Consider the following 72,089-nt stretch of genomic DNA (forward strand, 5'->3'; position numbering starts at 1 on the left):
CTCTCATAGTTAGTGTAGAAAGCATCTTATGCACCTCTATTTCCTTTGTTCCCCACCTTGGACCAAGTTTGTGGGTACAAATTTGACTAAGTAAGTTCTACTTGTGAATTTTTTTCCAAGACTTTTTAACTTAAAAATTTTAAATTCTTGCTTGTTAATAATTTTACTAGTCATTGTATGTTGCCCTAGTACAATTTATGTTGGATTTGTGTGCTTGGCTGATGTATTAAAAGATATTCATTCATTCATTCATTTGAAAATCACCCAATAATTAAGTAAATACATCTATTTTGATTTGTAAAGATTCAAAGTATTTATCATAACACACCATCTTAGGTCCATTACGCACTTGCTTGCTATCTATAAATCTTTGCTTAAAATTGTGAAGCTAGTCCTCTAAGAGTTTGATTGAGGAGAACATGATTTGAAATTTTTTGAAAGGTGTTTATAAATATTGCATTTTCTTACATGCATTCACATATTAGAAATTAGGGTGAGTATATTCATTAATTTATTTTATCATATCAAATCCACATGTCACATCTTAAGATCTATGCGTAGTAATAGATTTACATTTACATAAATGATCGTAACAATAAACAAACAATTTTTAAAATATAAGAGCTTTGCTTAACCCATCTAAATATCTAAAATATTATCAAATCAATTTTACCATGTGTTAGAACACTTCCCCTCATCAATATTCAACTTAAAATAACATTTAATTTTAAATAATTCCTTTGTTTATTAACATTTATGGTAACAATTGGCCCCACATCTGTAATTGTTTTCTTTTTAATTGTATCTATTTAATTAGCCTATATTTACGAAGAAGGCATTTTATTCCTTTTCAATTTAATTACCTTCCCATTGGTGGATTTGAGAAATGATATTTGTGGAATATCAAAAATCTAGTAGCTATTTGCAGTCCAATATTCGAAACTGCAAACCGCTTTTGTTCTTAGCAGCTATTTGCAGTACAGTATAAGTGAAATTTCAATAAAATCCTGCAATTTTGTACAGATTAAAATGTGAAGAAATGGAACTAAATTGTTAAAGGCAGTCCAAATGGCATCTTTCACAGAGACACTCACTTCTATTCTTCATTCTAACTATCCATCAATGCAGGTAAGTTAATGGTTCTTCACCCCCAACTGTAGTGCATTTTAATTAAATCGCTGACAAGCTTCATGCGATTTTATATATTTTGCCTGTGCAGTTTGGTAAAGCTGGTGGAACAAATACAACCTTTGTAGGTCAATATTCTTCCTCATTTTTCAGACAATCTGTTAGAGATTTGTATATTAATAACAAATCCAATGTCAAATGGAGAGCACATGTTACGGGCAAATCCTCCGAATCAATGTTGAATAAATCTGTGTCTATTGTAAATGAGACTTACTCAGAATTTAAATCAAAATTTTCAAAAGCATTGGGTTCGTCAAAGAGGACACTACAACAGGCGATTGCTCCTCTGGAGCCTATTTTCACCACGGTACTTTCTGAACGCTTCAGAATTTAGGCTTTTAGACCAAAGTTGATTTTAATATTTAATTTTGTAAATTTCAATGAAAATTGGGCATGATATTGTGGTGAATACAAGATTGGCTATTTTGGGGTATCAAATTCTGTTCTTTGGTTGGCTTCTGTTCCTTTACCTTCTTCTTGGTAAAATATTGGGTGAGGGGTGAGGTTGTGGGTTGCCTATCAAGGCCACATAGCGGGGCTTGGACGCCATTTTTAATTTGGTTTGTAAACTAATAGAGCTTGATTGAATCTTGTACTCATTGCACCACAACCTTATCATGTGTCCACTGGATTTAGGGACGTCCTTATTATCGTTAAGGGTAATACCAGTGCAGGTAATGCTCTTATCGTTGGTTCGTATCACAATCACTCCACCGTCCTCCAAGGTTGGTTTCAATATTATGTCTGTAATTCTTGCCGTAGAAAGTTTCAACAGGGATAGTGCGGTGTGTGTGCGATTTATTGTTCAGTATCCATCTCTATTGTTTGTTTAGAAGATATCATTAGTATTTTTGTTTCGCCAAGAATTAGGAACTTGGAAAACACAGGTATGAGAAGTGAGGACAGCTAGAAACTCTGGTGCAAACTTCTCAAGGAAACAGCTGTAAATAGTGAATTGACAAGAAATATATTGGACGTAACCTTATGGAAACTCCTGGAAATGAGATTGAGCTCCTTTGGAAACTCCTAGAGATTGTATTGGAAACTTGATAAATATTTCGAAAGCTGAGTTCCTGTGGTGGATGTGGAAAATTATAGCAGCTAGTATTCGCCAATTTACATTTTTTTCTTAATTTTTAACCACAAATATTTTCCAATTGAAGTTAACATTTGCTTCATTTTCATTTATTTTTTTTGTTTCATCTAGAAATTCACTCTTCCATGTACCCAAAATATGAAAACCTTAAGGAATCTAGATAACGTATTTTGATTTTAACACAATTTAAATAAAAAAAATTTAAGATTGAAAACATTGGCCAAGATTCTGGGACTCCTTTTCATTTAAATATAACATAAAAGCTACACAATAATCTCTGAATATAAAAGACCTGCAATAGTCAACAATTACACTTTACCTTTTTAACTTTGCTATCTTATCCATTCCTCGTCTTCATCTTCACCCTCCGTTGACTCCTAATATGTATTATTGATTACTGCTAATAGAGATTATTTATATGCTAATCTATTCCCCGTTCTTCTTCATTCAAGAGCTCTGCAGGGAAACTAGAAACAGAGAAATGGTCAGCTTGTTGCTTGGGCTGAATTGGTCTCAAGAGTTGTCGCATGCTATCATTTGATGTTGATATATCCTTTACATCTTTGGTAGATAAGGCTAAATCCACCAGCTCTATCTTTTCTCCTCCTTCAATCCGCACGCTGAATGTTGTCAAGAATTAGAAGAATGAACTACCTCAGAGTATTTAGGCAGCGAAGGACAAGGAATGAGAGAAATAAACTTTGACTTACTTATCTTATTTTAATCTGAAATCATCTACTGCTGTTCTTCCTTCTGATTTGTATCCACATTTACCTCCAAAGGACTCTCTATGCACTTATTTACTGATAAATGGGAGTAACAAGCACCTTGCTACCATGTATCTTTCTTAAGCTTTTTAGGCTTCCCCAAAGCATACACAGATTCAGTATGACCTACTTGAAAACACTTCCTGCAACGAAAAGTTATATATTCATTCTGTAACCTGTTTCTAAATCCGATCGTCCACTTTCAACCAAATCTCATCTGTAACTCTTTTGAGATGTCTAGTTCCACTTGTATCCTGGCCATGGTAGAGTAAACCAAATTGTTTGTGTTTGGGTCTAGAGCCAAAAAAAATTCCTGGCATATTACCAATTTCCTGAAAATAGTAATCAACCCAATATCAAAGAGGGAAAAAAGGTAGACATACCCAGACTGTCATAACCAAAAATCTCTCTGTTTCCCAGAACCATGGAGCCTTTTCTACTATTTATATTCCATCCTCTAATTTTTCACACAGTAATACAAAGAAACCTTCAGCACTAGGGTATATATCTATGGTACCTTTTAATTTTTCCACCCAGTACTTTGATATCCATTCATGTAGATCTGCTAACCATGGCAAGAATGCATGAAATCTGCAGATCAAACCTCAATTTCAAAAGTTTTCTTCTTTAACCAGGACCTCTGACCCAAGAGAAAGAATGGAATGCTCACCAGAATAGGAAGCAATACTTTCTTTTTGCATCATATTTGCCATGGAGGACACTGCTGGGTAGCTTTTATTTGCTTCATCTCCATTCACTTCATTGTTTAGGGCTCCAAAGTGTACAGACACCGTATTCCCATCATTTCTTGCACTGTGCCTTGCTTATTGGGTGTAACAGGGGCCTTCAGAGTGCATGAACCGCGTACTTGCAAGTCCCCTTCCTCTGAAGACAGGTGTCTGTCCTCGTCCACAATAGTTTTTTCTAAAATCTCTTTTTGCTCAGCGCCTGATGAAATCTGCTGTGTCCCTGCAGACATTAGGGATTTAGGGTTTTCAGAGGAATGAGTGCGAAAATCCATTTTGAATTCCTTGCCACTTCAGTGAGGATCTCCATGTTAGGCACTTAGTTGTTGAGAGATTCCAGGACTCTTTACAAGCTTCAGCTCTTTTAATGTTTTTCTAGGGCAGGAAACTTCTGCTAAACTTGTGGAAAATGGCTCAAAACTGCCGGAAATGTTTCCAAGTGGGTTAGAAACCTGTAAACAGGATTCCAGTATACCAGAAACAATTTCAATGATAGAGGGATTGCACCTCTAAAGTTTTTCTATTGAGATTTCATCTATAAATATGCCTTACCAATGTCCACATGTATATTAAATTAAGTCCTTTTAACAAATAATGGCTATAGGTGTTCCCGTCAGGTTCTATGCATTAGAAGCCACAAAACAATTAATGTTGCACAATAGCTTTTCTGTTAATATTGTTTCATTATAATTATAGCTGAGTGACACTCTGCAGATGGGAGTTGAGGCATGATGACTTAATTGCAATCCCATCTGCCTATGCTTATTGCAGAGAGTCTTTCCAGGTTCCAAACTCAGTTATGGGAACTCAACAAGGGTTTGTTGCAGGATTAAACCAATGCCTTACAGCTCAACCAGATGACAGGCACGTCACCTGTCCCTGTGTTACCCAAGGGGCTCATCTTGATCAGGAAGATTCTCTGCATGTTAAGTCCTGTTAAGTTTTTAGCTGTTGCTTCAAATAGAATTGCATGCTCCACTGCTTGTACAGGCTTCAGTTTCTTTAAGTTTAATTTTTGCAAGCATGCTTCTTAGGCTAAGTACTTGATGTTTTAACCACAGTATTGGACAGGTCCCTACACAGTGCTTGGTATTATCTGGTGCTTGAGTTTTCTTCAGATAAATAGACCAAACACTATATAATCCCTTTTACTGTAAATGTTTAGTATTCACAGATGAGCAGTCCAGTAAGAGTGAGCTGTTCTAGTTAATTATAGTTTTATTGTTGTTAAATGATTTTTTTTCTCGTTGAAAAGTATAGTTGGTAGATATTGACTTCGCAGACCCGAAATTTGTTTTGTATAATCTCTTTAGAAACACATTTTTTAGGCAAAATTCAATGAAAAATGTATCCATTGAGTCCATAATTGAGTACAAAAGTGTTTTCTATTAAATTTGATTAATTTGAACACAAATTGAGTGTAAAAGCACAAAATCATGTGGAATTTTTATACAATAGATAGCTGACAACTATTATGAATTTATGATGATTGCCTTCGAAAATCATCATCAAAATTCATAAATTACATATTACAAAATATAATATTTTACATCTTCCTCTTCCTTAATCAAGTGAAAATTACGGGAGAGGTTGAGGTTCTAATCCTTGCAATCTGCTGTGGCTCGTTGCTTGGTATAGAAGGCTGTTCTTGTGGCTTTGGATCAACCTCCATAATGCTAATAGATGGCAAGGACTCCTTTTTTGCCTCATCAATGTCATCCAATCCTATCGCTCACTCTGCTGTAGCCACATCCTCCATTGCTTGCCTCTCAAAATCAATAAACATGCACACGCACACACAATGAGTAGGGTTAGGCAAACTGCATTGCAGTCATAGATTATTAATAATACTATACAAGCATATTCGGGTTTGGAGGAAGAGACATGATGGGTCCACCTGAAGCCATTTCTACACTAAGCCCAAAAGTGGATGTCTACCACAGCCCTCTTGCTTGCTTAGCGGCTTGTACCTGCTTTTCCCATCAATGTCTTGCCCCTTTAAAGACAAGTGCCATCTTGTGGAGTCGGGCAGAGGTCGTAAGTGGGTTCCTCTAGTCATAGGAACCATTATGGTCAACTCTATGATGGACTACTTACTTAGCCCTCTCAAACCCCTTTTGCTTACACCTCAGGCCCTTCCTACAAAATGATTTCAAACAATCAGGCATATCTTTCTATCATATACACATGTTTAATCATCATCTATTGTGCATGGACAGCATTGATATATATATATATATATATATATATATGAATATGACAATCAAACATATCTTATAATCTATATACACTTAAGCATCGTTCATTATATGTATGTATGTATGTATGTATGTATGTGTGTATGTATGTTTGTATGTATGTGTGTATGTATGTGTGTGTCTGTGTGTCTGTGTGTATGTGTGTATGTGTATGTATGTATGTATGTGTGTATGTGTGTGTGTATGTGTGTATGTATGTATGTATGCGTGTATGTGTGTGTGTGTGTATGTATGTGTGTATGTATGTGTGTCTGTGTGTGTGCGCATGTATGTATGTATGTGTGTATGCCTGTGTATGCCTGTGTATGCCTGTGTATGTATGTGTGTATGTATGTATGTGTGTATGTATGTCTGTGTGTATGTATGTATGTATGCGTGTATGCCTGTGTATGTGTGTGTGTGTGTGTGTGTGTGTGTGTGTGTGTTACAATCAAACATATTACAGTTAAGCATCATTCATTATGCATAAGTAATATGTAAATAAGTATACCACAATTGATCTGGAAGATATGTTATTGATACTGCAGAAAATAGTGGTCTGATTCGTATTTAAGTTTTCCGATCTGATCCTTCTTATTGATCCGGTGCTGCTATCTTCCTGTGTAATTCGATCTTCTGAATGGACTAATCTGCTTGAATGATTTCTTAATGCTTTTATGATTGATGACTTTCTTATGCTGATTCCTTACTCCCTCCTTGGAGATCAAACTGTTTTTATATTCTTTCATTGCTTAGAGAGTCATGTCCTTTCTTGTTAATACGGGTATGCCTCTTGCCTTCATGACCCTTGACTCTTCATTTACCGACCGTTTTGAGATTACATTTCTTTAACTAAACTCTCCTCTCCTTTCAGCGTCTAGCAAGAAGTAATATAATGGTATTCTTTTCCAGCTCCGTTCCTTGGAGAAACAACTCCACAATGGGAAGCAGTTCGACCAGCTACAAGTCAATTTCTTTTAGCCTTGACTAAGTTATTGAGAGCGATTCATCCCTTTTTGTCTTATTCCTACAAAAGAGTCCAAAACCACACGTTTCTCTTTCCTTGCATTGGCTCAGCAAAGACCGCAAAGACTGTAAACTCATGTCTTCTGTAGGCTTATGTGCATATGGAAAGTCACATCCCCTAACACAGCAGGGGCCAGCAAGATTTCCCTCACAAACACATTCCTTCTAAAATCTGATATTAGAACCACATCCTCCTTAAACTGGCGACTCTTCCTCTAATCTGTTTTGTCTTGTAGTAACCAGTTTGGGGATCAGTTTAGGGAGATGGAAAAATGGCGAAGTCTTACTAGTAAGGCCATTTTCTGATTACTGATGCCCAATGATGTGTTTGTATAAGATGCAACGAAGATACATCATGATGGGGACATGACATGGATGCACCTACAAGGTTGGCACAAAATGCAAAAGGCTAATCTTTGAAGATTTGGGGTAGTTGCATGCCAATCTACCCCAATCTATCCACCAATAATCTACAAAATAAACTATTAAAGAGTAGGAAGCAAATCATATTTTATCAAACTATCAAATAGTAAATTTGAAATTTGTAACTTGTAAGATGCATGTGATGTAAAGACTCAAATATTTGTTACTCGGTGATTGAGCGTTTCTTCCTCAGATAGCTAGTTCCAAAGAAAGGTTCTTCTTTGGATAGCTAGTTCCAAAGAAAAAACTTACTCTAGTCCTAGAATGCATGTCGTGAGTTCCTCCAAATAGAAAAAGTTGGGGTTGAGGAAGTACATTGCTGAATGGATGGGTTGGTGGAGTTGATTGTTCCACCTCTGATCGATGATCTGCCAAATGAGATCAAATTTAAGGTTGTCCCTCTTGTAATAATTTCAAATTGACTCTTTGGCCCTATCCATGGCCTCATAAATGTACCCTATTGGGTTTTGATCCCCATCTACCAAATAGAGAACTCCTCCAATTTGCAAATACAAAAAGATTAAAGTTACAAATTTATAATGAAAGACTAAATTTAAAAAATAAAATATTCAATTCGAATTTAGAATTGAAGTTTTGAGGATACCTTGACAATATTTGTAGCTCTTTGTGCAAAAAGATTATCAAAGACCATCCTTGCAACCCTCTCTCCTTCAAGCTTCTTTGGATATGATGAGTCGAGTCATGCTTGACTCACAAACTATTGTTTCAAGGAAGTCAATAAACCAATAATGCTTTGCAATGTTACAAAAATCATTGTGAACCTTGAGACACCCAATCGCGCCAACTCTTTCCCTTTTGTGTGATCTCTCATTCTTGAACCCAAGGGTGATTTTAAATTAATTTTGTTATGCTTCTTGCATCATTTACAATTGGTCTCATCCAATCAAGTTTCCCTGTCCTCTGAAAGAAGGTGAACGCAATGTGTTGTGCAAGGGGTTCAAAAGAGTGACTAATGCCTCTCTTTGAGCAATCTCCCAGTTGCTACATATGTTGTTGCATTGTCAGTTATGATTTGAAATATTCTCTATGCCCACCTCGAAGACAACTTCCTCCAACGTTAGACTCAATTTTTTTGCATTTTTTACTTTGTTGAAGGGACCAACTAACTTCAAAAAATTACCTCATTATTTGACCGTAAGTTTGACAATGGTGTGGTTCATTCCGTCTGTCCACCCATTTGAAAGAATAGTGCAGTCATACTTTTGCCATTGTTTTTTCTGTTCTTCCACTATTAACTTTGCCTCTTTAGTTGCATTTGTGAGCAACCTCTCATTTTTTAGTCTTTCGAAAAAGGTGCCTTGTAGCCTTTTCTTGCTACTATTAATGCAATTATCATATTCTTCCTATAAGGACTGCTTGCCATATTGAAGAGAAAGTTGTTTAAGTACCAAAAATTGGCACATGCCTTATGTGCTTCTTGATGCACCTCCTTGTTCCATTTTGTACCTTCCAATGATGGTTGTGCTCCAATTATGTTTCTAGGTACAAAAAAGCTATGTGGTGTGTGTGTAGACGTTCTACTTGAAATAGATTGAGTTGATGCCAATGTGTTTTTTATGCATGGACCACAAAGGGAGCCCACTTTGCCTTCAAATGCTGTATCATCATCTGTTTTTGCTTGCATTTGAGGATCATGACCACTAGCAATGGATGCCGTTGTGGCTGCCCTTGTCATCTTGCTTTCTAATTTTTCCTTTTCTTCCAATGCAAAGTGTGCATTCATCTCTCATTTTATCGCTTTTGTGGTGTTGGTACAGGGCTTGGCATTATGACAAGTAATGTTTGCAAGATGGTATTTGAGGCAATTTATGCCTCCATGATATAGGTTCTGGCGTCCGAGCAAACAACTATCCCAAGGGTCGGTCCTTGTACAACATATGTCCAAGCAAGGTCTCTAACTCAAGGGGGACGAGTGCTTGTAACTGGCATTGATTGGGCTGAGCCTGATTTAAAATCTTCTTTATTTGCGATTGTATTTAACCTACAAGTACAAAGTATAACATATTAATTTTTAAATACAAACAAATAGCCTAAATTCAACATAAATTATTATAAATTAGCTTAAATTTAGCCTAAAATTAGTATAGTCAACATAAATTAGTTTAAATCAGCATAAATTCAATATAACCTAAATATTTTTTTCCCCAAAACATGTTAAAATTAGAAAAATAAACTGTGTATACAAATAAATAGTGAATTAAGTAAAAGAATTGTATGAACAAACAAAAAATGGTGATGAATCCAAAATTTTGGAAGTGAATTTCAAAATACTACTAAGTTTTATGAATTTATGAGTTGTTTTTAACCTACATGCTACATTTTGGCAGCCAAAATGAGATTAAAGGTTTTCAAAACAGAAAAAAGAAAAAATAATTAACCTGCCCTTGAAGTTCATCAAATCTGTCCTTCAAATTTACCCAAGTATTCTTCCAATCAGCTCAAAAGGATGCAAGAGGGCTGTGTGCAAAGTGTGAGGGGTGTGGTTGGATTTATAGGGCAAAAAACTATGTTTTATCAATGTTTCTGGCATGGTCCGTATTTTTGGTGTGTTTGCCGAGCTTTTCCCTTGGACTCGCTTAGTTTTTGACGAGTACTCGCCAAAAACTCAGCGATCGCAAGTTTCCTTGTTAGTAACTCACCAAAAACTCGATGAGTCAGATTCTCGAGTTTTCTTGTGAGTAACTTGGCAGCATAAAAAATTGGCAAGTACTTGCCAACTTGGTGAGTCTGCTAACTATGTGGATTGGTGGCTTTAGTAGAGCAAGATAGGTGGCTAAAAGGTTGCACTAAAAATCTCTTCACAATACAAATCCCAAAATTAGATTTTTATTTTTTGAGAATAGTAGTATCTTAAACATTCATGCTTTTAGCATAAGAAAACTTTGTACTATAATCAAAACTTTCTGAATGATTAGTAACACCTTGGCTTCAAACAAGATAAGGAATTAGTTAAGAACAAACATCAGGTTTCATTTTGAAAACTAAGCCCGTGTAGCCAAGCTTGACAACTGCAATAGTGCATACAACTTGCATATCAAAAGAGTACTCTAGGCTCTATATTGTCTCTGCTTTTCTTTTGTGAGAAAATTTTCAGCTAATATATGTTGAAATTAGCAATTTTTAAGCTTTTGTTCTCCTATACGAGCTGTTTGTATCTTCTGTATACTGTTCTTGAAATTTTCTTTCCTAAGTAAAATTATGGCTTTTATTATCAGTACCTCATCTTGCCAAAGGAGGTAGGTATTAGTAAGATTCAAACTTTGAAGTTCATCTTTACCCCAGCAAAACTTTAGCTGATACACACATACAGATACAGACACACACATACACAGTGACACATAAATGCACACAACACAAATGTTCTCAGACACATGTACACACAGGAACACATCATATTGATTTTATGGAGCTGTGTTTCAGGGATATTTTGCCCTCTCTTCCTTCCAGTTTCTTTGTGTTTCCATTTTTGAAATGTTTTATGAGGGGAAATAAGGTCAGGTTTCTTGCAACATAGGATTAAACTTTGTGGAGGGTTGCTAGAAAATTCAATATGCTAATAAAGAGAATTATTTTATTGATGAAATATGAATCGGATGGGAGCGATGAACTAGAGAACAATCTCTAGGGATGAGTCTATGATTGCAGGTTATATATTTATGAGGTTTATGCACAATAATATTGTTGCTTGGATTTCCAAAACTTGAAGCAACTAGGGAATTTAATGTACCATATCAAAGAGTTTCATCAAGCTCGCCTACCCGTTGAAAAGATCTCTCAAACTTTTAAAGGATATCTGCTATGTAGGTTGATGTATTGAAAGAGTAAAGAGTACATCAATGGGCATGTCAAAGCTGCAAAACTTGCACTGTTAAGGGGCGAGACAACAAACACAAGTGTATTTGATTGTCACAAGTCATTGTTTATTGAGATCTTCCTTCGATCTTGTCCAATAGGTAGGCTAAATCCATAGCGTATTTTAGATTATGATTCCTCTCTTATTCCTTCTATTGGAGAGCCAAAAAATAGAGCCATAAATCCTTCTGCCATTTCTTAATTGCATTTAAATTTTAAAAGGTATTTATTTCAATTTTAAGGAAAAATGATTTAAAGGCCACCCATACAGTCTTGCTCACATGATTGAATTATTAAATAAAGAACCAAAATTAGCTGAAAATGATCAAAAGGGATTAATTGGAGTTGAAGCGGAAACTGCAGATCATGAAGAATATCAATGCGTACAGCAAGAGATTCCATAAATTTACCATATATTACCATGCATGGAATAACTTTTTAATGGAATAACAGTGACGACACTTATTGAGCACAATAATACTCATGGCTTAATGGACTCTAAGTCGCTGCGATTTGTGCTGATGAAACTTGAATTTATTACAAATCCTGCAAGTACCAATAGGCAATCGTAGTATGATGGATTGAATAGGATGGTTAATGAGCTGAAATTACTCCTGTATGGCTAAGAACTAAGTTCTGATTTCTTTGTAGTGAGCTTACCTTGATGTGGGCTGATGTGGTTGTGAGGGCACAATGGTTGAAGACCTTGAGCGAATTCTTCATGAATCTTGAAGAGATGCAAATGAAGTTTAAAAGGCCAAGCAAACAATTACAGTTAGAATTCTGCCACCTTGTGCAAGCTGATTTCTGTACAAAAAATAGTCAAGTAAGTTGGAAGAAATGAGTTATGATCAGTATTTCACTCTAATACCATGAATGGTTTAGAGTCTTTAGACATTAAAATTGAGACAAGACATAATGGACCTATATATTGTACATTTAACTACCGTGATTAATACAGAAAAGGTGTTTATACCTCTCTAACATCTATATAAGGATGCCCAATATATTGATTGTAACATCATCTTGTACTTATCTGATTTCTTAATACAATTACAATACTAATATATTTTGATACAAACCTTTCTTTATTTCGTAGCAGAAGAATCATAGTCATGGCCTATGCATGGGTTGGAATTGCTTTGGGAACAAAGCATTTAGGGAGGGGGCACAGTCATAATACTTGGTTTTCTTTAAGGGCTTTTAGGATATTTGAATTTCATAGAAATCCTCCAATGTTAGCCAAGACAGAGAATATTTGCAGAAAACTTTCAACAAATGATGCAAAATGGATATGTAATGAAAAGAAGTACTATTAATATGCCACTTAAAGGGTGAGGTTTTTGCACATTTACTATTGTTTTTTTTCTTCTAATAAATTGTTTGGTCTGGTATGTGACGTTTCTGTGAATTTATAAGATGATTTCTATCATTATTAAGTATAAAAAAAGCTACTTGATATGACTTGCTACACACCTTTTCATTTGCTCAACACAGTTTTTAATTCACACTTTTGCCTTTTTCTTTGCTGTCTTACAAAAACAGCCGAACGGAGACATTCCTGTAAGTTTTGCAGTAGGATTGGGTATGATGGTTGTATTTATAGTCATTGCAATAAAGGGATACATGGCTAGGCAATCTGGAGACAATGGACGGGGTTCTGTGTCAGATCTTATAAAGAGAGGTCAACTAAGATCAGATAGAAGAGCAATGTATGTATTTCAGTTGCAAGAATTTCAAAACTTCTTGATAATTTATTTTTAAATTTAAAAAATAATGTTTCTGTTACCTAATATTTTTCTGGGATTTTATGTCATAACATGAGCTTTTCTTTGGGAGAAAATAATTGTTAGTGGATGTTCGAGATACAAAAAAACGTTCAGAATAGAGTTCATGAAAAGGGTCTTTTTACTGAACAAATTAATGACAGATGTAATCAGTTAATGGCTTTAGATTATAATAACGACAATTTTCAATACAGGCAATATGAGGTACTCTTGATGTAACATTGTTTCTATGTTTCTATGATGAAAATGATATCTAATGGTACATTTAGAGTAGGCACAGGTAGAGCTAATATCTTGTAAGAGGGAAGATTCACAAATGCCTTTCAATGGAAGGAAAAGATTCGTGCACTTGCACACACTCAATATTGCAAAAATTATTAGTACATAATATTTTAATAATCTATTAATTAATAGTATACAATTACAATGAGGTTCATCACCTTATATAGGGATTGGAGAATGAAACCATCCAAGCGGATAAACTTTAGATGACTCACTTAAAGCTATAAAGAGAACTTAAATAGAAATAAAATTTGCCGCTAAGGTGTATTTATTACAGCCGTAAGCCTTATATTTTTATAATTTAATATTATTCTAAGGCTTACTTTACTAAAAACAAAACATCACAAACTAAAAACACCTTGAACCATGAATATTCTATTCTTTAGAAGCTTTTCTTTGAAGACAGACCATACACCAGGTAGAATTCCATCAAGTTGCCTTGAACCTTCATAAAGGTGTAGCTCCTGAGTAGAATTCCCGATTTTTTGGATTGCCACCTTCTCAAACTTCCAAATCATAGTTCTCCCGAACCATTGGACAACAACCTCTGTTGAGTTACTTCTCTGAGCTACATCAAGTTGTCTCATAACCTTCATAAGAGTATGATTCCCAAGATCACATACTCCCAAGCTAACCGGGCAACAATCCATTTTGACATGCTAATCTCTCTAGGTTCTTATGGAAATGCATTTGCAAGATCTTCAACATGGCGACAAAGTGTGTTGCCATTAGCTTCAAGAAGTACCCTTGCACATGTTACTTAAAGATACCCATAGACAAAGTGCCCGTCCAACATTTTGAGTTTGCTCTTGTTTATGCTGCATTTTGAACCCATTTGTATACCCTAACTAAGTCAATCACTAACCTAGATCTACAAAATAATTCAACACAACATCAATAAAGAATCTATAAAACATGCAATTGCTAAGGAAATCAAACAAAGTATACCTTTCACATGTTCAATAGGCTTGTCTCCATTGTTCTCCTATCCTCCATGATCTTGCATTATGATGTTTGCTCTCAGATTCGTATGCACTTGCACAAGAGCTCAAGGAAGAATGGCTGTGGTTGTGATGATTTTGACAGAATATAGGTATGCTCAAGATATGTGTTATGGAAAATGAGAGGAAGCCTCTTTTATAGAGATCATCCTAAGAATGGAGGGTTTAGATTAAGAGGTTAAAAGGTAAATGGCTAGGATCACATAGATGGAAGAGAATCAATAAGATTAGAGGGTAGGTAAAGAAGAAAGAAAGAGATTAAGAGGTTGGTTGACTATGAAGAAAACACAAAGTGAATGAAGAGGCAATTGACATTTGTCACATGCCTACGGTTTTAGATTATGATCCATTTGAACCAGTTGGAGGCCTAGGATTAAAGAGGAAAAAGTTAGTGAATTAATAAAATAAATAAAAGTATTTATTTAATTAATAGAGGAAAAGGGCTAGATAAATTAAATAAATAAAATATTTATTTAATTTAGGAACGAGGTGGAAGAATTAAATAAATAATAATATTTATTTAAACTAGAAAGAAGAGGCTTAGTGAATTAATTAAAGAAAAAAATATTTATATAATTAATATATGAAAAAGCTAATAAATTTAATTAATAGAAGACATTTAGATAAAAATAATTAAATAAATATTTATTATTTATTTAATTAACGGGCAATTTTAGTTGTCTACATTTTGCCCCTCTTTGAGACAATGCAGTTTATTGTGTTGTTTCAAAGAAGATTAAACATAATGGTTAGGAAAGGGAAAAGGACTAGAAGCATGATGCACTAGTCATGGGAAAGATGATGAAGGATGAAAAGTTAGTAGGATGATGCCCCCTTGAGAGGACATGTGGGTTAGGAGAACACATGTGTGTTCTCGATAGAAAAGATGGAGAATAAGGCTTGAAGGGAATGGATAAGAAGACGATAAAGCGATGGCCATAGAAGTGGTTTTGTATAGGAATGGATGGATAGATAGAAAGGATGATGGTGATCAAGTCTTGTGCTTAATATAGTGCTATATCATTGTTGAACTAATTGTGGCAAGTGAATTCAAGCATCTAGATATGATAAAACCTAGATAACTCACATACTATTTTCAAGGAGTTATAAGAAAAACTACAAACAACAATCAAATGATAAAAATAATCATCCATCCTCGCTTCTCTAATCACTTGTGGATATCCTTGAGTAGCATAGGATCCTGATATAAGATAAGTCAGATAAAAGATAAGACTTACTAGACAAAACAAGTCAATAGCCATTAAGCTTGGCTTTTTGCATAATGTTTTGATTGTGTTTGTTCAAAGTGTCAATGTCATAGCAAGAAACAATTTATTATAGATTTTGGATTTTGAAAATAATATTTTTTTTGGATTTTGAAAGTCTTTTTTTTATAATTTTGGATTTTAAAAGTTTTTTTTGAATTTTCTGGATTTCGAAAGTTTTTTTATTTTTAAAAGTTTATAAAAGTTGTCTTGATCATTGATTGAAGTATAAGACATATATCAGGAATTATTCTCAAGCAAGATATATTTATTTGCCCTTAGTGTCTAGCAAGGCATAAGGTATTATGAGCGAATAAATGAACTGCTAGAATGGAAATGGATAAGTGAAGGATGGAGGTAACTTATTATGGAATAGAGTTGATTTGATTTTCAAGGACTATCTTGCAATGGGATAACATGTTCATCCAAACTAAGGGATTGGATATGACAATGTAAGGTGATGGCATGGGGTCCACAGGAATGGATATGTGAAGATGTTTTTATGCAAACATGTTTTTCATATTATGTCCTTAGTTTTGATCAAGATTAAGGGATGGATTTGGATAGGATAGAGATAGGATAAGCAAGATCAAAGGTGATAGTGGATGATAGAGGTAAGAAATGGATAAGATAATGGAAATGGATTGAAGGGTGTGGATAAGGTGAAGCAAATAGGATGCATGATGCTTATGGAGATCTCAAACCTTGTTAAGATCAAAGGTGGAAAAGGGAATATGGATGTCGATAGGGTGAATGAGGGATAATGGAGGATGAGGTGGATAGGAAACATGGATGAAATTTGCCCCCAAGTGCAGAATCAAGAGGGAAATGGATGACACATGATGTTTGTTTGCCAGGTTTTCATCATGGTACTTGCCCAAGGTGCCACAAGAAGTGGTTTTCACCATTGGACAGATTATTTTTGTTTTACTTTTTTTTTTTTTCATTTTTTTCATATTTAAGGGTTCTTTGAAGGGCTAAGTTTAAAATTTGTGAAGGTGCATATAGTTGATAGGATCATCAAGAGGTTCACCTTTGGGAGTAGATAACTTATATGCTTCAGAGCCATTAATGTTTGTTCGTGTGTCCACGGTAGATCTTTCTTGAAAGCCATGAGGGAGAGGCGAAGTCGAAGATTCCTAGGAATGAAGTCACTCGATTGGTTAAAGCATTCAATTTTGCCCTTAATCCTCTCCTGGATTTCCGGTAGTTGGAGGCACCAATTGGTTGGTAGTTCCATCAATTTGAGCCATTTAAGTTTGAATTTTCCCTTCTTCTCTCGGTCTTGTTGATTCTTGGGATTTTCCTTGAGAACCAATCACCTCTCTCAAATGTGTGAAGCTTAACCTTGTGATTGTAGGTACAACACATGCGTTGCTAACATGCTCTAAGGTGATTGAAAGAATTTTGTCGACACTCATCTAATAACTCAAGATCTTGAAGTTGAGAGATTCGATATTCTTCATCGCTGATAAGTTCGCACAAGGAGACCACAAGGATGGTAACTCAACCTCAATGGATAAGATGGCTTTAGCGCTATAGACAAGTGAATATGGTGTGGTGCTAGTGGGAGTGCGAACACTTGTACAGTAGGCCCACAAGGCGGGATTAAATAGTATAGACCAATCACGACCAACATCATTGGCTGTCTTCTTAAGGGATTTCAAAATTTTGAACCTATTTGTAAAACCTAACTAAGCTAACCACTAACTTAGATGTACAAACTAATTCAACACAACATCAATGAAAAATCTATCAAACATGCAAATGCTAATGAAATCAAACAAAGTATACCTTTCACATGTTCAATAGGCTTCTATCCATTGTTTTCCTATCGTCCATGATCTTGCATTATGATGTTCGCTCTTAGATTTGTATGCACTTGCACAAGAGCTCGAGGAAAATGGATGTGGTTGTGATGATGTATGCTAGAATATAGGTATGCGCAAGATGTGTTATGGAAAATGAGAGGAGGAAGCCTCTTTTATAAAGATCATTCTAAGAATGGAGGGTTTAGATTAAGAGGTTAAAAGGTAAATGGCTAGGATCACATAGATGGAAGAGAATCAATAAGATTAAAGGGTAGGTAAAGATGAAGGGAAGAGAGTAAGATGTGGGTTGACTTTGAAGAAAACACAAAGTGAATGAAGAGACAATTGACACTTGTCACATGCTTACAGTTTTAGATTATGATCCATATGAACAAGTTGGAGGGTTAGGATTAAAGAGGAAAAAGGTAAGTGAATTAATTAAATAAATAAAAGTATTTATTTAATTAATAGAGGAAAAGCGGTAGATAAATTAAATAAAAAAATGGAAGGATTATATAAATAATAAATATATGTTTAAACTAGAAAAAAGAGGCTTAGTGAATTAATTAAATAAATAAAAATATTTATTTAATTAATAGTGGAAAAAGCTAATAAATTATTTAAATAAATAAATGTATTTATTTAATTAATAGAATACATTAGGATAAAAATAATTAAATAATAAATATTTATTTAATTAAAGGACAATCTTAGGTGTCTATGTTTTGCCCCTCTTTGAGACAATGCAATTGCATTGTTTCAAAGAATATTAAAATATAGTGGGTAGGAAAGGGAAAAAGACTACAAGCATGATGCCCTAGTCATAGGAAAGATGATGAAGGATGACAAGCTAGTAGGATGATGCACCCTCGAAAGGACATTTGGGTTAGGAGAATACATGTGTGGTCTCAAAAGAAAAGATGGAGGATAAGGGTAGAAGGGAATGGATAAGAAGATGGTAGCTCGACCTTAATGGGTAAGATGGCTTCTATGTCGTAGACAAGTGAATATGGTGTGGCACCAATGGGAATGTGAACACTTGTACATTAGGCCCACAAGGTGGGATTAAGTTGTATATGCCAATCACGACCAATGTCATTGACTGTCTTCTTCAAGATTTTTCAAATTTTGAATCTATTTGTAAACCCTAACTAAGCCAACCCCTAACCTAGACACAACACAACATCAATGAAGAATCGAGCAAACATGCAAATGCTAATAAAATCAAACAAAGTATTACCTTTTACATGTTCAATAGGCTTGTTGTGATGTCCCCCATCTTTAACCTAGAGAGTTAGCAAACAATAAATACTTTTGTGTTCAAGGGAGTGGTAAACCTTGAGCACCTATAGCTAGATAGATGATAGTAGAAGTAAATGTACATAGGCAGTGAGAGTAATAAAGCATCCGGAAAATCATGAAGTCTTATGAATAAGATGATTTTCCTTGAGCAACAATTAATGATTCTATAAAAGATGATCATTAGCACAACAGATAGATGATACAAACAAATCAGTCATATGCACCCGACAAATAAGAACATGGTGATCAGCCTATTACTTGAAGTTGATCAACATCGATCATACTAGAAGTCACAAATAATCGATAATGATTAGTGTAAAATCGATCATCAAGCATTGAACAGATAATAAGCATGAATTACAACATAATGGTCCGATTGCTTTGATCAGATTGAAGAAGCCAGATATATTTTGGTTAGAGACTAATATATATTGATTTGTCTTTGAAAATATCAAGTATGATATGATATGCAGTTTGGTGATTAGTAAACTGATTGACTAAGGCGAGAAATTGATGACATCGATATTTATCAAGGAAGACAGTGACTTGTATTAATTCTAATGTTAGCAATATCAATCTAAGGGAGACGATGACTAATCAGATGATTAGTCATGAACACTGATAATGTTAGCAAATTGATAAGCAAGGAATTTGTTAACAATCATAGCATGATAAGTGGCAATGATTACACAAGCAATACAATTGATAGTTTGTTACACGATTAATGTTGAGCATCGCTGATGACAGCGATTATGCTAATTGGAATCAATTGTGTACAAGACTGATTTGATATGAAGAAGGACGATGGGTAGGAAATGCATCTTATCAAACATTAAGAGATGCAACCCCTTCGATTTGCAAGATATAAGAAGGCAATCAATCTCATTCTAGCAATCATTGATTTAGTTTTATTCTCTTATTTCTTATCCTTTGGATCACTAAGTTGAGCAGATTGACCAAGTGTCAACAAAGGTTGCATAGAGAACAAGATCGAAATCAGGAAGAGCACCATTAATCATTGTTGCAAGCACATAACTTCAGATCAGGGACAGCAACATATCACCATAAGCGATATTGGAAAATACATCTGCACATTCATATCGATACATTAGACATCGCATCAGATTCCTAATTGCATAATTATATTGACATATCAGACATACCAGTGGATTCATAATTGCACAGTTATACCGATACATTAGACACAACATTATATAGCTTTGTTGCTATCTGTTAACCCAAAAGCTTGCACCCTTGTTGAGCTATCAACTCAGCAACCTCGTGAAACATGGAAACAACCCCGAAGTGTGGGACCTTGCGCAAGGGGGTTGAGTCTCCGGAGAAGGTTGACTTCCTTCTCAATCCAGGTGCAGGTGTTGAACCAACTCAACACTTCAAAACCTACTCCTAAGCCTATCTTAACAACTTGCAGAGGAAAAGGGAAGAGGGAAATGCTTAAAATGAAAGGAGGTGATGCACCAAGATAAGAGATTGTTTCTCTCCCTACTCGAAATGACACAAAGAATCAATTGAAATACCTAGGAGATGCACAAACTTCAGTTGTATGAATGACCCCAATGCATGTATGGAGGTTAGAATTCGTTGAATGTCAAGAGGGGAGAAGGTTTCCCACAAGTCACACTCAGAAATAAATTAATACAGCATAAATGAGAGAAGAGCCACAAAACATACACCTATGATGAAGGTAGGAAACATACACTGCATACATAAGTTGAAGGAAGGCAAGAATGATGATTTCAATTCATTATAAGGCCAATGGCCAAACTTATAGTTGCAAAATTGCAAGATAAATACAAGAGAAGTGAAAGAGCATAGAATAGCTCAAGCCACCAGGGAGAGAACCCTTTACAATGAGGCTTAACAACCTTTACATAGAAAATTGGTTACAAGAGTGATCATGACCCTTGTGTGTGCAGGGAAGTGCATGCACTTGACTTCTGTACATGCAAGCAACCTGGCCATACCCTGAAAATGCAACCTTGCGAAGGGTGGATTGACTGACCTCCCAAAGTCAGAGCATGCAGACATGACATAAGTTACCACAACAAGCATGGCCCTGTACCTCTCTTGATGGAAATCTTGCCAAAAACATTAAATGCACCCTTGTGGCTCCACAAAAGAAGGTGCACAAGTCATAAAAGTCGTCGGAGCATTTAAAACTTTGAGTGTTGATCATGCCATCCGAAAGTGTCGCAAGTCGGAAAGAAGTCCGAGGACTTCGGAAACTCGGGTTCCCGAAGTGGGGAAGACAAGGTAGGAACTTCGAAACCTCGGGGTTCCGGAGTTCCGGGGAAGGGAAGAAAAGACTAAGAGGGAACTTCGGAACCTTGGGGTTCCGGAGTTCCGGGGAAGAAGAGAAGGCAAAGGGAAGGAACTTCGGAACCTCGAGGTTCCAGAGTTCCGGGGAATAGAAAAGGAGACAAGGAAAGGAAGGAACCTCGAGGTTCCGGGGAACTGAAAAGAAGACTAAGAAAGGAAGGAACCTCAGAACCTCGGGGTTTCGGAGGTTCCGGGGAAGGGAAGAAGACAAGGAGGGGACCTCGGAACCTTGGGGTTCCGGAGTTCCGAAGAAAAAGAAAGAGAAGCTAAGGAAAGAACTTCCTCCAGGCAAGACAACACTTCACAATTCCTAATTCCACTGCTTTTCTCCTTGATCAACTGGGGCAGCGCTGGTCCATGGAACATATCTCTGATCGGTTCTCACTGATGGGCCAAGGGTGTCATAAAATGACAACATTTTTGGCGATCTCTGTGGGATGCTTGCCTGCTAAGCATGAAGTCCAGGAGCCTTAAGCATCCATTGGGTACCGAGAGTCACAACTGAAAGAAAGAAGAAAACTTTCTCTTCTGCAACCTGCAAAGGATCAAGGTCAGCCATTCTGAAGGGGAACAGCCTGTGCTCGTGCACTTCTTGGAAAACAAGAAACCTAACTAATATTTACATTGTTACAATAAGAGGCAAATGATGCTTTTGCCTCTGTCAAAGAGGAACCTTTTGAAGGAGTTGATCCCCCTCATACCATTGTTACATTCACCATCTAGCTGCAATGGTTGAAGTCTCTTGTATGCATGCATTAGATCACACGTACTACTCATGTGGTGAAAGAACACTTCGCCATTCACCTTGCCACCATAGGGAAGCCATAGAAAATAGCCACTTGAGACATCCGGGGATGCATGAAGCATACACATAGTAGCAAGGGGGGAGTTTTTTAGGAGTTGGCTAGCATCAAAAGAACTACTCCTTGCAAAAGAGAAGGCATCTTTATTGTACAAGGGGGCATCATTTTTTTCACAATAGTCGACCTCCTCTTGGTGTGAGTTGAAACCAAAGGAAAAGGCCTCAAAGTCACATGGTGATGAAAAGTATACCATATCTCCATCTTGGCCAGCACAAGGGGGCTCTTCAGGCACATCAAATTGGAAACTTTGAAGTTCGGGTATACTGTCGCGTTGAGCAACCAAAAGACTGTCGGCATGGCCAGCATGTTGTTGCTCAACATCATCATACCTGGTATGTTGGTCCCAAGTGAAACATTCAAGCTCAGGCACATGATCCCTAATGCCAAAAGAAACATCTTCACCTTGAATGAAAACTTCATATTCAACATCATCACTTTCAGGGACAGGGGAGAACCAACATACATCATAATCACATGTGCTGATATCCAACTCATCAGCACAAATCTCAGGTTTATGAGACACCTCACAAGAAGATCTAAAATCTTCAGATTGTCTCTTTGTTTTTGTTTCCTCCTCTTGGCAACATAAAGCAACCACCTCAGGTTCATGGCACGATCTATCCGCCATGCAATCTGCAGCAAAAACATTACCCCTTGTGCCCTCCTCAACACTAGTATGTTGCTCTAGAGCTACCACCGGGGGAGGTGTAGACATATCCTTCTCCTCATGATCAATAAAGAAAGGAAGATTGTCAAATGAGAGGACAATGTCCTCTTTACCTTCACACTCCTCATGTTCAATGACTTACTGCTGTAACTGATTGTTCTCAATATCCTCCTGCAGCATTGCCGATTCCTCCTCCTTTAGAGCATAGGAAGACTCACCAATGGCTGATTGGACCCTGTTGTCATGATGAGGATGGGAACCATCCGTCCTCCATACAATAGGTCCGCCCTTAAAAAGGGAGATAGCATCTGGAAAGGGCCTAGGTGGTGGGGTGTTTTGCAAAAGGCATTGAGGAGAAGGCTCTTGTATAACAACAACTAGAGCTCCCTTGAAACCTGGAACTTCAAAACTAGGGGGGGAAGTTGAAGGCTTGGGAGGTCTCCCCTGCCTGAAGCTTGGGATTTCAAACTTAGGAACCCTAGGGGCAGAAACCTCCTCCCGTATGAGCCGAATCTCTATGGCTTCTAGTTGCTCAATTTCTTTCTTCCTAGCAGAGGCAAGCTGCCTTGCAAGGAACTCCTCATGTTGTCTATGGGCTCCCATCTGTTGTAGCTGAAGCTGAGCCTGATAAACAAGCTGATCCTGCTGCAAATCCCACTCCTGTTGCCTCTTCAACTCCTCCAGCTGCTTGGTGAAATCAAGCAACACACTTTTGATTTCTGCAATTTGCCTTTTTTCATCATCTTGGGGTTGGTTGGGCTGCCAAGAAGGTTGAGCAGGGGTGGGTGGGTGGTAAGCATTAGGAAAGTACCCACATATTGCTGAAGTGAAGTTGTTTGGGTTGAAACTAGGAGCAGCCCTAGTTCGGTTCTGTTGGTAAAGAGGGAAAAAATGATTGGCATTCTCATAGAATGGGGGTGAATAGAAGTTACACCCATGATATGAACTCATATGAAAGCATTTGAAAGAGATGGAGCTTGTTTAACAAAATGTTTAAAGAGAGCAGACATACCCTCTCAATCATAGACTGATAACATACCACAGATCCACCAAATGATTGCAGAGTCGCTAGGTGCTTGAAAGATGTTGCCTCCAAAGGCTTGATGAACTGAAGAACACACCGAATCTTCAATTGGCTTGGGCTTAGGACTGCATGACTTTGGAACCTCGGGGTTCCAGAGTTGAGGACTTAGGCACTTTGGAATCTGGGGGTTTTGGGGTTCCGGACTTGGGAACTTGGGAACCTGGGGGTTTCAGAGTTCCGGAGTTGATGACTTGGGAACCTGGGGGTTTCGGGGTCCCAGAGTTAGGAACTTGGCATGAACAAGAACTGGACTTGTTGAGCAGAGTCGCCAAGTGCTTGAGAGATGACTGCCTCTAAAGGCTGAGACACTAAGAACAACACTGAATCCTTAGCATGTATATTGAAAGTTTGTCCCATCGGGCGTGCCAAAAACTGTTATCACAAAAGCTTGCACCCTTGCTGAGCTATCAACTCAGCAACCTCGTGAAACATGGAAACAACCCCAAAGTGTGGGACCTTGCGCAAGGGGGGTGAGTCTCTGGAGAAGGCCGACTTCCTTCTCAATCCAGGTGCAGATGTTGAACCAACTCAACACTTCAAAAGTTACTCCTAAGCCTATCCTAACAACTTGCGGAGGAAAAGGGAAGAGGGAAATACTTAAAATGAAAGGAGGTGATGCACCAAGATAAGAGATTGTTTCTCTCCCTACCCGAAATGACACAAAGAATCAACTGAAATACCTAGGAGATGCACAAACTTTAGTTGTATGAATGACCCCAATGCATGTATGGAGGTTAGAATTCGCTGAATGTCAAGGGGGGAGAAGGTTTCCCACAAGTCACTCAGAAATAAATTAGCACAACATAAATGAGAGAAGAGCCACAAAACATACACCTATGGTGATGGTAGTAAGGAAACATACATTGCATACATAAGTTGAAGGAAGGCAAGAATGATGATTTCAATTCATTATAAGGCCAATGGCCAAACTTACAGTTGCAAAAATGCAAGATAAATACAAGAGAAGTGAAAGAGCATAAAATAGCTCAAGCCAGCAGGGAGAGAACCCTTTACAATGAGACTTAACAACCTTTATATAGAAAACTGGTTACAAGAGTGATCATGACCCTTGTGTGTGCAGGGAAATGTTAGTCTGGGAGTGCAGGGAAGTGCATGCACCTGACTTCTGGACATGCAAGCAACCTAGCCATACCCTGAAAAATGCAACCCTAAGAAGGGTGGATTGACTGACCTCCCAAAGTCAGAGCATGCATACATGACATAAGTTACCACAACAAGCATGGCCCTATACCTCTCTTGATGGAAATCCTGCCAAAAACATTAAATGCACCCCTGCGACTCCACAAAAGAAGGTACACAAGTCTCAAAAGTCGTTGGAGCATTTAAAGCTTTGAGTGTTGATCACGCCATCCGGAAGTGTTGCAAGCCGGAAAGAAGTCCGAGGACTTCGGAAACTCGGGTTCCCGAAGTGGGGAAGACAAGGAAGGAAGGTTCCGAAGTTTCGGGGAACATGAAAGAAAAGGAAGCAAAGGGAACTTCGGAACCTTGGGGTTCTGGAGTTCCGGGGAAGAAGAGAAGGCAAAGGGAAGGAACTTCGGAACCTCGAGGTTCCGGAGTTTCAGGGAACAGAAAAGAAGACAAGGAAAGGAAGGAACCTCAGAACCTCGGGGTTCTAGGGAATTGGAAATAAGACTAAGGAAGGAACCTCGGAACCTCGGGGTTCCGGGGAAGGGAAGAAGACAAGGATGGAACCTCGGAACTTCGAGGTTGCGGAGTTCCGAAGAAAAAGAAAGAGTAGCTAAGGAAAGAACTTCCTCTAGGCAAGACAACACTTCACAATTCCTAATTCCATTGTTTTTCTTCCTGATCAACTGGGGCTGCACCGGTCCATGGAACATATCTTTGATCGGTTCTCACTGATGGGCCAAGGGTGTTATAAAATGACAACACTATCTTCAGAAGGAGATTCTTTGCATAGTTTATATTAATACATCAGGAAGAGCAGTGATCTCTAATTATCTGCAGATTGGAATATCGTACTTTGCATAATTCCTAAATCCGTATCAGATACAGCAGCAATCTAATATCCAGTCTTCATATTAGTAAATACAGATTATACATATCAAAATCATCTTAATATTATCTATATATATACATAGAGACTTAATCACTTTGCATATTTCCAGTTTACATATTAGAGATAGCTGTGATATAGTTATCAATTTTATACATAAGCATTCATAAGTGGTATCATAGATCATCATTTTTAGTGTTAAAGGGAGACTTTAAGGAAATACGTCTCTTGCAATTGGTCTTTGCAAATTATTGTTCCAATTTCTTAAGCTTGACCATTAGGGGACATTACAGTGGTGTTAGAGCATTGCATTCTTGTGGTTAAATTGCATTGTTTCTTAAACAGGACATTACACTTGACTCCATTGTTCTCCTATCTTCCATGATCTTGCATTATGATGTTTGCTCTTAGATTTGTATGCACTTGCACAAGAGCTCAAGGAAGAATGGATGTGGTTGTGATGATGTATGCTAGAATGATTTTGATAGAATATAGATATGCTGAAGATGTGTTATGGAAAATGACAGGAAGCTTCTTTATAGAGATCATCCTAAGAATGGAGGGTTTAAATTAGGAGGTTAAAAGCTAAATGGCTAGGATCACATAGATGGAAGAGAAACAATAAGATTAGAGGGTAGGTAAAGATGAAGGGAAGAGATTAAGAGGTGGGTTGACTTTGAAGAAAACACAAAGCGAGTGAAGAGACAATTGACACTTGTCACATGCTTACGTTTTAGATTATGATTTATGTGAACAAGTTGGAGGTTCCAGGATTAAAGAGGAAAAAGGCAAGTGAATTAATTGAATAAATAAAAGTATTTATTTAATTAATAGAGGAAAAGGGCTAGATAAATTAAATAATTTAAATAAATTAAATAAAGAGGTGAAAGGATTAAATAAATAATAAGTATTTATTTAAACTAGAAAGAAGAGGCTCAGTGAATTAAATAAATAAATATATTTATTTAATTAATAGAAGACATTAGGATAAAAATAATTAAATAAATAATAAATATTAAAAGACATTTTTAGGTGTCTATAGCTCCATCTTCATTGTGTTAGTCATTTAGAGCAACTCCAATGAAAATTTCCATTTCTGAAAAATATAATAAATCTGAATATTTTCAAACTCTAGTACCTTCTTGCCAAAATTTTGAATGACTTTAGGATGTTGATATATATAAAAGCATCACAAAGAACATCCACTACAATCCACAAGCTGTTAACAATATGCAATTCCTTCTAATAGATTCCTCATTCCCACAAGCAAGCTGGGATTAAAAAAAATAATAGAAGAAATATTCAAAACTTTAAACACCATGAATCCTTCTCATGCAATGACATGCAAACATATGCAAGCAACATGCAAGTCCATGCAACTCATGTGCAAGTTATTTTGCATGAAAACTTCTATACAATTTTTTGAAAAAAATCTGCCCACACAAAAAAAGCCAACCTGTCATTAACTTTGAAACCCTCACAAGTTTTTCCACAAGATTCAATCTCATTTCATGTGACTCCATGCTTTGATACCATATTGCAAAAAATAAATTAATAATAGAACACAATGTTTTAATAGTCTGTTAATTAACAATATACAATTACAGTGAAGTTCATTTCCTTATATAGAGAGTGGAGAATCAAATCATCCAAACGGGTAAACATTACATGACTCACTTAAAGCTAAAACCTAGAAAAAAAGAAAGAGATAGAACTTGCCACTATGGTGACATTATTACAATTACAAGCCTTATCTTTTAATAATATAATATAGTTCTAATACGTTGAAGGTTCCTGTAGAAACCTATTATTTGAAAGATTTCTTGCCTAATTATATATCCAAATCTGTAGTCTTTCCACCATTTACGAATACATATATTCTTGTTAGAAGCAGTAAGTTAAGCTTTACTGCACTGAATAGCTAACAGCTATCATGATATTGCCTGCAAAACAATTTTGGTCAGTAAAACAGCACACTGATTATGATCACTTAATCAATAGCTGGACCAGTTTGTTGAACTCACAGTTTTTTATTATCAACCTTTTTGGCCTGGAAATAATTGCCCATTTCTCATCTTTCATTTTGCTACCATTTTGATACCTACTTCATGTTTTCTTAGACCCACATAATATCTTCGTTATTCATATATAATCTCTATAATTTTTAAGATCTAATTGAATAAATAGTTCATGTAAAGTAGTCTCCACTTAAAATAAATGTGTATGCTAAGGTTTAATTGCAGCTTCTTCGAAGTTTAATTTCAGATTTTTCAAAATTTTTGTTTTTAAAGTTTATTCAGTTGTGCTGAGTATTTGCCAAGTCCATGTCCAAGTCTAAAATGTTGCCAACAAGTCCAAGATGAGTCTGAGCCTCAAACCTATGTCTGAACCTTTCTGAAGTTCTATGAAATCCTGAACTGTGGTGAAAAATCCTCCCCTCGAAACACAGGTTAACCATATTGATAGCTGGTTCTGATTGTTTTCTGAGAGCCTATGATGCAAAGTTCAAGCTTTTTGCTAACAAGTCAAAGTAAGTGAGCAAATTATATATTAACTAGAAGCATGAATAGACTAAAATGATGGAAGATGATTAATTTATACGTTTTTTAGGTTTTCTGAATATATTTATAAATTTGACAAGAAAAATAATAGGAAAGTATATATAACCCAGAAATGACCAAGAGTGGCCAATATGAGTGCCAATTATTAATATTAGAAAAGCTAGATACACTGATAACATATGCTATACAGATGGATGAAGCAGAAAATGTGGTTATATGATGTACAAGTGTTACATGGACTGTACCAGTGCTGCCAATCTGTGATAATGAACTATTGTTTTTTGATTATATGGTACTAACTTGACTTTTGCCAATATTTAGGATGAATGGTCAATTTATTTATGATACTTCATTTTCTTGATCAATTCTTTTGTGATCCTTGACAACTGATATCTGAACAGCACCAAGGAACTAGTAATTAGCTAGCCGAATCATTTTCTCTCAAATGTTTTCAGCATGTTGGATATTATATCCACTTTACTCAACCACTGTACCTTGAGGGCTTGAAAGCATAGTGGCTCTTTTTGATACAACCTTTAAGATTACAAGTCAAAAAAGGCCTACTTGTTTGATTTGCTCCACTAGACAAAGTTTATGCCAGTAGTACAGTTGTATGCATTTTTCCCCTTTCTTTTCTATCTTTTGTCTTGAGACTCCTAGGAAACATTGAGCTAAAAATGAAAAGTCTTTGTTAATGGAGTAGAAGTGACATTAAAAACTGTTTACTTTAATTTTCCCTACTTCTAGTTTCATATTTTTCATGTTTTTGCATTGCAGTTCTAGGCCCCTGAACTACGAGGACCCTTTTAACAATCCTTTGGTTAGGATGAGTGAAAAGAACTCAACTGTAAAGATATGTGGAAAAGTTTTCCGCTTAGCCCCCGTGACTTTAACTGAAGAAAAAGCAATGAACCATCAAAACAGGCGTATTCGAGCTTATCAATGGAAAAGGCCAACTGTGTTTCTTAAGGAAGGGGATCCTGTTCCAGAAGGTGTTGATCCAGAAACTGTCAGATGGATTCCTTCAAATCATCCTTTTGCAACTGCTAGCAATGATATTGATGAAGACTTTGCACAGAGAAACATATATCAAAAGCGAGGTGTACCCTCTCGTCTCAGGGCAGAGCATGAAGCATTGCAGAAGAAGATGATGGAAGCTACTCAGGATGTGAGTATTTGAACTGAGAACTAGCAAACAAGAGAGACTCAATAATGGTTATAACATCTCACAATTCTTGTATGTTTCTTTGAAGTTTGTGCTACTCATGCTACAACAGAATGTTCTCTATCATTAAAAGTAATGACTATTTCTAAATACATTGATTCTGAATTAGATTTTCATTTTACATGTACACTGGAAAAACAATTGACAGTAAAATTATTAGAGAAAAATATAATTTTGGAAGATATATGTAATCTGTTTTTGTTTTTTGTTTTGGATTCTTATCTGGATACATTCATTAATAAATTATACAAAAGAAGAATTTCCAACTTTCTCTGCTGACCACAATCAATTTCCAAAGAGCTAGTTTAACCTTTTTTCTTATCACTTACGCATATGGCCTTTTCTTTCTTCGCCTATACAAATTCACATCCCATTATCGTTTAAATATGTTTAATATTTACAATAAATAATATTATATAGTAATGTTATCATATTTGGAAAGCTCTGAGTACCTACTGAGTCTTTGAAAATAAGTTTTCGCCACTTTTACTCCCCGAGTTTATGGTGAGTACTCACCTGAAACTTAGTGAGTCTGACAAGAAGACTCGTTTGATGTAGAAGCTGTGCAGGACATGTCAAAAACATGACGTAAACACCAAAAAGACTGAAAAATGCGTCTTTGTGCAATATTTTTTTTTGCTTCGCACAAGAAGGGTAGAGGACAAATCGAAGGAGCTCATTGATTTGGATGAGATTGATCCTTATAGCGATTGGACAGGGTGGAATGAGCAGCCACAATTGTTTACTAAAGATGAGATTCTTGATTTTGAGAGGCAGGCAATGGAGGATGTAGGTGCAGCAGGAGATATGGGATTGGATGACATTGAGAGGTAGAGGAGTCATTGCCATCTACTAGCAGGATGGAGGTTGAGCTAGAGCCATAAGCACAACTTTCTATGTCGAGTGAGGAGCCATAACATACTCCAAGGCTTAGAACCTCAACTTCTCCCCAAGTTTACACTAGATTAGGTAAGAGGAAGATGTAAAATGTTGTATTTTGTAACATGTAATTTATAAATTATAATGATTTTCAAAGGCAATCATCAGAAATTTATAATAGTTGTCAACTATCTATTATATCAGCCTTTAGCCATTAGGGTTTTGCACCATGATGTGATTTTGTACTCATTTTGCATTCGAATCAATCAAAATAAATAGAAACACTTTTGTATTCTTGTATGGACTCATTGGATTCATTTTGTCATTGAATATAGCCAAAAAAAATGTGTTTGTAAATAAATTTAAGCAATTTTTTAAGTTGTCCAATTTTTGTCGAGTCGCATATTTTGGGTTTGCCGAGTTTTTGGTGAGGCAAAGTCTTCCAAGTATGATTTTTTTTTTGATGCATAAGACACTTTTTATTAATTAAAATGAGATTACAAAAGTTATAGCTGCCATAGCAGCAGTCAACAAATTCTCTAGCCCCCCTTTCCCATAGCTCAATGAAAAGGCCATGTAGTGCCATGGGAAAAAGCTATAACAAACAGGAAATCAACCATCACTGCTGGCAAACAAGGTGCACAACAGACCCAACAAACTTTTGCAAATCACCAACAACTTCAATTTGGAATGAATCAAACATAGCATATGGCATCACAAGTTCAATGCACAGACCTCTTCCTGCTGCAATTTGCCCATTCCAAAACAAGAACAAAATCAGCACTATCCCAATCATCAAAATAGTCCTTAGAAACAGGTAGCCAAGCACCACTATGGTGCTAGGTGATTCAGTGTTTTCTTGTAAATTCCATCCACCTCATTGTTGGCAGAATATCGACCTCCTGATTAATTTCCCTATATACATGCTTTATAGAAAAGTTTTTGAAAAAATGTAGAGCCTCTAGAGCCATGTCCAACATAGATTGGAGTTTCCTATTGTGCACTTGTCTTGTACTGACTGCTTTAACAATTAGTGCTGAATCCCCTTCTATCTCAAGTTCTTTGCATAATCTAAGTCCAAGAATCAAAGCCTGAAACTCAACCATATTATTGGTTCCTTTGGGCAGGGGAACTGAGGTACTACCCTTTACCAATCCATCCCCATTCCTGACTTCGCAACCCACACGTGAGGGACCCGGATTTCCCCTTGATGCTCCATCAAAGTTAGGCTTGTGCCAACTAGGATTGGGAGGTTGCCATACCTCATGTTTGTGTAGATTGATCCCCAGATCCAACGAAGTGAGGAATTTTGAGACCAAACCAAACCAAGATTCTCTCATTCTTGCATCCCATTCTTCTGAAATTAGAATTTTTAAGTTTTGCCCTCCAAGTCTTCTAACTATTGCAGTTCAAAAGTTCACAACCTACACTATTGCAGCCTCTAACATGTTTAAGAGACTCCTTATCTTGAACATCCTTCTGTTTCATTCCTTCTACACCTCCCATCTAAGTCACCAGGTTCGGCCGAATTTCTTCCTTGAAGTTCAAAATTCGCCGAACTTTAAAATAGAATATAAAATTCGTACATTGAAAAAAGTAAATATTTTTTAATCGCGATTTTAGGGTTTTTTCGGTTTTTTTTTAATGAGTGCCACAATCTTCAGTCTGCCGTGAGTCATCGCTGGAGAAGTGTGGAAGCCAAAGGAAGTCGCAAGAGAAGTGTGGAAGCCGAAAGAAGCCCGTGTTCGACACAGTGAGTTCGCCTTTGCTGTCGTGTTCGATGCAGTGAGTTCACCTCGACCCTTTGCCACCATGTTCGACGCCCTGCCTCTGCCGTCATTCTGTCGTGTTCAACGCTTTGCCTCTGTCGCAGTGTTCGACGCCTTGTAGTCTCCTCGCCCAGGTAGGCTTCGCTGAAATTTTCAGGTCAGAATTTTTTTTTATTGGATAAAACTAATATTTTTAGGTTATTCAAACAAAATATTTTGTATATTGTTTATTGTTTATAATATTATATTATTTAAACAAAATATTATATCGTTTAATGTTTAGTTTTTATCAAGACATAATATATAGTTTAATATTATTGTATTAAATTATTAATTGTTTTGACATATGTTGTTTATTATTTATATTATTTGATTTTTAATTTTTATTTGTTTTATAAAGTTAAAATAAAATATTAATAATTTTTATAGTGTTGTTTAAAAAAATGTAGTGTATTATTATTTTATTTTGTTTATACACTTAGTAAACAAAAATAAAAATTACTATTTGTTTATTTATTGTTAAAACATTTAGAATATTCTAATAATATTTTATTAAAATTTAGTATTTCTATTTTGAAAGGTTGAAATAAATGTAGTGTTTATTTTGGCTTTTTAATTTTTCTTTCCAAACATGCAGATTTTCATTTATGGCTCCTCCTAAATCAACTTTTGAGGCATGAAAGCATGTGACCCGAAATGGAACTCACATCAAATGTAACATATGTGAAGGAACTATAATTGGAACTTTAACAAGGCTTAGGGACCACTTCCTTGCTAATATGAGGGGTCCAGGTGGAGGTGTTCAAGCATGTTAGGTGCGACTCCAAAACTTAAAGCTATTCTAGAGAAAGAGTTGGCTGCTTCAATGGTAGGCAAAATGAAGAAGGCACAAAAGAAACAAAGAATTGAAGGAGATATATCTATAATCACATCTATCGTGTCTTCCTCTTTTGTGCAATCCAAACCGGTGAGCGTATCAAAACAGAGTGGAACACTGAACAACTTTTGAAAACCAGTAGAGAAACAACAGGTGGATGATGCGGTTGCTGATTTGTTTTACACAAGTGCTATTCCATTCAATGTTGCGAGAAATCCACATTTTCGTAATGGAGTTCACAAAATTGCACAGTTTGGCAAGGGGTACACACCACCAGGTTCAGAGGCTATCAAGACAACTCTTTTGCAGAGGTCAAAAGATAGAGTGACTGAAAAACTAGCTGATGTCAAAGCCACTTGGAAGGAAACAGGCTGCACTATATTGAGTGATGGATGGTCAGATATGTGTCAAAGGCCATTGATTAATGTTTTGGTGTCTTGTCTTGAAGGTGTTAGTGTTTTTTAAAGTCATTGACACCATGAACCACAGGAAAGCTTCATAGTATATTTTTCAAATATTAGAGGAAGCCATTCTTGAAGTAGGGGTGGAAAATGTGGTTCAAGTGGTATCTGATAGTGCAACAAATTGTGTGGGAGCCGGGAGGCTAATTGTAGAGAAGTACCCACAGATATATTGGAGCCCATGTGCAGCCCATTATCTTGATTTGTTGCTTCATGACTTGGCTAAATTCCCATGGGTAAATGAAGCTATTCATAGAGGGAGAGCAATTGCAAATTTCATACGAAATCATCGTCTCACATTGAGCATTTATAGGCAACATGCATCAAAGGAATTGTTGAGGCCTTGTGAAACAAGATTTGCTTCATATTATATTACTTTGAAAAGAGTGGTTGAAGAAAAAGCAGCTTTGAGATCTGTTATTTGTTCCAATTAGTGGGAAAGTTCAGTGCTTTCTAAAGGCCCTAAGGGGAAGAACATAGAGCAAATCATCCTAAACAACAATTTCTGGGAAAAGTGTAGCAAAAGTTTTGCTTTTATGTGAACCAATTGTTGATGTGCTTCTTATGGTTGATGGTGACACTCCTTGCCTTGGCATGCTTTATGAAAGCATGGACCGGTGTAAGGAATCTATTCAAAAAGCACTAAATAGTGAAGAAGCAAAATATATGTAGATATGGGAGACAGTTGATTGCAGATGGAAAATGATGCACACACCTTTACATGCAACAACTTGCTTTTTGGAGACTAAGTTGTTTGCTATTGATAGTAGGGGTGATAATGAAATCATGGCAAGGCTTTACCAAGCCATTAGCAGGTATGTACCAGATCCAGAAATTGCAGCACTAATCAGAGATCAAAGTTGGCAATACAAGAGAGGAGAAGGGATGTTTCGAGGGGCAGAAGCCAAATATGACTCGCCACATATGCCTGGATATAGATGGTGGATCGCTTGTGGATCATCAGCTCCTGAGCTGCAAGAGTTTGCTATTCGAATTTTGAGTTAGGGAGCAAGTTCATCAGCTTGTGAGAGGAATTGGAGTTGCTTTGACCACATCCATTCCAAAAAGAGGAACAAATTGTTGACTGGAAAGCTGGGAGATCTTGTCTATGTTCACAGCAATTTGAAATTGCTAATGAATAAATCAGCAAAGAATACTTCTTTAGAACAAACTCTTGAAGGCATAGCAATGCCAGATGCAGATGAGCCTGACTTTGCAAATGATGAACTGAGTAGTGATACAGATGATGATGATTTGGCATCCTTGCCAAGTGCTCTTGATGACTTAGAGTTATTTTAAAGTTCTAAAGTCTTTGACTGTTATTGTACCTTTTTGACAAAAGAACATCTTTGCAATCGTGAAAGCATATGTTTCCTATGGTTTATATTTTATAAATGTGTCATCTTTTTGTAATGATTTCAAATCCATTTATCAATGTTAAACTATTTAGGCAATTTTATAGATATATTACATATATTTATTAAATTTTTTTAAAAATTACATATGGCGAATTTAATTCGAATTTTATACATTTCGAATTTTTTCCTCATCGAACTTCATTCGAATTTCAAAGTTGTCGAACTTTGAATTCGAATTCGAACCTGGTGACTTAGCCTCACATAGTAACATAGATGGATTGGTAAGTCACAAATTCAAAAACATGGCATTTGTATTGGTTACTGTTGACGTGTATTTTGTACACTATCAAACACAGAATAAAATACCCAAGGGTACCTTATCCTCTCTTGAGTAAAGCCTCTGAATGCTGAAGATATCGCGAAAAAGGATCAATCAGGATGGCTTCAAGGTTCTTCGTTGTAGGATCTCTACGTGTGGATAAGCACCAGTGGTCGTTGTAAATGCTGTTTCTTCAAGGGGCCTTACGTTTTCGATCTGCAGGAATAGGATTTTCCTAAAGCTAACAGATTCTCAAAAAAGATCAAAAGATAGGGTTTGCAAGAGATGAATTCTAATCTAATCCTAAGAATGACTCAATGTAGGCTAGACTTGGTAAGATTCTACCAATTTCAGTATTGCCAAGGAATTACAACTCTCCTGGAATTGATGCGATCTTCTAAGGTGATTAGTGATTTTTCAAATCATCAAGAATTATAGATACTACCATAAAGATACATATCAATAGTTCAATAATGATTGAAGGTTCAAGCAATCTAAATTTCTCCAGTTGACCACACAAGGCGTCCTTACAATCAGTAAGAAGCTAGTGGTTTGGAACGTGAATCTCACCAGAGATCAAGCCCAACACTTAGTCCTTCAAACTTAAATACTACTTCGACCAAGAATGATTCAAGAAAGTAAACAACCATGAAGATAGCCACAAGAATTGCAATAAAACACCATAACTTCAATATTTTATTGATCTCAAAGCCAAAATAGACAACAATTGTTTGAAATTCTTTCTTCAATACTCAATCTTGCTACAAAATAACTTTCTTTTCTCCAAAAGCTCTAACTATCTCCTTAATATCTAATCTCTAATTTTCTAATTTCTAATGACAAAATGAAAATGAGTGAGGGTATATATAGCATCCTCAATTACAATAAACGGCCCAGATCAAAAGAAGATCAACGGCTGAGATTTTGACACCTAAACCCTAATCAGGTTTGTTACAAAAAGTCCCCTTTTAGTTGAACATTATTAAATGCATAGCCAAATATTTAATTGGCACAAAAATCGAGGGAACATGGACCAATGATAATTAAGATGCCACATCATTTTATAACAACCTTTCTTCTAGAACCTTATTCCCCTTCCAATGTTCTTTTTTAGCATATGCAACGAATCTGGACACAATTCCTTCAATCTCAGCAATAGGAATCTCGGGAAGATTCCTCATTCGCTCCTCCAAGTGGATAACCTGATCAAAGGCATTGAGAAGAGCCGTTTCCCATCCAGGTTCGAGCTCTTTGATCTTCTCAATCAGGAGCATATCCCGTTGCTCATCTGTGATGACATTCTCATCTTTGCAAAAGATGACTTTGACTCTTTCTTCCAACTCTTGAAGGTCCACATCTGTCTCAACTTCGATCCTCTTGCCAAGAATGGTACACAACACTTCAAACACCTTATCTTGAATTGGATGGATGACGCCCTCAACTTGATTGCATTTGTTGCTGATGTCCTCAAAAAGAACCTCTTTCATCTGGAGCAGAGTTGACCACTGAAGTAAATTATGAGCTCCTCCATCCATTATCTTTTCTTGTGCTAGGATCTTCCTTGGTGTTTGCCTGATTACTTGCAGAACAGGAATGATAACATCTCTAGTGTGAGCGAAAGCGGCTACCGTTATCATTAGGTTGTGGACAATCTCAAGGACCTGGTTAGCTCAGTGGATTGTCTTCATCATTCTTGTTGTAAATTCAACGGCTACTGTGTGGGATTTGTCAATCCAAGAGCTCATAAGCTGAACCAAGCTCTTGACTCTTTCTGCCTCGCCAACTAATTCAAGGGGAAGTGCTTGCACGGGAGATACTGCTGGATCCTGACGTCCCAAAGGCTGATTGAGATGACTAAAGTAGCCTCTCCAAGAACCGACTTCTCTCCCAAGCTTTCTATTCTTTTCCATTTCTTCCTTAAGCTTGTCTTTAAGTGCTTCAAACGAATCGGTTGCCTCATCCAGTCCCTGTTCAGTAGTGAGTAGACCAAGCTCAAATGTTTCTACATCATACTCTTCTGCAAGAATTTCACCTTCATACTTGTCCACTACTGGTGTAGCTATCTGCAATTTCCTGGATCCTGCCTCATCCCTAATCACCTTGGACATCTTGGTGGCCTTCTTCTTCTCCGTTACTACATGAGAATTTCCTATAAGGCTCTCTAAGTCAATTACATCATCTTCATCTTCAATCACAATCACCCTTGTCAATCTCTCTTTTAACCAATCCGGAATGGCGGATCTTGTCTCTCTAACTTGTATTTCCTTAAGCAATGGTTCGTCTTCTCGGAGAGGGGATGTCACTTCATCATCATTCTTCTCTTCATGTAGCTCATCGACTTGGGGAGATTGACTTGATGAATGCTAAGGTGCCTGCCCCTTTTCAGGTTTATCATTCTGTACCATTGACTCCATAGATTCATCAACCTCAGGCACTGTCCTCTCTTGTCCTTCAACTTGACTTGTCCTTTTTTCATGTCGAAAAGATGTGCCTGATGAGCGATCTCGATTGGCCTCTTGCTTCTTCTTGGAGGGCTCTCTTTTCTCAGGTCTTTCTTTCCTCTTTGCGCCTCTAGGATGAGAATTGCCTTCACTTGTGCTTGCTCTTCCTTCTTTTGATCTTTCCTCCAAAGTAAAAGTCATTGGTATGTTCTGTTCTCTTAACTTTTGATGTTGTACATCCACCCATCTGCGAGTACATGACAAAACTGGAGCCATCAAAGCTCTCAAGTCCGAAATCTCAGGCTCGTTCCAATCTATCTTCACTGCTTTGTCTTCTCTGTCATAGGATGACTGGAGATGTCTGCCACTGTCCTGAGCTTGATCGGCTACTCTGTAAACTTTGCATTTCCTGATGAAATCTAAAGGTAATCTGGAATGCATCTTTCTTTTCACTTCTAAATCACTTGAGAGATTCATCCAAAAGTCCTCTACCTGAAATTCGTGCTTGTACTTCCTACCAGCTGTCTCTTCCATATAACCATGAGGATCGAAACTCTCCCTCGAGGCAAAGAACGAGAATGAATATAAAGCCAATTCCTTTCTGCATCATCCAAGGCTTGAGTATTAGGACATACCTCAACTAAATTCCCCAATATGATGGGCACGGGAATTCCATTTCCATGCTTGTGTCTGAATGCCTTTGCATAAGCTGCCAACTGTCTGGTCACCTCAAGTAGCACTATCCTGTCTGTCGGATACCTCGGCAACATGTAAGGAGGTGAAGGACACCCATGAACTCTGATATATGTAAACTTTTGAAACTAGATGAACCAAGCACCATACCTCTTCACAAGCTCTTGTGCATCCAAAGATAGTCGATTGTGAATCCCACCTTGCAATATCCTAGTGATGTTCATCGTGAAGGTGTCATTGACTAACTTGTAGTCACCTCTAGGAGGATGGTGCAAATGAACATAAGAGTCACAAACTCTCACTTCTCCGGGTCCTCTTCCGATCACTCCTCTGTGAGGTAGCCCTGCATATTCGAAACTCCGGATCAAGGCATATATGACATATGAGCTCATGTGGAATGATCTGGTAGGCTTCAGTCTTCTCAACTGCACATCCAGGCAATGGCTAATAATTCTGGCCCAATGAATCGTTCCTTTTCCTTGGACTATCACTTGGATGAAGTAGAACATCCACTTCTCGAAGTAGAAGGCTTGTGGAGCTCCTGTAACTTGATTGAGCAAAGTTATCAAATCTTTGTATTCCTCCTGGAAATCGATCCTATGTGGTGTGTTGGGAATCTTGCTCAGGCGAGGACGACTTTTGAGTAACCAATTCTTATTGATGATATTCAAGCAAGTGTCGGGATCATCTTCATACATTGACCTGGCTCCTTCTAGGCTTTTGTAAATCATATCTTAATGCTCTGGAAGATGGAGAGCTTCACTTATAGCCTCCTCTGAAAGATAAGCCAAAGTGTTCCCTTCCTTGGATACGATCGATCTTGATTGTGAGTCATAATGATGGGTACATTCAATCATCAGCTCATGGCATTGGACTGCTGGAGGGAAACCGGCCGCCTTGATGATGCCACTTTCAATTATCTTCTTTGCGACAGGTGATGGCTTGCTAATGTAAGGGACCTCTCGAAACTTCTTCACACTGAAGTTTCCCAAGTTGGTATCTCTGATATTGCTCCATTTGGACACGATCCTGGTCTCCAATTCTTCGTTCCTCTGATCTTCCTTCATGAGAGCTGGACGGCTAGTAGATGCTCCTGCCTTTGGAGTCGTCATCTTGACACCTACACAACATTTCATAATGAGTAATATATCTTGAAGAGTAGCAAGGAAGATTCAAAAGGAAGATAAAAGATATTAATTAGGAAACTTCATGATAAATCTTGAGTTATCATTTCCTAATTAACTACGTCAAACTTAGAATTTTCAAAACAAAGCTCAAAATTCAAATCTTCAACAATGGTGCTAAGGTGATTACGCCATACCTCCACTTGAGTACTAACTCTAAGAAATAATGCAAAAGAGGTGAATTTCGCTAGGCAAAATGTAGATCAAAGCTCTCCTTGAATAAAATGCGCCTCCTTTAGTCTTCACAAGAATCAACTCCCCTTCCTTTTAATCTCCAACACTTGAGATAAATTCGCTCCAAATAGACCAGATTTCGCACTTCCTTCTTGCTCTCCAAATTCGCAATTGAAGTAATGATTGAATGACTTAAATGGTGAAAAAACATCTCCAATATATAGAGCGCTCACCACCTTGCCCCCCCTAGGCCGACTTGTCAAAATAGGCCTAAAAAATAAATAAAATTGCAAAAAAGGAGAGGCCGACTTGGCAAAATAAATAAAAATAAGACCTCAAGTGCTCCATTTTTAATTTTAATTTAACAAAAATTAATTTTAAATGCCTTAACATTAGAAGTTCGATTTTTAAAGGCTCAAAATTAATTTATTAAATGCCAATACGTCTTTTATTAAATGCCAATTTAATTTAATTTTTTCAAATATTTCGAAGTTAGCAATTTGGCATCTAATGCAATTTGGAGGATATTAACACTCAAATATGGTAAAAATAAAGAATGCTATTAATTTTGCCCTGGACCCTTGGAGAGGGTCAGGAGCAAACTTTCAATTTAGACCTTGCATTCCTCATTTTTCTTGTCCAAGACTTCATCTAGGTATTAAAATGGCATTTTTAATTGGAGTCTTGAGTTTGATTTCACTTGATCTTTAGGAGGAAAGTGCCTTTAGGACTTTTTCGCCCTGGACCCTCGGAGAGGGTCAGGAGCGATTTTTCACTTTTGCTCTCAATCCTTCATCCTTTATTTGCCAACCCCCCTTGTGGGATAAGCGATGATCTCCTTCACTCGTTCCATGCATGCTTAATTTGCTTTTGCAAGGCAAAATAGGTGTTTCAAAGATTTCCGCTTTGGGCCTCCAGTGAGGGATAGGAGCGACTTTTGTATTTTAGCCTAGGATTATCAAGTTTTGAAGTCAAATCTTTGTTCACCATGCTTTAGAAGACCTTTTCATCCTTGCACAACCTTGCCTTAGCGAAATCTTGGAGGGAAGCTATTGGTTTTGTAAAAATCGCCCTGGACCTTCAGTGAGGGTCAGGAGCGATCTTGAGTCTTTTGCACAAATTCTTAATTACTTCAACTTCAAATTACCCTCAAGGCATAGAATATCATACTTCACTCCCTTTTGAGTCTTGGAAACAAAAATATCATCTCGAAATGTAAGGTAAATGGGCATACTTGGAAATTTTGCCCTGGACCCTTGGGGAGGGTCAGGAGCGATTTTCCCCATTGTCATCAAAATTTGTAATCCTAGCATCTCAATTCCACCTCAAGGCATTTCAAACATCGTTTTAAACTTGTGCCTTGGCTTAGCTTCGCCCAATTTTGAAGAAAAAGGTTGGATATTAGGTTTTTCGCCCTGGTCCCTCAAAGAGGGTCAGGAGCGATTTTGCAATTTCAAGCTTATCCATCTTTTGTTAGCCCTCCAAATTATCTTCAATGGGCAAAACACACCTTCTTCCATTCATTTCAATCACAAAACTTGCTTTGTCCTTGCCAAAAAAATTGCACTTTTAGAATCTAGCTCCGGACCTTCAGTGAGGGTCAGGAGCACCCTTTTTGCTTCTTGGTATATTTCCTTGTTCTTTAGACTCCCAATCGTATCTAAGGTACAAAACATCATCTCTCCCTCCTATCCAAGTCAGGTTTTGCCTCAAAATTTCAAACAAAGAGGAGAATCTTGAAAAAATGCCATGGGCCTTCAGTGAGGGTCAGGAGCGTTTTTTGTTTTCTAGGTCGATCTCCTCCTTTGTTGACCACTCAAATTATATTCAACGGATAGAACATGCTTTCCTTGATCTCTTTCAATCATAAAATCACTTTGATCCTGCAAGAATAGTGCAAATTTGAAAATCAAGCTCCGGACCTTCAGTGAGGGTCAGGAGCGCCTTTGCCATCATGATCAAATTGTTTCACTTTTCATCTCGAAATTCCTTGGCTAAGGAAGATGTTATCTTGTTTCATGCTATGAATAAATTCTCATGTCCCAAAAGGTCACAAGATGATACATATAAAGAAAATCGCTCTGGTCCTTGAGAGAGGGTCGTGAGCGAATTTACCCTTCTGGGCAAAACTCCATCATTTCATTATCTTCAATCAGGTCTGGACGCTTTATCACCCTCATTTCGTCCTCCGCCACGCCTTTGATATGTCAATTTGACCAAACAAGGTCAGAAATGTCTCTAATAAGCTTTTTCGCCCTGGATCCTCAGAGAGGGATAGGAGCGAATTTGATGATTCCAATAAGATCCTTCATCATCCCAAGCTAAAACTCCTTCAGGCGGGTGGAGAAAGTCACTTGCTTTCCATTCATGTTCAACACTTGGCCTATTTTCATTGCAAGGTGAGGGAAATCAAAATTTCGCCCTGGGCCCTCAGCAAGGGACAGGAGTGATTTTTCCTTTAACCTTCAAAATTCATCATTTTCATGCCTTCAAATCTTCAAAAGCATCAAAACCACGTCCAATCATCTCTCCTGGAGACCCTGCACAAAACAAATTAGTAAAGTCAGTGACAAATATGCCTTAAATAACATTTTCGCCCTGGACCCTCAGCAAGGGACAGGAGCGATTTTATCCTTTCTGGCTAATCCATCCAAAATTTAAGTCTCCAATCACTTCACAAGGCAGAGTTAGGTCATTTTCAAGGCCAGGAACTAGTTAGCAAGCCTATCAAAAACAAGAAATTGCACTTAGAATGAATTTCGCCCTGGGCCCTCAGCAAGGGTTAGGAGCGATTTCTCTGTTTCAGGCATCATCTTACCTCCAAAATTTGATCAAAATTTACCTAGGCAAGAACACACAATTTCACCTTCAAAATGCTAACACTTAGACAAAATTTGGATTTTACCCCAAAACCCTGAATCTAGACTTAACCTGAGACCTATCTGACTCTCTTGACAGGCTTACCTTATTTCAACAATCTCAATCCTAGGGAGGACGCTTAACAACTTTCAAAATTTGACTGGACTCAGCTCGAATAAGATCCAAAAGAAACCCCTAAGGTTTAGCCCTAGCCCAGACAGACCACTCACTCACTCAAAACCTAAAAGCAGAGAGAAGAACAGGCAAAACTAAAGCGAAAAAGAGGGGGTACCCATTCTAATGGGGCGATGTGTGAAATGGTCACAACAGTTACATGCCATGATTTAAAGAGGCTGAGAACATCATTAGGAAGAGCACTCATCCAACCTAACTTTGCACAGAGCCACCTACTGCATTCTTCTGTGAATGGGCAACCAAGGAGTAGATGATTCATTGTTTTTTCTGCTCCTTCACAAAGAACACACCTCAAAGGTCCATGGTATCGTAATTTTGTGAATTTATCTGTTGTCAATTTTTTTTCTGTAGTGCTGTCCAAGAGAAGATCCCAGCCTTTGGTAAACATTGCTTATTCCAACAAAGATGCACAGGTAAATGAGTCACTGTTTCCTCCTCTTTCACTAGCGTTCGATATTCATCTTTGGAATTATATTGGTCTATTTTGGAACCATTGCAAACAAGTTTACCTATCCCTTCCCAAATGGATATGCATCTTTCTTTAGGACTGCTTCTAGTGTTTTAACTAAATTGTTTGACAATCCCAATTCGCTCATATCCTTCCAACACCATACCCAGATCACATTATTATTTGATTCTTTAAGGTAGTCTCTGACTGCTGTTCCCCATTTTTTAATTGCAATGGGCTTCACCTGCTCCAATTCCTGCCTATTATCTAAGCGAGGAAAACCTCCCCATGAGTCTTCCCATAAAAGGGCAGATCCACCATCACGTATGTCCCATGTGAGAAAGTCTGTAACAAGTGAGCAACAATTATTTTTGAAATTCTAGATTTGGGAATCATGTGGAAGATGCCGAGAAGTGAGAATGTCCATAGCACTTTCATTCAAGTACTAATTTTGAAGAATCTTAACCCATTTTAGATTTTGATTTGTGCGCATTTTCCAAACCAACTTTGCTCCAAGTGCTTTATTTTGTTTTAATAGGTTTTTCAAACCCACTCTTCTAGGAGCCTTAGACTTGCAAATCTTATCCCATGCTATAAGAGGTACCTTACTCTGCTCTGAGTTACCTTGCCAAAAGAATTTCTTCATGCTTTGACTGATTTTTTAATTTTCTCCTATAGATAATGAGATACATGACAACAGATATATTGGAATGGCATAATGCAATAGGTCTGAAATCATCTAGCAAGGCTGGTTTTTCTTTATTGGGAATCAATGCTAGGAATGTGTTGTTAATCTCATTCAGAACCTTGCTTGATTGTTTTGAATCCTCAATCGCAGCTATCACTTCTTCCTAAAATGTCCCAACATTTTTGAAAAAAACCAGCTGGGAATCCATTCGGACCAGGTGCTTTGTCCGGATGAAGTTAGCTAAAAGCTGCCTTTATCTCCTCTGTGAACTCCTTCATTAACAAATTGTTCTGCTCTGCTGTAACAAGTTTTGGGATGCTTGCTAAAATTTGTTGCTGCACTGCGAGGTCTGATCCTTCCCAATTATTGAAGAATGCCACTGTTTCCTTAACCATATCTTCCTGATTCTCTAGCACTTTCCCATTGACTTGCTGAATTTTAGTAATCCTATTAATATCCCTACAAACTTTAGTTGCATTATGAAAGTATTTTGAGTTTTTGTCTCCACCACCAATTCACATCTCTCTAGATTTTTGTTTCCCAAATATCTCCTCTTTGCCCAACACATCTTTATATTTGCTTATAAGTTCCTTCTCCTTCATAAACTTTTCTTGGTCCATACCGCTGTGTAATACATTCTTATTCAACAATTTCATATCCTCTTCCAACTCTTCTTTTGTATGCTACTTAATCAGTTTTAGTTTTGTTAGTACATTGAACATCTTCATTCCTACAGGCTTAGCCCCATTTCACCATTGTTCCATTAGATTGAGAAAGTTTTGTTCCCTCAACCACATGTTTTCGAACTTGAAAGGACATTTTATCAGTCTTTTGCCTCCCAAAGTGGTTAGAGATATGGGGTAGTGACCAAATCTAGATTGAGGAAGAATGCTGCCCTCCAATGTGAAGGGAAAGATTCCCAAATTGCCTTGGAAAAGAAACCTGTCTAGCTTCTCCGCTATGCTGCTAAAACCGAATATTCTATTTTGTTGGAGTAATCAAGACACTTCATCTAATTATTTAATTAATTAGGTCCTTTAATGACTTTATTCACTTAAATATATTGGCTTCACTTTAGTTCAAGTTGTAATTGAGCTTAATTTAGCTCCTTATACTTTTTCTTTAGTTCTCCTAATTTTAGGATTAGGGCATCTCTTGCTTTCTATAAAAGCAAGTCATTTATTCTTTTGTAATCATCCAATTTCGTTACAGGTTAATATAATTATCAGATTCCTCTTTGGATCAATTCTCTCTCAAGGTTGCATAGCAGCAATCATGGCTTCTTCTCTTTTGTGGGACAAGTGTTTTGCTTGTAGATGATTCTTGGCTCCTGTGGTTGATCATTAACTCCTACATGGTATGAGAGTGCAATCTTTGCGCTACATGGTATAAAAGCTTTTGATCAGTTAAGTTCTTGTCCATATTCTTGAGGGATCCAACCTTGAGTGGTTTTTTTGTGCACATTGGGCACAAACGGAGTTTGCTTTCCTTTTTCAATTTTTTTCCATTTTTGGAAAGTTTCTATTTGCAAAAAACTGTCTATTTTCAAAAAGTTTCCATTTAGGAAATTTTCTATTTTTGGAGAGATTCTATTTTCGAAAAGTTTCTATTTTTGGAAATTTTCCATTTCTAAAAGTCCTTCAAGCCTTCCAACCCCTAATCGACATACAATTGGTGTTTTGGCCATAACTTGGTCATACAAAGTCAAAATTGCGCAAACGAGATATTGTCGGAAAGTTGGTTCTAGCATTGATTCCAATTTGCAAGTAGTTTGGTCAGAGTTTACACCAATTTTTCGTACTAGGCCTCCAAAGTCGGCCATCAATTTTGTGCTTTTGGGGCCATATTTTGCACATTCAAACTCCATTTTCAAAAACTAGATATTGTCGAAAAGCTCTCAGAGTCCTCTATCCAAATCTTAGGTCTATTTTTCCAAATCTTTCCCTAGGTACATTTTATTTAGATTCTTGTGTTTTCACTATTTGCTCAATTACTTGGATGTTTTGGCACTTGGGATGAATCTGTTTGTTGGAGGGTTGTATTTGATGTGCTTTACATGTGCTGAGATTTTTGGGGTTTGATTATTTTATTTGAGGTATCATGAGTTTTTTTGTTCATCCTTTAGTTGTGACCTTGGCAAAGGGCAATTATAAGTCTTGGTGACCTGGCATCCTGAGACATCTCAGGTGGCTAGATATTTTGTCTTATTTGTATGGATTCGTACCTAAACCAATGATTCTAGGAGGTAAATCAGCTTGGGGTAATATCATAGACCATGTTGTAGGTGTGATTTGTTCTAGTGTTGATTATGATACTATGTGTGCTATATCAGACCTTGAGTGTCCTCTTACACTTTGTACCCATCTTTGGGAGATACATGGAGACCCTCATATCTCTCCATTCCCAGAGGATCCTACAATAGATTGTCTTCTCCTTGCACATGCAGATTGTATATCCTTTGATTATAATACTTTAGAGGAGCTTAAGTATATCATAGATCCTACATGTTCCGATGAATTAGAGACTTGTCTCCATGTTCCTACTCACATTGAGATCCCATCTCAATCATCTTTATCTTATGTTGTTCCTGATCAGATTGGCATTGACTTATGCGTAGCTCCCATTGATTCAGTGCAGAAGGACATTGTTCTTCCAGACACAACTACTTGGGGTTTGTATCATGCAGACATCTCATCCTTGTTTGTGGAGTCTCATACTGCAGATTTGGTGGATTATTTTGATATTCATCTCCTCTTTGTTGGCAACCTCATCAGTGTTCTCAGCTATCTTCATCGCCCATGGAGCTTGTTCTTTTACAATTTTTGCGCAGTCTTGATTTGTCACCTTCTACATTGATTGGGCATGTACCTGATTGGTTTGTGGCATCATCATCTTTCATGGACACAACAACATTTGAGCAATTTCAAGAGGCACACACAATTTGCATTTGGATTCCTACATCTTCCTCTTTGTGGGAGTGGCTTTTCATATCTTCAGTGGATATGTTTCATCCTAAGGGGAGAAATGTTGTTTGCAGGTAGTGGATCATTATTTGTCTTCAAACATTCATCATTGGCACGAGAGCTCTTTCTTCATCAAGGGGATTCCTATCCTCATTTTCTCTCTCTTATGAGGGGGACATTCATTGTACAATTGTTGCGAAAGTAGTCCTTGGGGGGTTACATTGGGTCCTTTCCTTCTTTCTCTAGTACAAATATTTCTTTTCTCTTTTGGAGAGGGGTTTTCTCCCATTGGGTTTTCTCTGTTTGTGAGAGTTGCATTGCTTTGCATTGGTTTGTACATGAGTGCCTTTTCAGGCTTAGTTGTCGGGACTCATTCATACTTGCATTTTGCATTTATCTTTAGCTTTTTAGCTACTCCCTAAGTTAATCTTAAGGGGTAGGGGGTGTCAGAGTAATCAGGACAATTAAATTATTTAATTAATTAGGTCCTTTAATTACTTTATTCATTTAAGCTAAACTTAAGTGCTTTTTAGCTTTTATTTAATTAGGCTAGTATAAACTTCACTCTAGTTGAAGCTATAGTTGTAATCATCCAATTTCATTATAGGTTAATCTAATTATTAGATTCCCCCTTGGATCAATTCTCTCCCAAGGTTGCATAGCATCAATCATGGCTTCTTCTCTTTTGTGTGACATGTGTTTTACTTGCAAATGATTCTTGGCTGCTTTGGTTGATCATCAACTCCTACATGGTATCAAAGTGCATTCTTTGCTCCTACACATTTGTCTAGGTGAAAGATCCATTTACCAAATGTATTTCTAAAAGTTGATTTTTCCCCACAAAGTTTTCAAAAGCCAATTGTGACTAATACTTCTTTTACACACCCCCAAACTTGTCCTAACTGTGAAGAATAGCATTAAAATCTCCCCCCTGCCCCCAATATGCAGAATTCGATTGGGGAGTTATCCAACACTCTTCCTATATCTTCCCAAACTTCCCTTTTGGCAATACAAGAGGTTGGGCCATAAACATTAATCAAAGGAAAATGTAAATTTGAGGTCAGACTTTTTACCTTACATGCTAACCAATGCTTTCTTGCTGCTATCCTCTCAATGTAGACAGTCCATGGTCTCCAAAAAGGTAATTAATCCTCCTGAAGCACCCTCCGAGTCCACCATCTCTGTGTTCAAATCTTTGCTTTTCTCCTAAAGAGCTCAACTTCCAAAACTATCATCTTTAATTCTTGAATCATGAAGATGTCTACCTGCGTGACCTCCATACAAAGCCTAACTAGGTGCTTCTTGTTAGGGGTGTTTAAGACCCTAACATTCCACAAAATGAGCCTCTTGGCTCCCCAGGAAGGGTAATGCCCTTCCCTGATCTAAGCATTTTGGTGATCTTCATCTGCCCCTCTGCCTCTCCATCAATATTTATTTTCTCTTGATTGGTTTTCTTGCCCTTTCTTCTACTTTCCCCACGGTTTGGTGATTTCTTAATTGAATCCTTTTGCTTTATTCTCAACTTAGCATTTACTACTGATGTCGCCATTGACACCATATCCCTTCCATTTTTTGGTGTGGTTAATTCTTCTTCCCAAAATCTTCCTCTTCAACTCGATTGTCAGCTACCATAAAAAGGCCTTCAGCTGTCTTGCCTCCTTCCTCCTCTGGATCTATTTTAATCAAGTCCAATTTTAATTTCTTTGAGAAACCCATTAGCTCACAACCTACCTCCAGGATCAAATCCAGCTCATTAAAATGTTGCTCAATTTCTTCTTCTGCTACTAATACTAATGCACCTCCATTTCCTAAACCTCCTTCTAGAAGATCCTTCTCCTTGACTGCCATCCATTCCTCTTCTTCTGTTGGATTCCCCAAATTTGATTGATCTGCATTTGCCTCTTTAGCCACCTTCAAGACTTCATTACCTTCTTGTCGTAAATTCCTAACTTTTGCCTAAGGGTCTGCATGCATCGGCTCATTGTCTCTAATCCCTTTAAGATTTTATTACTTTTTCACCTATTTGCTCTAGGCAGGTTCTTTTGTGTGTAGTATTCACTTCTACTTTTTGGAGCCATTGATTATCTTTTGTGATAAGCTCCAACTCCTCCCACCATGTGCCATTCACGCTTCTTTCCACACAAATCCTATCATGTGTTCCAGACTCACTAGGAAGCAATCTCTCTTCTGCACAAATATAGGTTCCCAGTTTGTTACCAATCATTTTCAAAATCTCTGTGCTCTAGTATTCCAATGTAAGATTTGGGATTTTATTCCAAATCTGAGTCTTCTCCATTTTATGCTTTGTTGGATCTAATTTGGGTTCCCATTCCTTAATGTAGAACCCAAAACCATCCATCCTCAAGTTGCTCTCATTCATTATCGCTTGTTTCAGATCTTTTTATTGGTAATTTAGCAGAAGAAAATTGTTTGGCAGGGTTTTGATCTGGATTGGTTCCCCCCACCGTTCAAACCACCAATTTCCCATTCTTTTCCCATCACCCCTGGGGCCGTACCGTTTCACAAAAAGGCCACAGCTGTTCAAATGCATTAAAATTGGCAAGAGAGTCTTTGATGGCACCACCATTGGCTTACTATTTTTGATCGACTGCCTTACATTGGCTCCCTGCTCAAATGAAAATGGCATTTCTTTAGGATATCGTCTAAAACCCTGTCTGTCATCTAGCTCCCAATGCCTAGGGGTTTTCCATATCTGCTCCCTTCATCCTAGCGGTATTTCATTAGCTCCTGTAGCAATAGATGGGATCTGCATTTTGTTCTCAAACCCATGTCTCCTATGCCCGTGTCTGAAACCCTCTCCTACTCAGCCATTGATTTTCCTGCCGCAATGCCTTGTTCCTGTGCATCCAACTTACCTCGCCCATGCATGCCATTATAAACTCAAGAATTATTTATTATAAACAAATTTCTTACATTTCCTTCGAAGTATGAATATTATTATCAATGTTAGACCCTCTTGTCTAACCTCAATTGATCCTAATTGAAAAATTATGTATGGACTTTCTACATACTTTAGGATATTTACTTGAAAATAATTCTATAATCGCTGTTTTTTGTTTCCTTTTGGAACCTTTTTGCTTGAATGAATTTCATGTTTCCTTGAATGCTTTGTATTGCATTTTGGAGTTACATTTCGTCTGACATTTACTCTCTATGTATAATGGTTTGCCTTAAATTCAATATGCTTTTTATGACTGTTACAACAAAAACACATAATTTTACTGTCTTCTCGTAGAAACAAGCAACCTCAACCAATTATTTACAGATGCCTGCATGATGCAATTATGAGAAGACTTATCATGATCATTTTCCAGCCTATGACACAAACACAGATTAATTAGATTTTTTGTAAATGTCCTGTGGTGAGCAATTAGTTGTTGAAATAGTAGCTAGCTCGGATACCTATTGTATTTTAATGTTGTCAATGACAATTAAAATACACGTGTATTATCTTTTATGTAAATATGTCATTGGGCTGGACCCAAAATGTAACGTGGAAGTCAACTCAATTTGTTATTGGGCTGGACCCAAATGTAGCGTGGAAAGGCAATGCAATGTGTCATTGGGCTGGGCCCAAAATGTAACATGCAAAGGCAATTAAGTAACTATTGGGCTGGACCCAAATGTCCAACGTGGGTAATATACAATAACAATATAACATTATTGTATTGGCTTGATGATGATTGTAATGTATTCATCACTTGTTGTCATTGATGAAACACTCTCACACACATGATTATATTGACTATCGGTGTAACTTCAATTGTTTACATTGTTAACCGGTATGTTAGAGGTGAATCTCTAACCGGTACTTTGTGTCAACCGGTATGTGCATAAGGGACAACCTGTGGTTATTCTAAGTCGGCATCAAGATGAAGATAAAGATGGAGATCAAGCAGAGATTCAAGGACAACGGTTTATATGTTTTATTCAAACCGGTATTGATTGTTCCAACCGGTATTTGGTTATTTCTGTGATGAGTTACTAGCACCGACTACTTGGCGGTCATTTTTGTGATGAGTTATGATCACTTGTTTAGATATACTGCACCTAGGAAATTGTGTTTTGATTTCCTTGGACCAACATAAGATTTGAATGTCTATTTAAAGACATCTTAGTGAATCATTTGAGAGATATGTTATGTTATGTTATGTTATGATGTATGCATGAAGAGTGAAAGTTTTTGTTAAGATAAAGAGTGTGTTGAAGAGCAGCGTTGAATGTATTTAGAAGGATCTGATCAAGCAAGTATTGTGCTACTCAGAACAGATCAAACCATTTTTGTTGTTTTCTAACCATTACAACAGAATCAAATCCCTTAACCGGGTAACTCTAACAAGCTTCAATGTACAAATCCTCTAACAAGGTGATCCATTAGTTTGGATTCTGAAATCCTCCACCGAGGTTACTGCTAACAGGGTACTACTCCTAACAGGGTATAAGCTTCAAATCAAGCTTTGGGATCTCTAACAAGATTCGCTCCTAACAGAGCACTTTGTAGACCTTAACCGATCACTTATCTATTATTGCAGATAGTTAACTTGTGAATTCCATCTCACCGTGGTTTTTACCTATTTGGGTTTTCCACGTATAAACACTTGTGTTATGGTGGATGCTTTACTTTTTGTGGATGTTGTTATATCATTTTGGATTACATGCATTGTGTGTAAAAGCTTTGTTAAGTTCATCTATCGGTTAGTGTTCAAAGTAGTTTTGTTTTTGGTGTCATTGATTCACCCACCCCTCTTAGTGCTTTTCAAGTCCATCAATTGGTATCAGAGCCTAACTTCTTTAAAGCCTAACCACTTAGAAGGGAGCCTTGAAACCACCATGGGGGACAGGAGCTACTTCGAGATGGCTAGAGAGCTAGAAGCTAGCAAAAATGAGCTTGAAAACCTAAGGGTCAAACTGAAAGCTTCTCAAGTCAAAAGGAGAGAGCTAACTGAACAACTATTAGAGATATCTGATAATAGTTCTTCAGATGAAGCCAATATAGATGCTTTAGCAGAGGAAGTTGAAAAGTTAAACGGTGAGAAATCGAATCTGAGGAGAGAGCTAGAAGGTCTCACTATCCACATGAGTCAGGAACTGGAAGCCAGAAGAGCTATTGAAGATCTTATCAAGGAAAGAGATCAAGAGATTACAAAGATCAAGCGGGAAAATGCCACTATGCATGAGCATTTGATTGCTGAAAGAGAAGAAAAGGAGAACCCGCAGCTAGATCTTGAACTTGCATCATCTTTGAAAGAGAACCTGCCAAAGCATAATGAAGATGTCACAAAACAACTTACTAAAGCCAACGAGAAATTGGAGAAGTTCATCAAGAGTTTTACCATGTTGGAAGAACAAATTCAATCACAAAGAATGAAGGGTGATGTCTCTGGACTTGGTTTTCATACAACTGAAAAAGGTGAATCCTCCAATACAAAGAGCAACAATCCTAAGAACAAATCTGCTTCTAAGATCAATAAGCCTACCGGTAAGAAGGTCTTTAAACCTGTCTGCTTTGTTTGCCATAAACTTGGTCACAGTGCAAATGTTTGTAGAAACAAACCTAACAGAAATGCAAGTTACAATACTAATGCTAGGAATGTGTCCAAGAAGTTTGAAGGTCATTGCTTCACATGTGGATTGTATGGACATAGATCTGTTGAGTGCAGATATGGAGCAAACAATCCTGTACCACACATGCCATCCAAGACGAAATGGTGACCAGATAAGAAACTTTGATAGCCGGGTAAACCTGAACTGGCAAAGATCCTATGGCAACCGGTTTAGTCCATTTGAGATAGAAAAGGTAACAAATGTTATTTGCACCATCTGTAATAACTTTGGTCATGTGGCTATGAACTGCAGAAGAAGAACAAGAAGAGGAAATGCAGGACCTTGGAGATCGACTGGTATGTCCTGTTATCACTGTAACAAACCAGGGCATTTAGCAAAATTTTGTAGATCCAGAAACAACAAACCGGTCAACTCTTCTAAAGATCATAAGGGAAAGCAGAAAGTTAATGTTGAAGAAACCAGAGAGGAAATGAATCGAATTCGGAAGAAGAAAAGTGATGAGTCACCTGAAGAAGAAACTGTTCCTTCACCCAGTGAAGAGAACCCTGCATAGGTGACTTAAGCCTTCTTAATATGGTTAAGGGGAGCTTAACGGTAAAACATCTCCGGACCCCTTGTGAAAAATGAGCGGCAAAAGAATTTTGAAACATGAAATTTTGGTAACTTTTTGTCAACATGTTATCAACCGGTTTTCTGCTTTAGCGGTGAAATTAGGGTTTGTAACCTTAATGGGCGAGCATTTATTGCAGTAGGTAAGAAGGATAAAAACAAGTTTTACTTTGTCATTTTTACCCTAACGCATTCGAGAAAAAAATTTGGAGCGCTTGCTAAGCTGAGTAAGATTGTCTTGCTGTAAATTGCCGAATTGTTTCGTGATTTGTGAAATTAAGTTGAATTGAAGGTTGCAGAAGGTCAAACTGGTGTGCACTTGGGCATTTCAACCGGTAAACGGGGCAACGTGCGTGAAACAAGGTATTTCTTTGAACATACCACTTCAAATCTTGTTCATCTAGAATGGCATCTACTTCAAAGTCTGTAGAGAGGTTGATGATCACTTCTGAGCCTATGGAAGCTCAAAAGGCAGATAAGATTGTGTCATATAATGCATTATCGCAAGTTCCGAGCGGAGTTTTGGTCAAAGGTGATTTGTGCAGTTATATTGACTGCAAGTTAGAAGACTTAGGGTCTCTATACATCTACACACAATTGAAATCACTTTGCGATAAGAATGGCAAGATTAAGACACAGTATGCTAGGATTTTCGAAAAGGGTTTTCATAATGCCTCTTATTTTCTTGATGATTTCGAAGCACATATCAAAATAATTTTGAGTAGAGTTCATGGAGAAAACATGTACTTAGAAAGGATTCACACAATTACAAAGGAAGCCATTCAGGTTGTGACTGGCTATTTCTCAACCAGTGAAGTACCTGAGCTAAGGAAAATTCTAAAGGACACTGTCTTCAAATTAACCGGTTCTACATCTGATGGGTGTGCTTTTTCCGTCAACAACATTAAGGACCCTGCAGTAAAACTAGCAGCAATGGTGATAGGCTACCAAGTATTTTACTCCAGTAGACTTAACAGTATTCCATCTGCAGCAGTTCACACAGCTCACAGAATGATTGTTGATAATGCAGACTATGATCTCTGTGAAGCTATCAGGAGACAATTGTTTTTGAATTTGCAAACTATCAAGAAGGATAGCAGTCTGAAATTCAAGTATGGTCAACTATTAGTCGGTCTATTCTTTTACTTTTAGAACTTTCTACTAGGGATTGGAGACATTGAGTGGTCAAAGAACTCACCGGTCTTGGCTCAAATCAAGAACAACATCAAGGCTGTAAAGAATGCTTTCCATGCTGCCCTGAATAGGTATTTCAATGAGTTCCAAAAGAAGATGAGTATGAGAATGAGGCTACCGGAAGATGTGGTAAAACACTTTGAGAAGGACATAATCTTCACCGTTACCACTGACTTTTGCTTAATGCAAGCAATTGAGCCAAGAGAAGAAGAAATGGAAGACATGAGTTATGAGGTTAACCATTATCTACTGGTTGGTTATGCTAATACCCTATTAGCATCGCCTATAAACAAGAGGTACGCAAAATTGGACATTGTGGCAGTCCTGAACAAACCAATACTGCACCTGTCAAAAGTACAAAAGGAAAGAATAAAAAGTCTGATGAGCCATCTCCAGCAACAAAGAGTACTAGGGTTACCAGGAGTGTCCTAACCAGAAAGGAACCGGAACCCAAAGTATATATTAAGGAGTCAAAGAAGAGAGGTAGGAAATTAATTTTGCAACCAGAGTCTAAGGGAACGGACTCTAATGAAGAACCAAAGAAAGAAAAAGCAACTTGCAGAATATTGAAGAAGGTAAAGGTAGTGCCAAAGGCAACTACACCTATTGATATAGCTGCTTACAAACCGGATACCCATTTTGAAAGAACAATGAAGACACTATGGAGGAATAGGTTTGACAATGTCAAAGAATATTTTGATTCCTTCACTGAAGATGAGAAAGAGCAAGTGATTGTGATTCAACAGGTAATCACTCATTTGTGTCATTACAGTAGATTTCCGCATGATCTGGAAAAAGTCTTTTCAATCTCTTTGTATAATATTCTTTTAGATAAATGGGAGGATGCTATAAAACTGGAAAAATAAATTATTGATGAAATATTTGTACAACATTTTCCCAATTTATCTACGGATGGAATTAGTGCTTTAGTTGATCAGTACAAAGCACATTTTGCTTTTAAAGCAAGAAGATTGAAGCTTCTTAATGGTAAAAGGGCAATTGTTGAAATTGAGACACATCAAATAGCCTGTGAAATCAGAAGAACGGAGGAGCTCATCCAATCTTCTAAGAATAAGGATAAAGAAGAGATAGCCGATGATGTTAATAGACTGGAAATGGATGAAGAGGAGATTATTCACCCTAATGAGGTCTATCCTCTCAAGAAGAAGGATGATTTCATTATTCTTGTTGATGAAGATGTTCAAAACATAGTGGACCTATCTGGAGACAACACTGCACCAGATATGGAGCCCCCAACAATCACTCATGTACATGTTACACTAGTTGAGCAACCGGCTACTCAACTAAAAGTGGACAATCCACCGGCAACAAAACAAATGGAGAAACCCCAATCTCCACCGGTCATTCAAGAAATTCAGAAGGAGCCTACCGAAACTGTTGTCACACAACAGGAAACAGAGAAGAATACAGAGAAAGCTATCGTTAAGGTTGTATCCTCTGAACCAGCAAAGCAGAAACAACTTGAAGATTATGATGATGATTCTCTAAGCATCTCAGGACCAATCGATATGAACAATTTGAGCGCATCAGAAATGATGAAGATTGCTAATGTTATGCAATCTAGGGCGCATAAGAAGAGACTGAAAGAGCAAAGGGTTGAAGCAAAGACAATTCAGACTGCAGTAGAAATTTTGTCTAGTCTACTACCAGAAACATCTATAGCACATCTTTCTACACCCATTAGCAAACTTGGTCAGTTAGTTGCAGATTCATCTGATCAAATCAAGTCACTAGAAGATGCTACTCAACTGTATGTTGAAAAGAGCCACAAGAAGAAACATGGAGATAAACTGGCAAAGGATATTGATAGTAGCAAAACGGCTCTATCTCACAATAAAAGTCTGTTGAGTAAAGCTATTGAAACAGGAGGGCTCTATCTCACAATAAAAGTCTGTTGAGTAAAGCTATTGAAACAGGAGGAAAGTATCTTGCTTCTACCTCGAATGTTACTTTCTTTTATTCTAACATTTCAAAAAATCAAGTTGAAACAGAGCAAGAAATGGAAAGGATATGCAAAGCATATGTCCCACTCCATGATTCCATACATGCCTTTAGCAAGTCTGTAGATGATTTGCATAACATACTAGACAGCTATGATAATGAGAAGGCAAAGAGACTCCGATCTCTTAAAGACCTCAAAAGTCTGCTCACATCACAAGTAGACATTCTTCAGAGGGCCTACTCCAATGCCGAAGCTATTTTTGCAACTTCTGAAACCTGCACACTGAACTCAATGGAAGAATTCCATTCCCAGCTGACGTCTACATTCGAGTATATTGCAAACATACTGCAATCATGGGAAAACGCTTTGTCATAGATGGAGAAGAGCTTCAATGATATTTTTATGAGATTAGCTAATGCATGAACTTTTTTTAAAAGTTTTTGTTCTATATGCTGAACACTTTGATACAAATTTTCTATATATATATATGTATATATTTTATCTTTTCAATTTGGCATTGTTGTCAAAGGGGGTGTAGAAATATGTTTTTGTATTTTTTGAAAATTTAGTATTTATGCATGCATTAAGGGGGAGTATGAATATATGTGTAAATTTGTTGTGTATGCACACTTAGCGGTATTACTGTAAAATTTTCTGAGTGTTGCCATCAATGTCAAAGGGGGAGATTGTTGGCTTGATGATGATTGTAATGTATTCATCACTTGTTGTCATTGATGAAACACTCTCACACACACATGATTATATTGACTACTGGTGTAACTTCAATTGTTTACACTGTTAACCGGTATGTTAGAGGTTAATCCCTAACCGGTACTTTGTGTCAACCGGTATGTGCATAAGGGACAACCTGTGGTTATACTAAGTCGGCATCAAGATGAAGATAAAGATGGAGATCAAGCGGAGAATCAAGGACAACGGTTCATATGTTTTATTCAAACCAGTATTTGGTTATTTCTGTGATGAGTTACCGGCATCGACTACTTGGCAGTCATTTTTGTGATGAGTTATGATCACTTGTCTAGATACACTGCACCTAGGAAATTGTGTTTTGATTTCCTTGGGTTGACATAAGATTTGAATGTCTATTTAAAGACATCTTAGTGAACCATTTGAGAGTTATGTTATGTTATGTTATGTTATGATGTATGCATAAAGAGTGGAAGTTTTTGTTAAGATAAAGAGTGTGTTGAAGAGCAGTGTTGAATGTACTTAGAAGGATCTGATCAAGCAAGTATTGTGCTACTCAGAACAGATCAAACCATTTTTGTTGTTTTCTAACCATTACAACAGAATCAAATCCCTTAACCGGGTAACTCTGACAATCTTCGATGTACAAATCCTCTAACAAGGTGATCCATTAGTTTGGATTCTGAATTCCTCCACCGAGGTTGCTCCTAACAGGATATAAGCTTCTAATCAAGCTTTGGGATCTCTAACAAGATTCGCTCCTAGTAGAGCACTTTGTAGACCTTAACCGGTCAGTTATCTATTACTGCAAATAGTTAACTTGTGAGTTCCATCTCACCGTGGTTTTTACCTATTTGGGTTTTCCACGTATAAACACTTGTGTTATAGTGGATGCTTTACTTTTTGTGGATGCTGTTATATCATTTTGGATTACATGCATTGTGTGTAAAAGCTTTGTTAAGTTCATCTACCGGTTAGTGTTTAAAGTAGTTTTGTTTTTGGTGTCATTGATTCACCCCCCCACCCTCTCAGTGCTTTTCAAGTCCATGATATTGATGCAAGCTGACTTGAGGATGATTAGCGCCTAAGGTTGATATATAACTACTCCAAGATGAAGTCATTTGAACACACAATCATTTTCATATTCTCCTATCTGCTCTCCTAGCAGCGATCCTTCCTAATGCGAACTTGTGCAAGGCGATTATGCAAAGTTGATTGTAGCGAAGTTGTCAAAGTTCATCTGAAGGTCTCTTGTGCAAATCAGATCCAGACATCTGCTGCTCTGCCTTATCATCTGCTGTTAATGAAGGGCTGCATTCATCACTGACTTCTTGAACTGCAATCTGAGATAAGTCATTGCCTTGTAATTTTGTAAACTGTCTATATTTGAGATAATACATATCACATTTAAAGGCTGGGTTTTTCACCTCCAGGAGGGAGGTTTTCCTAGGGTATTGGTGTCTTGTGTCTTGTGTTTTATTGCTGTTACTGTTCTTGTGTTTTGTGTTTTATTGCTGTTACTGTTTATTCACAGTCTGATTATAATCAAATTGGTTAAATTAACATCTGATTGCTTAAAATTAACACTAGCAACCGTATGAAAACAACCATACGCATATTTTAATTTACCTGGTTTCTGTGTGTCTTTCTAGATTCTTCCATATAACAATTCCAGAGTTCTATGAAATGAATACCAGAATTATTAGGACTTAATTGAATTATTTGAATTGTCAAGTTTGGCTTTTCAAATAGGCTTGTAAACTCAATAAATGGTAGGTATTGTTGAGAAGTTAACTGTTTCTGATTCCTTAGGACTGTCAACTGTTTGCTGTTTTTATCAGGAAGACAAGCTTAATCCTATGGCAGAGCATCCTGGTACCAATGGAAAACTAAGCAGCTTTCCTACAACTGAAAGAGCAAATGGACACCCCAATAGCAATGCTAATCATTACAATGGTAGAACTGGCAATCCAAATGAAATTTAAGCTGTTGGAAAAAGAAGGATCTTGACGACAACTTTTATGGTGCACCTTCTTCTTGGATGGTTCTGGAACTCACAGCTGTCTGAAGAGCTATATAGAAGTATCTACTTTAGTTAGAGGATTTATTTTCTGGTGCAAGAAGGTTCACGATGTAACAAAGCAATTCACTTTATCTGATCATCCACTTGTGATAACTGATGAGAAGAATTTAACTGCAAGTTGTCCATATTTATGTGTCAATGTATATGAAGGAGCGATAGTTTGGTTAGCTGTAGATTTGGCATCTTCTATGTGGTCTATGCTATTTTATGCTTGTGATGTTAATGTGAATCAAGGAAATAGATCAAGAGTATTATACTAAGTGATAGAATAATCGTGAACCATTTGTGTCTCGGCCTGAATACTCTTTTAGAGAAGAATATCTTTTATTTTCAGATTGGAAAGAGAACATCGTATTTACAATGTGATATGCCAAAAACTTGAAGGCTTCACATGTATTTGAAGTTTGAGTTATCAATTCATAGCTATCAGGCGCAAAATCAATGTGTTTGGGAGGTCAGTTTTTTTGGAAATCTGGATTCTCAATTAAAAAGAACAGTAAAATTTCTATAGGAATTAATAAGTCTGAAACAAATTTGACAAATCTAGCCGGTCTAAAACATCTGGTTCCCGATGGATTTTATAACAGTTGACATATCATGTTGAGATATACTCAAAAACTTGATCTACATAAACAAAATACAGGACAGAGTTCAGTTGTCATAAATTATCTCAATTTTAAGAATGTTTCTTTAAATATTGCCCACACTTGTTAAACGTAGGCCAAGATGTAATTGTGACGTGCAACTTCAAATCAAGACTTGAGCAGGATTTTATATACAAGACATTATACAGAGAATTTGAGTTAACAGAAAACACGCCAAACCTGCACAAACAAGACGCAACCTTCCTTAAAGTCATCTTTAGCAGTTGAAGCCAACCTCCTAGGGTAAGGCAACCAGGAGAATTCTGAACATTTTTTGAAAGCCATTGGCTGTAAATTCCATTGTACAAGGATTTTCCAAATTAAATTTTAATGTTTGCCAAAGACTATCTTATAGAAATTTGAACACATCACTGTAAACCCATCTTGAAGGATGCTTTGAAATTAGCAAAAAGACAAGACGGGCCTATGGAATAGCTTTAAGAGATCTTGGAGATCAGAGATAAACCATACCAAGAAAATTTCGAGGATACTAAATTCCCAAAGCAGGAGATCACAATTAAATTATTGATTCCCCAGAATCAAGACCTACAAAATATGGTGATCCTTTGAGCAAGATTGTGTGGAAGTTTGAAAACCAAATTGTCATTAAGAAAGAACTAATTTTTGGATTACTAGACACTGACAACTGAACTTTGATTAGATAATTGGCAGGCGAGACTGAATTTACACAATTGTTGCTAATGCCAAACTTGAGATGGCAGCTTCAGAGGTACCATGTCAACCTGAGCATTGTGCAAAGGTGCTAATTATTAATCCATGAAGTGTAATATTCCAGTTAAAGATGAATGCAAAATTTCAGACATGTATTGATTTCGGCAACTCCAATGGCTTTAGAGCACCTTTAATATAAGTTGTGCCACGGGAAAAGTTGGTCTTTTTATGATGGTTATTATAAGATTGAGTTATATTCTAAAGTTTCACTTATTGTTATATCATAATTCTGTGGATGATTCATTGGTAATGGTGTTTATTCTTTGAAAAAAAATATAATTAATTGATAATTTGAATTGTAATGTGACAATAATATAATAAAAATAAATAAAAAGAAACTTTAATATTTCATAGCTAACTTCAATGTTGTTAGGTTGAAAGGCTGGCTCTTATGATTATAAAGTATTATTAATTCTTTTATAAGCATGGTTAATTGATAAGTTTGAATCCATTATAACAAAAAAATAAAAAATAAAAAAATTAGTGTTATTTTGTTTTCAGTATGAAGAATGGTGTACGAGTCTAAGCATATCATATAGATCTGTTTGAATTAAATATTAAGTATGAGATATTTTAATGGTTTGTCAAATATCTATTAAGGCTGTCACAAACAATCTCATTGGCATGTGTGTAATTTGTGGGTTAGATTTGATAGTCTTTATGCACCTTGATTGTCCAATTATTTTTGTACAATCTTTTTTTTTTCTTTCGTTAATTGTTTTTCACTCCTCACAAAAAACCTCATTGACACGTGTAATTTGTGGGTTAGATTTGATAGTATTTATGCACCTTGATTGTACAATCTTTTTTTTTCCTTCGTTAATTGCTTTTCACTCCTAGTGGAGTTGTTGCCAAATTTCACTTTGCTAGGCCACTTTCCCATTTGGTTTAAAGTTGAATGGTAGGTGAGGTCTTCTCAGAGAAACTCAATTTTCATTAAATACTTATTTGCTTGAGTCATTTCCTTCATTAGCCCACATAAGAAAGGTTTTGAACCTTGAAAATCGGTTCCTCAGTCAATTGGCTAAATTACTTAGTGCAGTGTAGCCATTTGATGTACATCTTGTTGGATTATTGTCATTGATGTCAAAGGAGATTCATAAGATGATGTCGCTAAAGCAAATCAAAGTCAAAGGCCACTAATTGTACCATTCCAAGACAAAAATTATCTTAGCAAAAACAACAATGAACAATGATAAAGATGAATTAAATTCATGATAGCCATCTCACTTGTGATTGCACTCATGGAGGAAGTGTTAATAAAAAAATTATTTATTTATGAGGTCGACCCTTGGTATTTTGGCGTTACAAGGCCAACTCCTCATAGTGATCGCCCATGTTTTGGAATTTAAAATAAAATATCTATATTTCAAGTTTGTACAACCTCTTTGGTAGAGTTGCCTCTTTTAGGTGAAAAGATATTTGGTGGGGTATAAAAGACGGTAAATTTGTGTAATATCCCCAAATAGGGATAATAGAAAAAACAAAAAATCTCCAAAAATAGGCCACAAAAATTCTGAAATTTTATTTGCATATAAGAAATTCTTCAACTCAAATATAGACTTGGTTTAGTGATCTGCTTTTTTGGCTAATATAAATAAATTTTTTAGTACTAGAAAAATTATAGACAAACGATCTAGTTCTACCCATAAATTTTTGAAATGGTTTAAATTGAATTCCTTTAATTTTTCTTAAATGAAGATGATAAAAATATGTAGATATAGACACAAATACCTCAAAATTGTCTCCAAACCCTAGTTGTCCTTGCCAAAACACCAAGAAAATTAATGCTACGTATATTCTAATTGTTTCCACTTGTCCTTATTGTTGCTATCTTCAATGATGCACAATAACATGAAGATAGAACCCAAATTTGAACCTAATGTTTGAATTTCACCTTTTAAAAATGGCCTCCAAACTTGATAATGAATTGTAGGTCCAAAAATGATTTGTTATGGCATCACATATTAGAGCCCTTACACATGCCCTTCTGACTACGGGGAGTCCATATGTCTCTCTCAAAACAAGGATACTCAAGGGTTTTAGACCTTAAGCCAAAGATTGTGGCAACAATAGATAAAAGACCAGTAACATAATGAGCCCTAAAAGAACCCTAAATTTTTTTATAATAACTCTCAAAAAGATGATTTAACCCCAACACTTGATCCATTACCAACTCAATCCAATGTTCGAAACATTAAAGCCCAAAAAATGAGCCAATAGGTTGTTTGAAAATATATGCCCCCTTGGCCTTTTTGTCGCATGCTTATTAAAATCACTTAAAGTACATGTAAATGGGACAACTTGAGTCTTTAGGCTAGGAGTCACTTAAGTTGCATAAAAAGATGTGCCCACAACTTAAGAATAGAATACAAGCCAAAAACTCCACATTTACCCAAAAAAGCTCTACGTCCTCTTCCTCTTGGGTAATCCAAGGAAAGGACAACCAATGCATTGTTAAGCCTCATGGCTTGAGTTGGTGACATCACAATCCTCCCTATGCAAAGAATGCTTTTCCTCAAGCATTTGTAGACTAGGATACTTAAGAATATCGTCTCCTTCCCATGTTGCATCCTCTAAAGGCAAGTTTTTCCACTTGATAAGATTTTTTTTGGGTTGATAATATGAGTTTTTATTATTAAGAGAAAAAGCAGTTACATAATCTTTAACCAAAAAGGTGGTAAACCCAATCCACCAAACCAAAACTGTTCTCAAAACCACCCTACTAAATGCCCTCCAAGCAGTGCACATAGAAAAACCAAGGCATACAAACTCGTCACCCTAACTGAACCAGTCCAAAAAACCAACAAAGACCCTGAATTCTATGAATAGAAAACAAAAGGGAATGAATCCCAGACACAAGCACCCAGTGAAAATCAAGAGCTACCAAAAGCCGAGATAAGAGCCCGCACGTCCCTCGTCCTACATGTTCTCGACCTCCACCTCTTGGTTGTTGCCTCCCCATCCTCTGCTTCCGCCCGAGCTTACCGTATCACCTTCTCCAACTCCATTATTTGCGCAAACACCTTCAGCGCCTCCCACTCTCTCCTCACCTCCTCTCTGAACCTTGCCTTCATCGTCTCCCGCCGCCTGAGAAAGGGAATGCATTTACCCTTCAAATCTTCATGAAACACCAGAACCCCTTCACAAATATCAAAACCTTTGCCCGGTACAGCCCACTCCAAGAGTGACTCTATGTTTACAAGAAACTCCTTTGGAATTATTGCCTTCAAAACCCTTCGGATTGGCTCACATGAGGATTCCAAGTCTAGTCCACACGCCATGATAAGGGAATATATATCTATACGAGTTCGGTATCAGTGTCCAATCACTCCCATTTTTTTGTCGAGAACCAACTGCACACTCCTGATCAAAGAGCATCCTTGGAGCAGAACATATTCTTCAATCTGCACTCCGAGATCGGCCCCCAAAATGCACAGAGGAGCTTGGAGGTCTTCAAAGTGAAATTGGCCTCCATAGCAGTTTGGAAAACCAGAATACCAGCCCCAAACTTTTCCTGAAAAACACCAAGCGCACAAGAAAAATCTTGATGAGGACACAAAGAATGTCACACACATCCCCAATCATTAAACTTTGTTGTCACTGCAGCACTGATCGACATTAATTGCCAACTTCAGACGAGCCAGCCGAAACACTTGAAAAGAAATCTCAATGTCCTTATCACAAAATTCGCATTAACAACCAAGTACGGTGGACGTGCTAACTAGATAAGAATGCCATTGGACATCTACGTCATCACCCCCCCCCACCATCTTGTCACACATCTATCCAATTCACATGCCACGTTGGACAATGAGTCTGCCACCACATTCTCCCCTCTTCGAATATGTCAAATGCGAAAATCCTGAAAAACCTTGAGCTTTGAGCAAATAATTGATATGAATTTATTAAGCCGCCTGTTAGAGTATTCGGGTATTTACTTGATTAATTAAACATTCTTTGTTTAATTATTTAAGTTCCCTTTATCTCTATTACACTTAAGCTAACTTTAGGTGCATATAATTAATTGTTTTAATTAATTATTATGTGCAAACCTAAGTTTTCCCTTTTTAGGGTTTATTGACCTATTAAAGGTTGAGTTCTTTCTTTTCATTGTAAGAATCCCATTACATATTTTTGTGAATATTGAGCTCTCTCTTTTTGAGCATATTCTCTGTGTTTTGTATGTTCTTCAGATTTTGCTTCATTGCTTCTCCTTGTAACAGGTTATTCGGCTTGCAGAAGATCTTTAAGCTCCTGTGGTGTTGTATTTTCTCAACTCCTATATGGTATCAGAGCGTGGATCTGCAGCTGCCTGTTCTTGTTTTGAGATTTTTGGCTTTGGAAGTAGATCTGGGGTTTCAGGAATTTTTTTGTGTACCTAGGGTTTGAGCTTTTTTTCTGAGCACTTTGGGCCTAAACGGACCTCACCATCGTGCTCAGAAGGCCCGAAAACCCCTATGGTCATATAAAATTTGACCTATTTTGGTTCCTGAGCCTCTGGGAGCAATTTTTTTCTCAGATCTAGGCCGTACGACCCTGGCACGCAGATCGAGAAATTTTTTTTTAAAAAAAATAAAAATTTGCCTTTTTACGGCATGCAGGCCGAAATTTTTCTTTTGAAAAAAAAAAAAAAAGGTGAAAAAAAAAAAAGGGGAAAAAAATTTTTTGGGAAAGTTTTTTTTGGGGTTTGTGGGTACCGCAGGGTACCGAATTGACAGGCTTGTCAGACCTGTCAGTCCGGCCCCTGCGGCCCCCGCCGGCGGCCCCTCCGTCCTTTTCCGGACGCCGCCGCTGTTCCTCCGGCTCCCGCCGCCCACGATCTTCCTCCGTCGGTGAGTCTCCCGCCGCCAGCGAACTGCCCCCGCCGGCCACCGCATATCGCCGCTCCGGCTCCCCGCCGGCCAGGTCCGCCGTCTCCGCCTCCCTGCGCTACCGCCGCCGGCCAGTCACAACCCGGCCGCCGCCTACCAGCACTGCCGGCAGCCCGGCTCCGTCCGCTCCCCGGCCGCAGTTTTTTTCCGGCCGCCACCGGTGCGCCACCGGATCTCTGCTCCCTGGCCATCGGACCACCAGCAGGGCACCAGACCCCTTTTTTGGGCCTTTTAAGGGGGTGTTTGGTTTTTTGGCCCTATCTTGGGCATACGGAGTCGAATTTTGGTGAACGAATAGGCGTCGGAGAGATGGTTCCGAAGCCGACCTCATGGTGTTGGTAATTTCTTCCAATTTTACTGTTTGACTGTGTTTTTTTTACAGTCAAATTGAGGTCTCTTTTTTGCACTCCGGGAGACGTAGAATGAGCATCCGACCTCCGTTTTTCGAAAACTTTATATTTTCGAAAAGCGTGTTTTGTGTACTTTCCAGAAATATGCGTTTTTTTCTAGATTCTGGTCCATGCATATTTTATTCAGTTTTTTGCTTTTAAGCACTCTGGTGGATATCGTGGTTGTTTCAGGTCCTGGGATCTCTTTTCTGAGTAGGGTGTCTCTGTTTTGATTCTCGTTTCTATTTCTAGTCTTCTTATCATTGTAGCTTGTAATTATGCAAACGCACTGAGATAAAGTGCCATCATGCATTGTTTACTTGGAATCTTGCATATCTTGTGTCTTGTTGTACACGCACTGTTGATCAAGTGCCATGAGGGGGTTGATGTTTGCCTTTGTTTGCCATCTTCCTTTGTCAAGTGAGTGTTCCTTCCACGACATTCGCCTCATGATGATGTGTCTCAGCACCTTTGATGTTCTTGGTTCTTCGTCATGCAGTTGTTTTTTGGCTGTCTTTTTCAGTGTTCCTGTCCCTCTCCCACTTCCGCATTATGGGGAGGTTTATCCTGTTGGTTCTAATGCTTCCGTGGTTCGATTGATCAGCTCTTCAGGCTTTGGTTTCTCATGCCATCTGTATCTTCGATTTCAGTTGTTTTGCCTTGTTTGCCTCCTGATTCGAGTAGTGTCATTTGAGGGCACTCATACAGATTACAGTCTTCTCTACCTGGTCATGTTCTAGTTCAGTGGATGTTCTTCAGATCAGCAGTTATTCTTCGACAGAGTTTGCAGGGTCTTCATGCTTCAGTGATATTTTTTCCATCTCTTTTTGGAGTAGAGTTTTGTTCCCACGTGGTTTTCTCTATTTCTCCAGTTCATAGAGATTTCATTGTATTTGGGTACCTAATCAGGCCTTGTTGCCGGGACCCATCTTTCATGCTTTCAGTAGTTGTTCTAGGTTTTAGCTTCTCCCTAAGTCTAGCTTAAGGGGGGGTGTTAGAGTATTCGGGTATTTACTTGATTAATTAAACATTCTTTGTTTAATTATTTAAGTTCCCTTTATCTCTATTACACTTAAGCTAACTTTAGGTGCATATAATTAATTGTTTTAATTAATTATTATGTGCAAACTTAAGTTTTCCCTTTTTAGGGTTTATTGACCTATTAAAGGTTGAGTTCTTTCTTTTCATTGTAAGAATCACATTACATATTTTTGTGAATATTGAGCTCTCTCTTTTTGAGCATATTCTCTGTGTTTTGTATGTTCTTCAGATTTTGCTTCATTGCTTCTCCTTGTAACAGGTTATTCGGCTTGCAGAAGATCTTTAAGCTCCTGTGGTGTTGTATTTTCTCAACTCCTATACCGCCAGCTCGGAGACGATCCTTTTACAATTGCATCCACCACCACTTTGGAATCCCCTTCTAGATGCACTCTTGGGATATTCATGTTATTGGCCAATTCTATCGCTAATAGAGCAACCTACACCTCAACCTCATTGTTCATCCCGTCTTGCAACCTTTGCGCCCCTTTGAAAAGAACCTTCCCCTCTTCATCACGGGCCACACATCCAACACTTGAGATGCCCGGGTTACCTCTTGACGCCCCATCAAAGTTGATCTTGATCCTTCCCTGCTCCGGCCTAGCCCACCTCTTCGCCTCTCCTATCCACCTTAGTCAAAGGATGAACCCTGATAAGCCCATGAACGGGTCACTTGATAAGATATTCAAATTTACTTTATTCCTCAATCTTTTCTCTCTTATTTGCAAATTTTTTTTTGGGACGAGTATCAATGTATCCTCTTCATCCATATGGGGCGATTTGTAGAAGGAATCACTTGTTGTCCAAGAGCCCTTTTTAGGCATGAGAGATGGAATACATTGTGAATTTTTCTTGTAGATGGGAACTCCAACTCATATGCTACTTCACCAATCCTTTTAATCACCTTGAAAGGCCCATAAAATTTTGGTTTAAGCTTTTCCACTCCACTCACTCTCAATGAGGATTGTCTATAAGGTTGAAGGCACAAAAATACCATGTTTCCCACCTCAAAAGACCTCTCAACTCAATGGTGATCAATATATTTCTTTTGGTGTTCTTGTGCAATCTAAATATTATCCTTAAGTACCTTAAGATTATCTTGATTCTCTTTGGCCCACTCTTTTGGAGCTCTAGAATAAAAAAAAAACAAATCCACAAATGTAGAAGCTTCATAACCATACAAAGCTTTGAAAGGGGTCACACTTATGCTCATATGATATGTGGTGTTGTAACAAAATTCTCTCAAATGTAATCACTTTTCCCATGCCTTTTGTTGCCCCAAAACATAGTTTCTTAAGTATCCTTCAAGCCATTTATTTACAATCTCTACTTGATCATCTGTTTGAGGATGATAACTAGTGCCATGGTTGAGTTTTGTTCTAGCTAGCTTCATCAAATCTTGCCAAAACACCATGAAATTTGAACGCTTGTTTTAAAAAATAGATGAACAACTTGTGGTGCTTTAAACTTGAAAGACATTGGCATAAAATGAGCATGTTTGGTGATTCTATCCACCACAACAAAAATGCAATCCTTAACATTGACCCCGAGCAGCCTAGTAATGGAAATCCATTGATATTTGTTCTCACTTTTGATTGGGAATAGGAAATGGATGTGGCATCCCTATTGGAAAAGGAACTTCAACTTTGTTTCTTTGGCTCTCTATGCATTCCTTCACATATTTGAGAAAATCATCTTCCATGCCTTTCCATGAAAATATTTCACAGATGTACCTGTATGTCTTCAAATAACTTAGATGACTAGCACGCTGATTGTAATGGACAACAATACGAATCTTATGTTTTAGTTTACTTTTTGGTTCAAAATAGATTTTATCCTTATAACATATGATATCATTCATCACTTTGTACCTGTCATCACTAAATGAATCATCTAGAATATCACAAGCATGGTGATTTTTTTTAATACTCTATTAGTAGATGATTGTTTCAAGAGTCTGAAATTTCTAAATCCAAGCAAAATGAAAGGTTTCTAGATAATGCATTAGCAACAACATTATTTTTTCTTGACAAATTCAATGTCAAAATTATATCCTTGAATCTTACTCACCTAACATTTCTGTATTTCATTTAATCGCTTTTGCACCATGAAATACTTGAGGCTATTATTATTAGTCCTCACACTAAACTTGTTGCCCACAAGATATTGAATAAACTTTTCAAGTGCATGCTTGATTGCCAACATTTCCTTGTCGTATGTAGAGAACCTCTTTTCAACCTCATTCAATTTTCGACTATCATAAGCAATAGGATGCTTGTTTTCATCAAAACAACCCCAATACCAAATATCAGATGCATCAATGCTCAAGGACAAAAGGTTTAGAGAAATCTAGTAAAGCCAAAACAAGAAAAAGTACTCATTACCTTCGTAAGATGATCCATGATCTTTTGAGTCTCATCTGTCCAAACAAAGGCATCCTTCATGGTCAAATCTATCAAAAGAGCGGTTAATGAAGAAAATCCCTTCACAAATCATCTATAATATGTGCATAACCAATGAAGACCCTCAAATGGGACACATTTTTTTGGAGGTGGCCAATCAAGTACAACTTGAATCTTCTCCCTATGTCCCTTCATTCCACCTTTCCCAATGACATATCTCAAATATAATAGCTCGATCATATTGAACTCAAACTTGCAGGCTTTCACAAAAGGGGAATTAGCCACTAAGATACTTAACACCTCATCAAGTCATTGAATATGCTTCTCTTATTGCTTGTTGTATACTAAGATGTCATAAAAAAAACCAACACAAATTTTCACAACTTCTTGTTGAATGCATAGTTCATGGAAGACTGAAAAGTAGCTAGAGCATTTGATAACCCAAAGGGTATCACCAAATACTCAAAATGTCCATGTGGCACTTGAAAGTTGTTTTGTGCACATCCTGCTCCAAACCCGCATATAACGGTATCTTGAACAAAGATCTATTTTGCACAAATTGATTGATCCATGTAGCTCTTTCATTAACTTATCAATGTGCAGAATAGGATAGTTCTTCTTGAGGGTCTTCTTATTTAGTGCTTGATAATCAATGCACATCCTCATACCATCCTTCTTCTTCACCAAGACAATAAAATAAGTGAAGGGACTAGAACCAAGTCATATATGTCATACATCTAACAACTTCTAAATAGTCTTTTCAATCTCATCCTTGAATCGTTTAGGATAATGATAGGGATCTATAACAATAGGCTTGCTATATACAAGCTCAATAAAATGCTCAAAAACATGCTCTAGAGGTAGACAGTATGGCAGATCTTGAAACACCACACTATGCTTGTCCAACGAGCCTTGTATGTCAACATGATATCCATGATGTCCTATGTCAATAGACTTAGCTGAAATGAAACATTGCACTACCCAGTCAACATTTGGATGTTGAAAAACTCTCTCCATCCTATTATTTGAAATGAGTCTAGGAGAATATGAAGATAAGCCTTGTAATACCACCTTTCAACAATCTATTGTGAAACTCAATTGCATAGTTTTGAAGACCATGAGATATGGAATTATAGTATGCAACCACTGAACACCCAACACAACATTGTTCTCATCAATGTCAATCACATAAAAGTCATCATTAAGGGAGTAATTACTCAAAGTCATACTCAATTGTGGAACACAACTAACATAGCACAATGTACCATTCTCTATCCACACATAAAAACCATCATTATCCTCAACTTGCGAACCCCACTTCTTCACATAAGATGAATCAATAAAATTGTGGGTAGCCTCACTATCATTTAGCACAACAACTTGTTGTCCCTACATAACGCTCCTTACTCTGAAGGTGTTATAATGAGGAGTGGTATTGAGGGTTGCAATCGCACCCTCCACTTATGCCAAATCATATTGATGCTAATTTGTACCTATCTATCTATTCATCTACTCGTCATGCTCATCAAGAACTTGTTTCTCCTCCAACTCATCATAAATAGGTTCCTCAAAGACCTTAATCTAGTGGACCTTGCCCCTACTTCTACACTTATGTATAGGTGTCCAAGGATTGCAACAGTCAAAGAAAATCCTCTTTCATCTCAACTCATCCATCAAATCACGAGGTGCATCACCAACTAGCCTAGACATCTCACCCGCTGGTCTAGTATATTTTGGTTTCTTTTCCTTCCTTTATAGAAAACTTGCTAGGAAACCTAGTATGTGGTGTATATAGCTCCATATTCCTTGCACACTTGATAGTGTCTTTCAAGGATGACGAATCAAGAACTTTGACCCAATATTGAGAGGTTTTGACAAACCCTCTATGAACCAAAAAATCAACCTCTTCTCAATCATATAAAAAACCATTACTAACAATCATTGAAACTTTGAAATGTATGCATTGAGTGTCCTAAACTATCTCAACTAAGCCAACTCTCTAGAGTGTGCCTCTAAATCCCTGCGGTCAAATCACTTGATCGATGTAGTGCAAAACTGATCATAAGAAACTATCACACCATGACCCTCTGTCACTAAACCATGATACCACCACTCATGTGAGACTCCTTCAAGGTGAAGTTAAGCAAATTTGATGGCCTCAATTTTCTTCATTTGATACAAGGAAAGGTAAGTATCCAATTTATGAATCTAAGCTCTAGTTGTACCTTTGGATGATTGATCAAAACTCGGTAAGGATAGATGTTCCAACCTTTTGTGCAACCCATAATTTTGCTTCCCTTGATTCCACTATTTCTTCTTTGGATTTATGTGTTTGGTGATATCCCAACAATCTCTAAAAGAGATAGTTGACTAAAAAATTGCTCCCAAAGCTTGATACTAAGCCATTTTTTTGCATTCCTCATTGTCCTCCATGCGTTCCTCTTGTGTAGGCTCATCCCCTTGTATAAAGTTAGGCATGAAATGTTTGGATTATGATGAACCAAAGGTTTATTGGTAGAATGTCCATTTTTTTTGCAACTTTGCTACTTTCCTCTCTCTCCATATGCACCATATTTCTTCCATTTGTTGTGTTATTAGCCATCTAACTCAAATAAATATTGGTATTTTGTACTTGTCTTTGAAATTTTGCAAACATTTGTTTTGCCTCCTCTTCACTTGTTGATGGCGGTTGATCACTACCAACCATTATTCCTTTTTTCCAAGTAAAGACCACCATTTCCATGCATACAACCAACCTGAATAGGTTGCCAAGACTTGAAGCTCTAATACCATTGTAATATCCTCTAATAGGGATAATAGAAGAACACAAATATCTCCAAAAATAGGGCACAAATTTTGAAATTTTATTTGCATATAAGAAATTCTTCAACAAATTTGGATGTAAACTCAAATTAGTGATCTAATTTTTGTACTTATATAAATAAATTTCTAAGTTATTTATGAGTATATAAAAATTATA

At 37.3% G+C, this 72,089-nt stretch overlaps 2 protein-coding genes across 3 annotated transcripts; one reads left to right on the forward strand and one right to left on the reverse strand.

Annotated features, from left to right (window-relative positions):
* Window positions 1–854: 854 nt before the first annotated feature.
* LOC131038451 (protein MULTIPLE CHLOROPLAST DIVISION SITE 1) lies at window positions 855–59,290 on the forward strand. Of its 2 annotated transcripts, none has more exons than XM_057970890.1 (5): window positions 855–1,128; window positions 1,220–1,495; window positions 12,902–13,068; window positions 29,132–29,522; window positions 58,789–59,290. In XM_057970890.1, the coding sequence occupies exons 1-5, from the start codon at window positions 1,069–1,071 to the stop codon at window positions 58,930–58,932; spliced, it is 1,038 nt and encodes a 345-aa protein (XP_057826873.1). In that variant the 5' UTR covers window positions 855–1,068; the 3' UTR covers window positions 58,933–59,290. The 2 variants fall into 2 exon arrangements, with proteins under 2 accessions (XP_057826873.1, XP_057826874.1); XM_057970891.2 differs by having other exon boundaries at window positions 879–1,128; window positions 29,132–29,569; window positions 58,789–58,926.
* Window positions 59,291–65,141: 5,851 nt separating this feature from the next.
* Window positions 65,142–65,471, reverse strand: LOC131038437 (H/ACA ribonucleoprotein complex subunit GAR1-like). The gene has a single exon (XM_057970877.2). It carries the CDS (start codon window positions 65,469–65,471, stop codon window positions 65,142–65,144), a length of 330 nt encoding a protein of 109 aa, XP_057826860.2.
* Window positions 65,472–72,089: the final 6,618 nt, after the last annotated feature.

This window comes from Cryptomeria japonica, chromosome 8 (assembly GCF_030272615.1).
Source record: "Cryptomeria japonica chromosome 8, Sugi_1.0, whole genome shotgun sequence".
NCBI classification, from domain to species: Eukaryota; Viridiplantae; Streptophyta; class Pinopsida; order Cupressales; family Cupressaceae; genus Cryptomeria; species Cryptomeria japonica.

What these genes read in the sequence shown, in the direction of transcription:
- LOC131038437 (XM_057970877.2), bottom strand. Translation starts at nt 65,471, where the DNA reads ATGGCCAGGGAGCAGAGATCCGGTGGCGCACCGGTGGCGGCCGGAAAA.
- LOC131038451 (XM_057970890.1), top strand. Translation starts at nt 1,069, where the DNA reads ATGGCATCTTTCACAGAGACACTCACTTCTATTCTTCATTCTAACTAT. An exon ending in TGGAGCCTATTTTCACCACG is followed by an intron (nt 1,496 to 12,901) that starts GTACTTTCTGAA and finishes TTACAAAAACAG; the next exon opens with CCGAACGGAGACATTCCTGT. An exon ending in AGATCAGATAGAAGAGCAAT is followed by an intron (nt 13,069 to 29,131) that starts GTATGTATTTCA and finishes TTTGCATTGCAG; the next exon opens with TTCTAGGCCCCTGAACTACG.